At 43.2% G+C, this 72,089-nt stretch overlaps 4 protein-coding genes across 5 annotated transcripts; 1 reads left to right on the forward strand and 3 right to left on the reverse strand.

The window, feature by feature from the left end:
- Nucleotides 1-16,783: 16,783 nt before the first annotated feature.
- Nucleotides 16,784-17,294, reverse strand: LOC144714852 (uncharacterized). The gene has a single exon (XM_078589645.1). It carries the CDS (start codon nt 17,211-17,213, stop codon nt 16,854-16,856), a length of 360 nt encoding a protein of 119 aa, XP_078445771.1. The 5' UTR covers nt 17,214-17,294; the 3' UTR covers nt 16,784-16,853.
- A 6,436-nt stretch (nt 17,295-23,730) lies between these two features.
- On the reverse strand, nt 23,731-33,180 carry LOC144716531 (Transducin/WD40 repeat-like superfamily protein). 2 transcript variants are annotated; one of them, XM_078591666.1, is made up of 20 exons: nt 33,123-33,180; nt 32,786-33,007; nt 32,334-32,442; nt 31,881-32,240; nt 31,753-31,808; nt 31,149-31,395; nt 31,014-31,069; nt 29,826-30,102; nt 29,421-29,584; nt 28,398-28,516; nt 28,214-28,315; nt 28,004-28,142; nt 27,843-27,929; nt 27,615-27,776; nt 27,332-27,544; nt 25,849-25,934; nt 25,676-25,725; nt 25,209-25,465; nt 24,885-25,070; nt 23,731-24,429 (listed from the first exon to the last, which is right to left on the reverse strand). In XM_078591666.1, exons 1-20 carry the CDS (start codon nt 33,159-33,161, stop codon nt 24,022-24,024), a joined length of 3,339 nt encoding a protein of 1,112 aa, XP_078447792.1. In that variant the 5' UTR covers nt 33,162-33,180; the 3' UTR covers nt 23,731-24,021. The 2 variants fall into 2 exon arrangements, with proteins under 2 accessions (XP_078447792.1, XP_078447791.1); XM_078591665.1 differs by having other exon boundaries at nt 25,658-25,725.
- Nucleotides 33,181-40,765: 7,585 nt separating this feature from the next.
- On the reverse strand, nt 40,766-42,581 carry LOC144716532 (putative (S)-N-methylcoclaurine 3'-hydroxylase isozyme 2). The gene is made up of 2 exons (XM_078591667.1): nt 41,574-42,581; nt 40,766-41,506 (listed from the first exon to the last, which is right to left on the reverse strand). Exons 1-2 carry the CDS (start codon nt 42,441-42,443, stop codon nt 40,889-40,891), a joined length of 1,488 nt encoding a protein of 495 aa, XP_078447793.1. The 5' UTR covers nt 42,444-42,581; the 3' UTR covers nt 40,766-40,888.
- Nucleotides 42,582-58,726: 16,145 nt separating this feature from the next.
- Nucleotides 58,727-59,237, forward strand: LOC144714860 (uncharacterized). Its single transcript, XM_078589657.1, has one exon. The coding sequence runs from the start codon at nt 58,808-58,810 to the stop codon at nt 59,165-59,167; it is 360 nt and encodes a 119-aa protein (XP_078445783.1). The 5' UTR covers nt 58,727-58,807; the 3' UTR covers nt 59,168-59,237.
- Nucleotides 59,238-72,089: the final 12,852 nt, after the last annotated feature.

Consider the following 72,089-nt stretch of genomic DNA (forward strand, 5'->3'; position numbering starts at 1 on the left):
TAATGACCAATGCAAGTTGGCTTTTGAGTTGATTAAAGACGCATTAGTGACAGCTCCCATCTTACAAGCCCCAAATTAGGGGTTCCTTTTGAAATTTCTTGTGATGCTTCAGATTATGCAATGGGAGAAGTTTTGGGACAACACAAAGACAAGAAACCTACGGCTCTTTATTACACAAGTAAGACTCTCGACGCCGCGTAGGTAAACTACTCTACCACTGAAAAGGAGTTGCTTGCCATTGTCTTTGCTTTAGATAAATTTATATCTTACCTCATAGGCAGTAAGATTATAATATTTTCAGATCATGCTGCTCCTAAACCTTTTCTAAGCAAGAAAGAAAACAAACCTAGATTAATGAGATGGATTTTACTGATGCAAGAGTTTGACATTGAAATTTGAGATAGACGGGGAGTGGATAACGGAGCAGCCAATTACCTTTTCCCCTTATTGTTGCCCTCTCCAATTCCCATAGTATATTCCTTTCCTGATGAGCAGATCCTAGGAATTTTTACTAGGAAATTACCTTGGTATGCTCATACAATAAATTATATGGTCACTGGTCAATTACCGCACAGTTGGGATTATGACGATTGGAAAAAGTTTTTAAGGACATTAAGTATTATTATTGGATGAGCCGGAATTATTCAGATTGGGAGTTGATCGAATTGTTAGACGGTGTATACCAGAAGAGGAACAATGAAGAGTTTTGGAGTCGTGTCACTCATCTCTGTGTGGTGGACATTACTCCTCCAAGACCACCGCGCATAAGGTCTTACAATGTGGCTTTTATTGGCCTCATCTTCATCGAGACTCATACTAATTTTGTAAGAGATGCATTCGTTGCCAAGCAGTGGAGAATGTAGGTCGCAACGATAAAATGCCTCTACAACCTATTCTTGAAGTTGAATTGTTTGATCTTTGGGGGATTGATTTTATGGGACCTTTTCCCCCATCTGTTTTATATGAATATATTTTGATAGGTGTTGATTATGTCACTAAGTTGGGTATAAGCCATCCCAACACGAAACAATGATCACAAAGTAGTTGTAAAATTTGTCAAAGATCATATATTTTCCCGTTTTGGATGCCCATGAGCTATTATAGTGATGGTCGAACTCATTTGAATAACAAATTCTTTAAAGACTTGTTAAAACGATATCATCCTCAAGCCAATGGCCAAGTGGAAGTCTCAAATAGAGATATTAAAAAATATTGAAAATAATTATCACCCCTAATGGGAAGTATTGGTCGAGCAAGTTGCCGAATGCATTATGGGCATATCGGACTACATATAAAACCCCATTAGGAATGTCACCATACAGGTTAGTTTTTGGAAAATCTTGTCATCTTCCCTTTGAAGTCGAACATCGAGCTTTATGGGCTTTTAAGAAACTTAATATCTCTCTAGATGATGCAGGTGAACACCGTTTCTTGCAACTACATGAATTGGAGGAGTTGCGAAAGGAAGCATATGAGAACTCTCGCATATACAAAGCCAAAATGCAGGCATTCCATGATCAACACATCCACATGAAGGTTTTTGTCCCTGAACAAAAAGTATAATTATATAATTCTCGACTTAAACTTTTTCCAGGGAAGCTTAAATTAATATGGGATGGACTTATATCGTATGCAAACCTCTTGACAATGGGTGTGTCCTAATTCGAGACCAAAAATGTGGGGCAGAATTAAAAGTCAACGGGGAGCGCTTGAAGCCTTTCTTCGAACACGAGCCTCGCCCTCCCAATGAGCTTATTTCTCTACCAGCAGTGACATCATCACTCGATTAGAGTTCTCAATTAAACTGTTTATTCTTTTTATTTGTCTTAGGATTTGTTTTTGCACTGTTTTGGTGTCTTATTTTTGTTTGTGTCTTCAATGGTACATTTGATCAGATTGCGAGCTTATGATGTTCTACAAAGCAGTAGTGTCTCCAGGATCTTTCACTCATCGTGTTATTGAGCCCAATGTCACCCATCTCCACTGTTTGTCATTCTCACTTCAATTTTCCTTTTGGTTATTTTATTAGTTATGCATTGAGGACCATGCATGTTCTAATAGGGGGTAGCTAATTCATTTTATATGGCAAACGGTGGCTTATGCATTTAATTTTAAAGAATATTACATGAATTAAACCTGCTTATAACCATATTTAACATGCACATACATGACTCATATTTTTCATCCATTGGTTTGGGAACATGCGTAGAAAAGTTAAGCTCCTCGAGCGGATCAAGAACATGTTTGAGGAGCAACACATGTGATTTTGAGCAATGTGGGTTCAATTTAAAATTGGGGAGGGTGTCTAGTAGATGATTAGATGATGGGAAGTCTAAGGGTAGAAGCTCTATACTCCAAAGGTAGAGTGATGAGTGAATTGAGGTCCGCCATTCCGTCAGATTTGTGTGAGTCCACGGAAAATAGTTAGCGGCAGGTCCGTGAATGGGTGATGCTTAATGGTGGGATTGGCACCCCACGGAGGTAGTGACAATATCAGACGAGGATGTCGAAGGGGTGCAGGTGATGAGTATCAATACGTCATCAAATGTTTAGACTTTTTGAGCATAAAAGCATCAACTGTATCCATCTAATTCAGGTTGGTTGCCATCCATATGCATCATTTTATAAATTTACTAACCCATCTAATTCAGATTATATCTGACAATTTTGATTTATGAGTTCAGAAATTCTGTCCAAGGAGGCTAGGGCTTGGGGAAGAAGGAGTTCTGCACCCTCCAAGAGCTGATGAGCATTGGAGCTGGAGAGAAGGAGCAAGCTGAGGAGTAGTTTGGGCAAGACGATCTCCACCTCGCCGCAAGGGTCGTGACACCAGGTCGGAGTGATTCCCCATATTTCAGTTCTACGTAATTCTCCCATTCAGACAATCAAGATTGGGTTGGAAGATTCATACCATTGATCTTCCAACGTTTCCAATTGACATTGTTCTTGTTTTAGTTAATTGCACGTTCTTTGTTCATTCAAATCGTTTTTCCTTTTGTTTCCCCCACAAGTCCATTGTTTTCCTATCAATAGAGTTCAAGATTCTCCCCTGTAGCCGCAGCCAAGCCGCCAGCAACCAAGGACGTGCACAGCAGGGATGCGCATGCCCAAGGCTGCCTACAGCCAACGCTGCGCACAGCCAGCGCCGTAAACAGGTCTTGCCCGCGCGCAGCTAACGCTGCTGGCGCGCCACGCCTGTGCACAGCGGCGACGGCGCACAGGCAAGCCGTGTGCAGCCAGTCACCACGCACAGGCATGCCCGCGCACAGCATCTGCCGTGCGCAGGCAGAGCTCGTGCATTACGGCACGCACGCGCAAGCAAAGCCTGCGCGAAGTTTCACGCCACAAGACCGCAAGCGCCGTGCGCAGGCGCACCCACGTGCAGTAATCTGCACGCGTGCGCGCAACCCACAAACGCTCCTGCAAAACCTTCTGCAGACGGCTAAGGCTGTGAGCAAAAGGAGCCACAAGAGCGCCCGCTAGGTGTTTGTGTACTTGCCTAAAAGGGTAAAAGTGAATAGTTCAGTAAAGAAACTTTTTACTGAGGATTCTTCTTTGTTGGTTCGTCTAAAAAGAATACTCTGTGGGACTTTACTGAGGATAAATTTACTGATTATTACTATTGAATTTGAAAGACTGAGTATAAACATACATTGAATCGAAAAGGAAATTACTCCTGATTTACCTGCTCCCTGTGGATCGACACCCCACTTACCCTAAGGTTGTGAGGTTATAAATATTGTTGCATAAGCTCAATCCTCACACGATTTAACTGATAAATAACCAGTAAAAATACACCTAAATTTGAGCTTATCAACAGGATGAATGGTATCCCTAGCCCTCTATCATGTTCCCTTGTTGGGCATCGCAACCACATTCGGCTCACAGGAATTGTCTGACGTGGTTCACCTTTCCCATTTGAGGGCAAGGCAACAGTCATCCCGAACGGTGATGCAGGAAAATACTGGTGGCGTTTGACCCTCCGTGCTGACGTCGTCACAACAACATGCAACCCAGATGTTGCACGCAAGCGACTGTGGGTGCACTTCAAGCCTTCAGAGGAGTGATTCAACATGGCGACGGCAAGCCTAGGAATCACGATCGTGGAGGGACGGATGTGGATCCTCTCTTCTTCCCTTGCCCCTTCTCCCTTCTTCTCGTCTCACGGTGAAACCTGGAAACTTGAACGATAACTGCCAAGCGATTCCAGATCTAAACTGAACGTGGGGCTCATCATGACCTTATATAGGCCCATGATGGGCCCCTTACACAAATGTTCAACATGGGGCCCAATATGGACCCCCATTTACAACTTAATTAAAAAAACAAAATAAGAGAAAGAAAGTGACACAGAATTAAAAACTATACGGACATGGCACGACGAGTAAGGGTACTAGTCATGACAAACACAAAATAGGGAATATAAACAACGTAAAAAACAGATAACGACGGGTGGCAACATGTGCTTTACCTGGGGTACTTGAACCCGGCCGTCTTCACGGATGCTTTGACGTGCCGGTCGAGCTGGACATGGACCGACCGTGATGCTGATGATGGTAATGATGTCAGCAACGGCTCTGCTGGCAATTCGTCGGGGTCGTCGTGATGTGCTTCATCAGAAAGGACCTGGCAGCTGGGGCCCAGTCGCTCGAGGCGAGTGAGACACAAAGACAAGGATGTTAATGAGGAAATAATAATACTGAAATAAGGGGAGCAGTTCGATGTGAAAAACTCAAAGACCCTGGGGAGGGAGGTTGGGTAGTCACAGGTGACTAACACATGGATTTCTTCAATAGTAGAAAACTAGAGAGGAATAACGGTGGTGTGGTCGTGGCAGGTGGTAAATGGACATAATTGGAAAGGAAGGCAGAAATTGTCGACCGTCGGTAATTGTTTGTGGGGACTAGAGGACTCTGCGGGCCAAGAGAGATTAACCGGCTACAGCCCCTATAGGACCCGTCAACCAGGCTGATAATCAACCGAGTGATGGGCGGGTGAAATCGTAAGAGGAGAACCGCAGACCGAAGCTCGACTTCACGTGACAGAGGGCAGCATCGTGGCACAAGCACTTGCAGCCTTTTTGTCGTTTACGATGTCTAGGAGAAGACCAAATACCTGAGGTGGCCGTCTTTGCACTAAGAGGTTGTCCGTAAGTCAGGGTAATCGCTGATTGAGTGAGCCAAGCGGCGTGGACAACCATCATGGTGCCGAGAGGATTCTGGTACAAGAGCTAGACCCTTGGAGATTCTGGTGCCGCGAAGATTGTAGGGGATCGTCCGGGCATCCTGGGCGACCCTGACGATTGCCAAAGCTTTGGTGACTCCTCTTCTCAGTGGTGACCTAAGAAAGAAAAGCAAGAGATCAGCCCTTGTAGGTGAAGGTGGAGAGACCCTCAATTACACAAAAAATGCAACGTCTTTGAAAGGATCTCCCATATTTTTATGTGATAATCCCACCCCCTTTATGTAGTGGGGGGGCGTGCCCTAATTGGCCTTCTTCAGGGAGATTTCCAACAAGTACTGCCCCCTTAGAGTCTTAATGAAAAAAAATGATTCCCCTCGTGGGCCTTCTTAGGGGAGATGACTAATGAGGACTAGCCCTAAGAGTCTTAACAAAATAAAAAAAACACTCACAAAAACTACAACAAAAAGAACACAAGCAAGGGAGACCCATACATGGGGGGGCTCCATAAAGTCAAAGGAAATGCTATGTATCAGAAGGAAACAATGCTATAAAGCTGATGTCAAACTTGATATCAGAAATTCGGGTTCTTCACGTAGGTGCGTGCTCCGCGATGTGGTTGCTGACGAGTCTGGACTTGATATTGTGGAGGGTCCTCCACAAGCCTAGTTCTTGGGCGTGAATAAACATAAAGACGCCCTAGGAATGTCTGTTTCTTGACTTGGCAAATATTTCTTGGATTCACCCAGAACAATTGGAGTGTTGGAGAAAAAAGAGCTGATACTAGAATAGGCGGAAATTTAGGTTACGGAACACCTACCCAACCTTAGTACCTCTCCGGTCTATAAGAGCCCCCCCTAAAGGAAGGGCACATGTGTCCTTACTAAGGGCCATCGAGCCCCTAAAAAGGGGGTACGAGGGTGCCCTAGCCGAACTAGACCAGAATCATATTGAACTTGTGCTGTTCAGATCCTCCTTGTCTCACGAAAGAAGAAGAACAGAGGCGGTGGAGGAGAGGAAGAAGGAGAAGGGAAAGGAGGGCCGCCACTGCTAGTCTGACAACTCTGCCCTATGTCGGCTGAGGCAACATTAGGCATCTTCAAGCCATGCGTTCAAGTTGCAAAGTCAAACCTTGCGCCACCAGTCACAAATACTCCATCGCGTTATGTGTGTCATGCATTGACCGTATGCGTCCAATCGATCGTAATCCTGCTATGCCCACAATTCAGCTTCGACTCCTCTCACGGACGGCAACTGCCCATGGGCCTGTCTTCAACCGACCTGGGTGCTCCGTGATCATCTCGGCCATCTACAATTGCTGTGATTGTTGACAAATCGTCAAGTGCGACCCGCTGGAGTCTCGTCGTTCAGTGCATCTGCGACCTAAGAGCCTTGCCAAGAGTCAAGTACGATCAGCCAGCATGTGCATCATGCATCGATTGTGTGTATCAGCTTCATCTCGTCGCACGGACTGTAACCGCCCACTGACCAGTCTACAACCGACCTAGGTGCTCCGCAATCATCTGCTACTGTCTGCCGCTGTTGCAATTATAAGCAAGTTGTTGACTACGACCTGCCCGAGTCTTGATGGGTGGCGCACCAGCGACCAGTGAGCCTCGTCGCAAATCAAGTATGGCCAGAGAGCATCGCATCGCACGTTGATAGACTGTAGTCTTTGTCTGTGACGTTGGTAGCCGCCAACTGCTAAGACCGCCACCGCGCCATTGTCGCTCACACAGCACATGCGCCCTGCTAACTTTGCTCAACCACTGAGCTGCAAACTATAGCTCACAATCGATGCATGTCATCACGCGCACCAAACCCCATCTGCTCGCGCCTGTTGCACTCAATGATTTGTTTCAACCGCTGCTGCTCCTCTGCCTTTTCATCCTTCGCCTCCGCTCTCCAACTACCGCTCTTCAACAGCACGCCTCCTCCTACCTGCCCACACTGGCCCTTGCACAGATAAAGACACCAATGACGAACGCCGCCACTAACGAGGTACAGTGTTCCCCTTACTCGTCAGTTGTTTTGCATCTTCTAGTACATTGTTGGTTGCACTCCATCGTGTTCGGGTTAGTTAAGGTGATATAACCGATAGAGAAAACTACGAGTTAAGTGTCTTCCTAGTTATGGGCAGAGCCCGTATGTTAGGTGCGTGCGGCAACGAAATAAACCTGTTCGACGCCCTAGTCATTGTCATTGCTTTGACCCACCATCACCATCACCGGTTGCTTACTCCGAAGCTCGGAGCTTGATGAATCCCAACGAGTCGGGGCCTGCACGTATATCCGCCTAGGTCACGTCACCACGTAGTTACATATCTTGTTAGAGAATTATCCGTTAGGTGATGCCACTAACAACATCTGACATCATCTAGCTATCAGAGCATCATCTCAATACCCAACCGGAAGACGTCCTTGATGACGTCCAACATCAAATTGGTATCAGAGCATCGCACCTCGGTGCCCACCGGACGACGACTAGCTGACGCTCGCATCATTTTAATATCAGATCATTCATCTTGGTACCGCATAGACGACGTCCCCAATGACTTCCAACATCAAAATATCTGATTAACAGCTTGTATCTTCTATATAACACTATGTAGTGTGGCACCTCATGCACTGGATAGTTTGTTGGGTTAGCTAATAGAGAACTATTGGGGAATAAAAGCGCCCATTATTTGGTAGATGAATCCAAAGTAATGATGTCGATTTCACTATTTCATTGGGGGTGATGCTCAGTGACTAGAAGATGTGGAGGTCAAACATAGTATGTTGACTTTATTAAAATATTAATTTTATTAACTCTGTCTATTTCATTATGATAAATAATTTAACCTATTTTACTCGTAGGGACAAGAATGAGGTTTTTAATTGTTAACCACCAGTTGAACTTAATTATGACCATGGTTGCTCAATAATTAAAAATGTAGTGAGCATGTACTCTTGCGGTTTTATAAATTGTCTATTCATATGACGCAAAACTTGAGGGCGAAGGAGGGTGATGGGGCAGGCGAAGAGGATGAAGATCATGAAGGTGATGATGAAGACGATCCGGATGGCAACTGTGTCAAAGGCGATGGCAACAGAGAAGACGGTGACTGTGACTATGTTGACAGTGAGGGTGACAACTAGGGAAGGTGTGCCAAAATTCTCACCACCTGTGCAAATTTGCGCTATGATGCGGTGCGATTTCGTGCGGAAATTTGCATCGCACATTGCAATGATTCACACAAGAACCGAAGAAGAAGAAGAAGATGAAGAGAGAGGGAGAGGAAGAGGTGATGCAGGACGGCGTCGTTGACGTCCTGCGGCGGGAGCATGATCCGTCTGTCCTTCTCAGGGACGATCATCATGGACTGCACATCCCTCTCTAGGTGGGGTGTCCCGAAGAGATAAGTCCTGCAAGGGATCCTCAATTCGTTGGGGCGGAAGTGTCGTTATCTCCACAGGGCCTGCGCTCCACGAGATGGTCGTCGAGGCGCGTTAGGCCGATGACCAGTGGACGAGCAGATTTGCCCGCCGGATGACGAAGCAGCGGTGAACAATACGGCGTCGCATGGCGGCCGAGGCGGTGGGCGGCGACCGGAGGTGGCGGCGGCGGCGGCGGCAGTGGCGGCCGGAGGCGGCGACGGCGATGGTGGCGAGGCGCAGAGGTAGTGGCGAGCAGCGGAGGCAGTGGCGACTATAGGCGGCGGTGACGTCGGCGAGCAGCGGCGACAGCGGTGGCGAGGAGCGGCGGCGGTCGGCTTGAGCCACGGGCTGGACCGTGGCTGGGCTGTTGTCTCGGCCGGGGGGGAACGCGGCTTGGGCCGCGGCATTGGGCCGAGGCATTTTGCCGCAGGAAGGATGACGGGCCTCAAATTTGGGCCGGATTGGGCCAACGGGATTGGCGGCGGCCCAATAAATTAGACCTACTAATAGGCTTAGGGCTGACATGGCATCATCTTGGGATGTGTGCATGCATCGGCTAGGGCTGACGTGGTGCCTCGGGGCACGTGCCGGCAGCTTTACTTCGTGGCACTTCGGGAGGCCGTAGCGGCACCTCGAGGCGCGTGATGTGGTGACTCGGGTTGCGGGAGCTGGGCCGGCGGTTTGGGCCTCGTGGGCCTGGATAGTGGCATCGGCCCAATGGGCTCTGGCCCATTGGACTGGATGGGTGCGGCGCGGTCTTGGGCGCGGCGCGGCTGGGCGCAGTGCAGGGCTGAGCGCGGTGCGGCGCTGGGCGTGGCGCTGGTCGCGACGCGGCGCGGCTGTGCACAGCGCGGCGTCGAGGCGCTTGGTCGAGTGCGGCTCGGCGCGCGGGCGGCGCGGCTTGAGGCGCGCGGTAGGCACTAGTATGGGCGCGCGGCGGAGCGAGACGGGGGCGCGCGGCGGCGGGTCATGGCGCACGGCGGTGCGGCTTCTGGGCGCTTGCGGCAGCGCATTTCTTGGGGCGCGGCGGCGCAGGACAGGGTGCGCGATGGCGCGACTATAGGGTGCGCAGGCAGCGCGACTTCAGGGCACGTTGGAAGCGCGACTTTAGGGTGCGCATGCGGCGCGTTCCGGGGCGCGCGGTGGCACCGGACGGGCCGCGCGGCGGCACATTCCATGGAGCGCGCGACGCGTTTCATGGCATGCGGCGGCGTAGAACGATCGGGCGCGGTGGCGCATTTTTGGGCGCGTCCAGCGGCGCTTTGAGGTGTCCTGCAGCGGGTGCGCGCAAGGCAAGGTTGCAGCGGGCGCGGGCAGCGCGGCTGCAGGCGGGCGCGCACGCTGGGCCTGAAGGGGGCCGGCGGCAGCAGTGCCGCCTTCTTCAAGGTTTTTCTATAACCCTTCTTCTCCAAAAATGTATTTCTCAAAAGGAAGGGATCTAGTTCTTCTATTACATAGGGGTCCTTTATATATGACCCATAAGAAAAAAAAAAGGGGAAACCCTAAGCTAAAAGATAAAAATTTAACTAAACCTATGGGGAAAAAATGCAGATAAGTTGAGGGCTTCACCATCAAGAGGAAGAGAAGGAACAATAAGAAGAAGAACAATAAGAAAAAGAACAATATGAAGAATAAGAACAACAACAATAATAAGAAGAAGAATAATAATAATACTAATAAGAAGAAGAAGAATAAGAATAAGAAGAGGAAGAAAATAGAAAGTGAGGATATAGCTTTGGGAAAAGATGGATAGAGAGAGAAAGGGACAGAAAGAGAGAGAGAGAGATAGAGGGATAGAGAGAGATTGAAGGTATAGCTTTGGGAAGAAGAAGAAGAAGAGAGAAAGACAAGCTTTATTGATTATACACATACACACATTTGGGCTAAGTCATTTTATTTCATTATTGATTATACATTTTCGTGCTTATACACCATAATTACAAAAGCTACTTTTCTTCTTATTCACTGAAATGGAATGATTGAGCCCAACAGAACTAGTAAGGTGATATGTTCGATTGTATTTCCCTCCCTCTGTACTCTTCTTTCTTTGTATTTCTTTCTGTCTTCTTCTGCTTCTCTCTCTCTCTCTTTCTTTCTCTGTATCTCTTTCTTTTTCACTCTCTCTCTATATATATCACTCTATCTCTCTCTGTTAAAGTTCTTTTATTATATCTATTAATCTGGGGTTAAAATTCAATCTTATATGGATCCCAACAAAAGATTTGTAACTATCCTCCATAGTAATCATTCATATACACATATCTGGGCTAAGTCATTTTATGTCAGTTTTGATTATACATTTTCATGCTTATACACCCTAATTACAAAAGCTACTTGTCTTGTTATTCACTGAAATGGAATGATTGAACCCAACAGGACTAGTAAGATGATATGTACGTTTGGATACCCTTCCTTAAACGGACAGAATCCGTTAAGTTGCGCAGACATCCTCACAATCACAGGAAGTAAAACTTGGTGACCATAAATTTGACGGAGATTGATTTTTTAATCAAATTGTTCTAAGGTGACACATGCTTGGATCACAGGTGAATGCAATAGGCAAAAGCTAAATATTTTTTAGTATGAACTCAACATACACCCTTATTTTTTTCTTGACTTGAATGATTATTGTTGGCTGTTACATCACTCTACATCCAGACCAACTATATCGCGTCAGAGACGACCAAACGAGGAGTTAACACGTTTATTATCGCTAATTATCGAAGAAGGTCAACGGTAGAGTGTCGCGCTGTAGGACTAATTGACAGGGTGGTACAAAAACAACGGTAGAAGCCACTTAAACTTTTTTTTGGAAAAATAAACTGGAATTATCACCTCATCCGTTCACGGTAATCAAGTTTCCAATTGACGTCGATGTTTATTGTCGAGTTGAGTTTAAAAAAAAAAACTATCCTGGTTCCGCGCGACTTCTTCTCCGGTCAAAGAGAGCTCGTCCGCCGCTAATCTTAACGCCGCTAGTCTTTGTCGGGGCTTTCATTCCAGCCCGGCTTCGTTGATGCCCGTCCGTCAACGCTCACTGACGAAGGCGGCCCTATAAATAACAGAGAAAGAACAAAACCAGAAGCATAATAAATCCAGACGACACCTCTTTTTTAGAGAGCTTTGCCTATCGTAAAACTGAATGTACTATGAGAAACATGTTTTGTGCACGAAAGAGAAACATTTGAGATTAAGAAATGTTGCAGGAATTGCAATTGAACTATTTACTTATATGTATAACAGGAAGACAAAAGCTTTGAATAATAATTGTCAGAGTTCAAAGATGTGGCTGAAGAAGTATTCCTAGCCGTAGTTCCAAGTATTTCAAAAATATGTATTTCTTTGTTCTTCATCATGTTTCATCAAGAATTTCCATTCATCGTTGGGGACTTGAGGGGGGAGACCTATTCAGATCTAAATCTAAGACTCCGCCAGATGGCCGCGCTTCATCCTCCCCAGTGAAAGCCTGGTTCTTGACGACAACAACGGTTGAGATTGCCTGTTTGCGTTGCCTGTTTGCCACGCTTCATGAGTAAAAGTGTCTCGGCTGCCTCCAAGACATCTTTCGTGGCTTTCTCAGAGGAATGGACCCTGAGATGTCCATACATGGCTTTCTCAGAGGGGAAGCGCCTGGGGCAACGCCTGCACCTGACTGAGAGTTCGGGAGGGTACTCCATTGAAGATGAACCCACGTTGATGTCCTCCTCCTCCATTGTTTTCGGACGTCGGGCACAAACAGAGATAGAGAGAGAGAGATGAGAACGAGAGAGACGAGAGAGAGAGAGAGGCGAGCTTGCTCCGTGAGCTCAGCTTATAATAAACGAGGGTTTATAAGAAACACAAAGAACAGAGATTCTCGGGTAGGCGGGAAAGAGCTTCAAAAGGCCGAGACTTATTCCTCTGAACCTGCGCGTAAGTTGCGGGACAGAGTGAGAGGCAGAGCGTGGATTGCTCAACCGTGCTCTCGCCCATGGCGGCCATCGCTCTATCCTCGAGCGCCGGCTCCAGAGTCCAGAGAAAGAATATGCTCCGTTCTTGGAAGAAAAATGATTCGATCGGCGCGGGAAATTCGAGCGGAGAATGATTCGATCTCGACGGAGAATTGGGAGAAAAAATGGGTCCGAATCCGGACGAGGAACGAAGAACTGCGGGGAAATTCGCCGCCGCGAAAATTTCTTTTTCCTCGAACTAAAACTCTAGAAGAGGGGGAAAGGAAGACGACAGATGCGGATATCTCGCGTGAGAAAAAAAAATGTCGGCCTGGTTCACGGACTCGGCCTCGAGCTCGCCGGCCTCGTTGAAATTCAATGTATACATCATTGCAGACATTAGTCTATGAACTGATTAATGAATGTTTGTTATTTCAAGAACATGTAGAATACTTTTCAGTGAAAGTTTTTAATCGCAGGTAGTAATTTTAGATGAACCGATAGATAGAATATTCAAACATGTACCAGTGATTCTTTCATTCGCAGATATGTGGCTAATGGATACGATAGTGATTGGTTGTTCAATGACATTGCCACTATAACCATCATGGATCTTTAACTTTGCCATTATGTTCTCAAAATTCATACGATCAATTTTGACATTTATACTTAATATTAACTGAGAATACTTGTCTCCAGTCCCCTCAATAAAGTGAAAATCCCGGAGATTTCACATGCTGGCCGACTGACTGATTCCGATTATTCTAAATTACATGTATTCATCGGTGGTCATCGTACCTTTGATCATACCGTAAAATTGTGTGTGTGGTTCCATTATTCTCGCTTGATTTCTGCTCGCAAACGTGCTTTCTGGTTTCTCCCCTGCTTCTCTTTATGGTTTTGCTTTGCGGACAAGTGGATTAATTGATTAGGTGAGAATTGAACGGAGGAACCCAAGGATCTGTTGGTGATCTTTCCACCGGTTCTTGAATGCAACATTTAAGATCAATTACTGAATCACTGGAAGCAGTCGGCCAGCAAGTATGTGAAACTTCCATCATTTCAATTTTCTTGAGGGGACTCAGAACAAAGTGTGCTCAGTCTGTAATTGATAAATGCCAGGATATATCATACGTTTCTCTATGACTCGAAGATTGAAATTGGAACAAGTATCCCTTCTACAAACTTTGTTAGGTCATATACCCATTCAGTAGAGGCAGGACTGGATGAGTTTCTTATGGCTGCGGTGGACTTTAATCCTAGCCATTATCAAACGTAATGGCTCTGATACTATGTAAAGATCCAAACAAGATCAAGAAGAACAAGAAGGGAGAGAGAGGGAGAGGATGAGGAGAGAGAGAGAGAGAGGTTGCTGACGGCTTCAAGTTGCTAACTGCTCAATAAATATCTCTCTCTCTCTGTCTATGTTTTAGTCTGTCTCCCTCTCTCTCAGTCGCTATCATTCTCTCTCCCTATCTCGGCGTAACTCTATCACCTTTTATCTCTCTATCTCGGTTTCTCTATATTGTGTTTTATCTCTCTCTCCGCTTCTCTCTATCGCTGTTTCTCTCCCTGTCTCTGTCCCTCTGCCTCTCACACCTCTTCTCTTGCTCGCTCTCTCTCTTTCTATTTCGTTCTCTCCCTCACGCTCTCTCTCTATTTCTCTTTCGTTCTATATCTCTCTCTACTTCTTTTTCGTCCTCTCTCTCTTTCTCTTCTGTCCTCTATCTCTCGCTCTCTTTCTCTTTTGTCCTTCATCTCTCGCTCTCTCTCTCTCTTCCTGTCGCCCTGTTTTTTCTCTCTCCTCCTCTCATTATCTCTTTTTTCTGTCTCTCTTTTTCTCAATCTCTCTTTTTTCGGTCTCACTCACTGTCTCTCTCTTGATAACAGAGTGCGAAACTCGGCCTCCACCTCGGCATCGCGTGGACGAATAGGACTTAAGTTAAAAGATTAACCAGTAAAAATTAGCCAGGTATCCTATACTCATTATGAGGAATTAGTGGCTAGGATCAAATATAATTTCAAAGATAGATGGTCAGGATTAAACATAGATAGGAAATAATCTAGAGGCTAGAATCAAAGGCAGATAGCGGATAATCCAATGGTTACAATTTGTCTTGACATAGCTGTTATATTTTGTTATAATGGCTCTTATTAAGTTTTAGAAACTAACTACTTAGCGCCTCTGATTAAGCTAATAGGATAAATACGAACCAATGTTAATGGATTCATCGATGGATTAACGACGGTCATTGGCCAAGGCTCTCGACTACTCTCTCTCTCTCTACTCCTTTCTCTTCTTCTTGTTCTTGCGCAAAATCTTGAGTTCTTTCATCTCTCTCTCTCTCTCCTCCCTCTCTTCCTTCCCCTCTTTCTTCCTCTCTTTCTCTTCCTCTCTTTCTCTCTCTCTCTCTTCTCCTCTCTCTCCCTCTCCCTCTCTCTCTCCTTTCTCTCTCTCTCCTCTCCCTCTCCTCTCTCTCCCTCTCCCTCTCTCTCCCTTTCTCTCTCTATTCCTATCCCTCTCCCTCTCTCTCTCCCTCTCTCTCTCTCTCTCCTTTCTCCCTCTCTTTCTCTCTCCCTCTTTCTTTCACTTTCTCTCTTTCTCTCTGGTTTTCCCTCTTGCTCTTCTTTTCTATCTCTCTCTCCCTCACCTCTTCTCACTCTCTCACACTTTCTCTCTATCTCTGTCTTTCTCCTCTCTTTCTCTCGCTCTCTCTCTCTCTTTCTATCACTCTCTCTCGCTCTATCCCTCTCCTCTTCTGACTATCTTTCTCTCTCTCTCTCTCAAACTATGTCTCTTCTCTCTCGCTTTCTCACACTTTCTCTCTCTCTCTCTTTGTCTCCCTCTCTTTCTCTCTCCGTCTCTTTCTATCACTTTCTCGCTTTCTGTCTGGTGCCCCCGCTTGCTCGCACTCTCTATCGCTCTATCCCTCTCTCTATCTCTCTATTGTCCTCTCCATATCGTTCTCTCTCCCTCGCTCTATCCCTCTCTATCGGTTTCTCTCTCTCTCTCTCCCCTCTCCTCTCTATCGCTTTCTCACGTTCTCTGTATTGCTCCCTCTTGCTCGCACTCTTTAGCTCTCTATCCCTATCGCTATCGTTCTCTCTTACTCCCGCTCGCTCGCTCTATCCTTGTCCCTCCCTCTCTCCGTCGCTCTCGCTATCTCTTCCTCTATCTCTCGCTTTCTCTTTCCCTATCGTTCTCTCTTACTCTCGCTCGCTCATCTATCTGTCAATCCATCTTCATTCATCGCTATATAGGTGGTCCACTCTAACGCAATCATCTCTCTCTCTCTACTATCGACGGGCTGACGATACATTTTTTGGGATCAGATTATCCACACCAGCCGCTGAATTGGATTACAATCAGAGGACACCCGATTGATAAAAAATCTAGACCAGATCTTAATCCAGCGGTCACGATCCCATCACAGTTCTTTATCAATCGACGGTTCGCCGAACACAATTGATAAGTTGGAACGATAATGTTGTCGTCGAAAGAAATAATCAATGCAAAAATTCAAGACATGCCTTCTCTCTCTCTCTCTCTCTCTCTCTCTCTCTCTCTCTCTCTCTCTCTCTCTCTCTCTCTCTCTCTCTCTCTCTCTCTCTCTCTCTCTCTCTCTCCCTCGATGTCTCTCTGACTTGGTGTGGACGTACCTCCAAAATCGACGAATATTCGAGAAGATTCCGACGCGTATTCAAGAAGATACTCGTCGGAAGGAAGATTCCGAGGAGTATTCAAGAAGATACTAGTCGGTAGAAAAGATTCCGACGAGTAAATCATGCTTTATTGGCGGTCAACTGGGCAAATTCGATCCGAACACTCTCTCTTTCTCTATTGAATAAAATATAAGGTTATTCGACGATATTTTGGCGGTGTCTCCAAAATCGACGAACATTGGCAGAATAGGAATATAAAAAGAATATGTTCCGTTCTTGGAAGCGGTGGACTCCCGACAGCGGTCAGAACTACGAATCTGCGATTGCGATTACGATTGCGATTGCCGGGGAAGATTCATTCGTGGTTTCGGCCGTTTGAATCGAGAATCGATCGGCGGGGGAAATTGTAGCAGAGAATGATTCGATCTCGGCGACCGTAAATTGGGGCAAAAAGTCGGTCCGATTGACCGAGAGCGGTCGAATCCGGACAAGGAACGAAGAACTAGGAGGAGATTCGCCGCCGCGTCAACTTCCTCCTTTTCGCGAAGTAGAAGAGGGGGAAAGGAAGACGACAGAAGCGGATACCTCGCATGAGAAAAAAAAAATGTCGATTCTATGTGCAAACTCGAGCGTACGTACATGATCCCGAAGCGGCCCTACGCTACGATCTGGCGGTGGGAGAGGCAGCCAGCGGCTGCCGCGATCGGGAGAGCTGGTCCATGAGAGAGTGGATCTGGAGGAGGTAAGCCCTCGCCTGGTTCACGGACTCGGCCTCGAGCTCGCCGAGCTCGAAGCAGAGCCGCTCCTCCGCCTCCTCCGCCACGCGAAGGCGCTCCCTGGTGCGCTCCAGCTCCCGTCGCGCGGCCTCTTCTCTCTCCCTGCTGCGCCGCAGCTCTTCCTCCAGCTCCAGATTCCTCCTCCGAAGCTTCTCCGCGTTGTCCGACTCCTCGCGCTTCGCCGTCGCCGTCGACTGCATCGCCGATCGGAGATCGCGCGCGGCCACCGCCATTGTCGCGATCATCTTCCCTTCGATCGGAGATTGGGAGAACCGACGACGAACGACCAACCACGGCCAAATTCCCCAAACTTCGCTGGTTCAGGATTTTCAAACTTAGTGAGAGAGGAAGATGACCCTCCTGTATATATAGTCTCCCGAGCAGTGTCCCGATTCAATGAATCTGCCCTCCGGACTACCGGTAAAAGACGTAAGTGGTGAGCAAGCGCGTGGGGCCCACCGAATCCTAAACTGACATGCTATTGGTTTATTTTCTCCACGCGGCACCATCTCCGCCGTTAGATCAGCCGATTTGGTTAATCGGACGGCTGAGTTTGGCTAACGCTATTGATCTTCGTTCAATGTTTTTAAGAGAGTACAAGCTGAGACGTTTCTTCGCCATGTAGCACTCTTCTTCTCTGCCACAGCCTTACTCGATTCGATGCCGTTAGATCAGATGGTGAGGATAATTGGACGGCTGAGATCTGCTCAATTGTCGGATCTGAACGGTATCCGATAATCTTAATTATTGCCCTTTTTAATAGATATTAATCAACTATCACCCTATCCTAACTGGCCACTTTGGGACTCGGTACTCTAAACCGTAAGATCATCATCTCTGTCATAATCCGGGCATACGAAAGCCATCGAGATTGATGGATTTATGGCTGGATTAGTTTAATTATGCTACTAAAGCCACGACGACATTTCTTTTCTTGGTGTCAACTTTTTGTTTAAATTAATCCCCCTTAATCTGCCTACTTATATGTATCTCTCAATATTTTCAAAGATTCATTTGTTTGCCCATAACTTTTACATCTTACGAGGTATTTATACATTGGAATGGAATTTATCCTGCAGAGATATTAATCACCCATCCCAAATTTCTCTCACCTCAATATGCTCATCTTTAGAGTTCTTAACTTGTTGTATCCACTTTAAGCCAAGAGAATATTATGTCCTCTTACTATCATACATTTACATCTTTTTCACACACTCTAACCTCTTTTTGATGTAACATGGCCTGCCGGGATCGAACGGCTCGTGTTACACCACAGGGAGAAAGGCATGATGAGTTGCAGCGAGTGAATGATGCAGACGTTTAAATCAACAAAGAGTGCACTTGGTTGCCACCGACTAGGACAGTAGGATCTGAAAGATGACATGCGGGGTCTAGGGGCCGGACAGGCTCCCAATGACCCGATGGATCCGCTCGAATATCGTCGAAGTGGGGAGGCAATCACTGCTCGTACATGTCCCCAACCATCATCTATAGCGAACCCAATCCAGCACCTAAGAACAAAAATCCCTACTCTCTTGATGGTAGGTAACTCTACGATGCTTAGCTCCAGAGGGGAGCGACGAGGAGGACACTGAAGCAAGTAATAATACTGAAAAGTAAGTGGGAGCGATAGGGTGTGACCTGCATGCAACAGGCCTGGACGTATGCCGATCGGTCAAGGGTCAAAAGGGTCTGCAACAACTGAGCGGTGCAGGTGGCAGGTACCGGACACGAGGCTGGTCATCAGTGCTTCGGCTTGCCAGACCTGGAAGGATGCAGCGGTGGATTCGGGGTGACGGGTTTAGCGGTAGAAGCTGAACGGCAGCGGGTCCCATGACCCTAGGGATGTCTCATCAGCGTACCACCAGCAAGGATGGACAGTAAAGGCGTGGAAACCGTTGTATCTAGTTTGGTTGAACTCCGCATGCGAGCGTGACCAGGAGAAATGAGAAAGATTGGGAAGAAGATGTAGATAAGAAGAATAATGAAAACGCAAGAAGAAAAGAAGGAAAGTGGTTACGATCGTTGTATTTCCTGCACTTGTTATTCGGTTTAAACAATCCTGACTGTTATAACAAGTTATAATGGCTATACTGGATTGAATCCTAACCGTCTATATGTTTCCTATCTATGTTGAATCCTAGCTGTCTATATTTATCCTATCTACGTTAATTCCTAGCCGTCTATCTTTTCTTATATTCAATCCAAGCCACTAAATCTCTTAACTAGTATGGGGTACTCTAATGTTATAACAAGTAATAACGGCTATACTGGATTGAATCCTAACCATCCATATATTTCCTACCTATGTTGAATCCTAGCCGTCTATCTGTATCCTATCTATGTTGAATCCTAACCGTCTATCTTTTATATAATTTAATCCTAGCCACTGTATCTATCAACAAGTATGGGGTACGCTTATGTTATAACAAGTTATAATTGCTATACTGGATTGAATCCCAACCGTCTATATGTTTCCTATCTATGTTGAATCCTAGCCGTCTATATGTATCCTATCTATGTTGAATCCTACCCGTCTTTATGTTTCCTATCTATGTTGAATCCTAGCCGTCTATCTGTATGCTATCTATGTTGAATCCTAACCGTCTATCTTTTCTTATATTTAATTCTGGCCACTAAATCTCTTAGATTAAACATAAGATTATTACTAGTATAATCTTATGTTTAATCTAATTTTCCGTCGATTTGCTAATGTGTCAGGTGAATGGCGAGTAAAACTACCTAATATGTTGAAGGGGACTGTGGGCTGGTAGCCAATCTGGGGCAGTCATTGACCTTTAACTGATGCAATCACCCTGGTCTGTGGTACGGTAGCACCTCAGTCACGGGGTTGCAGTGGAAGAGCCGGCCGCGGAGGGGAGCTGAACGCCCACGGAGGCTGACGGGATTTCTGGTGGCGTGGACGCCAACACATCGACACCGAACGCGCCGCCACCGTCAACCGAAGTCAACGACTCCGCTACAGACACACCGCCACAGTCAACCGCAGTCAACACCTCTGCCATCGACACGCCGCAACCGTCATCAGACAACTTCAACATACTGGCGTTACGCACGTCTCCACGCATGCACGCTCCTTGGCACATCATGACACGTCGCCAACGGTAGATCAACAACTGCCCCTTGGCATGACACGAAGCACGTCTCTCGCCTTTAATTTATCGTCTTTAATTGCTCGTCGTTAAGTTGTGTTTTCTCTTTCCTCCAAGGCCTATATGTATAGGCCATTGTTTTAAGAAACAGCTAGGCAGTCATTATTCAAGAATCGAGTTTTTGTTTAACTCTTATTGGAGGACTGCCTGGCCTCCCTATCCCTCCTTCAACCCTAGCTCCGCCACTGCCGTCGCCGCCGCCACCGCATTGCGTCGCCGGCCTGCCCCCGTTCTTCTCTCTCCCTCTATCTCTCTCTCTTTCCCTCGCCCTTCTAGGGCTGCCACCCCGGGCGACCCAAGGCCGCCACCCAGACCGCCCAGGGCAGCCCACCCTAGGCCACCCAAGGCCGCCGCCCAGGCAGCCTACCCTAGGCCGCCCAAGGCAGCCACCCCAGGCCGCCCAGGGCAGCCCGCCCTAGGCCGCCCAAGGCGCCACCCCAGGCCGCCCATGGCAGCCCGCCCTAGGCCGCCCAAGGCCGCCCAAAGCAGCCACCCCAGGCCGCCTAGGGCAGCCCGCCCTAGGCCGCCCAAGGCGCCACCCCAGGCCGCCCATGGCAGCCCGCCCTAGGCCGCCCAAGGCCACCGCCAAGCTGCCCAGGGCTGCCGCCCAAGGCAGCCACCCCAAGCCGCTAAGGGCAGCACGCCCTAGGCCGTCCAAGGCACCGTCCCAGGCCGCCCAGGGCCGCCGCCCAAGGGTGCCCACGACAACCATCTCAGACCGCCTAGGACGGGGCCTGCGCCCGCTTACTCCGTCCGTGCCTGTTCGACCGTCTCGCTCTCCGCCAGGGCCCAGTCTTCTCGTCCAGTGGGCCGCTGAACGCCTGGATTCGCCCAGACTCGTCACGATCAGAATTCCCCGCAACCTCTTCATGCACTACGGTGCCGAGGTACGCCTGAACTCTTTGGTGTCGAAGTGTTCTCCCTCCAGTATTCCCCGAGAAGTCTCCACCGCCATCAGATTTGTTTTGATTTGGAATTTTCCTAAAATTCTCTTCGAGAGTTTCTATCGTGACGTGAATTCAGGTATTGATTTTGGTGCTTCGGCATCGTCGCGGTGGGTGAAGGCAGTACTCCCGCCCTCGACGAGGATCGGAGCAGCACCACCAGTATTTCATCGGTTTTTAACTCTGAATTCGAACGTGTGGATTTATGTGGTTTGTTTTATCCCTCCCTTACCCAATCCATCCTTTGCCTTCCCTCCGTCCTTATCATTTCTCCGTCTCTCCAGTCGTCCTTTCCCTAGTCGTCCTACATCACTTTCGGTGACTTGTCAACAACGATGCCGGCTTGGCGAGGACCAGGGGGGCAAATGACCATGGGTCCCAGTCGTCGCAATCGGATCTGAGGTCGCAGCTAGGTCCGCAAGCAAGAGACCATCACCGAAATGGTGACGTGTAGTGGTGTTGCACCAGGTGGCCAGCGGCCATCGATGACCGGCCATGCTGTGGTGGGGCACGAGATCCTGGGCTCGGGTACTGGTAACGGATGGATAGGTCATCAACAGCGGTGGCAGCTGTTCTTCTGACGCTGGTATCATCTTCGTGGTGGTGAACTAGCAGCAGCTGCAATCAGTCGACCAATGATTGTAGTCTTCTGGATTAATCTAGAAAAGAGTGAAATAATCACCACAAGGGAGAGGTGGAACTCCAAATGGAAAGAGAATCAAACTTTTATCAAAGAAGTCCAAAATGTCTTTCGTGCACACCATCCCCTTATATAGGTAAGGGTGGTTGCTCTAATAGGTCAACTTAGGGGAAATGTCCAAAGAAAGACATTCCCCTAGTGGTTCGTAAAACTCAAAAAAACATAGAAAACACGATGGAGCCCAAAACATGGACCCCATAAAAATCCACAGAGACGTAATGCAAAAGTAAAGAACTGTCAGGGCCGATCAAACTCGAGTTCTTCTCGTCGATTTGGGCGCCACGACGTGGGTGGCGAGTTTGGGCTTGGTCTTCCCAATGGTCCTCCATTACTTTTTGCCCAACTTTTCTCCATTTTTCCTCTGTCCTTAATATCATCTTCTTTGCTTCATCAATCTTCTAATAACCTTAATCTTAAATTATTAATTTATTCATTGCCTCTGGTAACTCTCGTATAACCAGCTTCTCATTAGCTTCTTGCTATTTTCTTACCATCATAATTCCTATTTTAATATTTATTGTATTTTTCAACATTCTCACAGATATATTTATTCATTGTTTCTGTTTGAATATTTCTTATGTAGATTATCTCAATATTATTTAATTTCTTCTAAATAGGTCTTTACTATCTTCATCTTCAACTCTCACCATCTTCAACCTATATTCATCCAATTGAATCAGTGTCTTCTCTTCCTCCTGCCATCATTATCTAACTTTAACGTATTTGATCGTAATCTATATATATTGTTCTATTCAGATCATATTATTATTAATTTCATATGTTATGCTTATAATCCCCTTCTTATACTAAATCTCATTTCCTTGTCCCTCTTTGGTTCATTATTTAATTTAATTATAACACAGAGTGGGAGACAAGTTATAACTGATGCCTATGATTGAGTAGCACTTTAAATGATGCTGAAAATACATATATCAGCTCATTCATCTGCCTCTCTCCATAATTCAACTCAAGGAGCATGGACCTGTTACATGACAAAGTCGTGAAACTCATCTAGATTTCTCATAATATTTCACAAGAATAAAATTGTACAATTTATATCCTGTTTGTATCTGATATCTTACTTTATCTCTTAACAACATTGAAATTGCAGCGCTTCGCTTAAGAATGTACTTTCATGGTTAGATAAAGATACATTCATTCATCATTGAAACAACTGATATGCTCTGTATTTCTAAAATCACTATGACATATGCTATATGTATTTCTTTACTAATTCTAATTTTAGTGCAAATTAGAAGATGATCCAGATAGTCTCAAGTCAGTCATGATTCTCTAGATCACACTTGTATGTGTTCAAGTCGGAATACCACTAAAATAATCTTAACTTTCAATGTAGTTCTTAACTTTTTACGTATAATTTTTAATTAAGTTGAACTCAAAAAAATCAAATAAAAGTTAACATCCCCTGGCCACATTACGTTTGTTAACCTGTATTATAAAGTAGGTACCTATAACACAGAAGTATTTCAGAATGAATGATAGAAACCTGAAAATTGAAAATAGGACCAAAATAGAATATAGCACGAGTCGACAACTAAATCAATATCTATATAACTTGAAGTCCTCAAGAATGGAAAGTTATGCCCGATCACTTTTAGTAAACTTGGAATATATAAAGACCACATGACCAAAAAAGTATCATGTGATTTAAATCAAAACCAGAATGTGCCCCATTTGCTAAAATATGTTAGCAACAAGGACAGAAACATAAACATGATTAATAGGTAATGAATAAAATACAGCAAAAGTCAAAGACCATGTCAATACTTACATTTCAAAGCCCTCAAAGTATGGGAAACTAGTTCTGATTGCTCAATAAACTGGGAATCAATCACAAACACTTTGCTTGGAGTCATGTATACGCCAAAGTCAGGATGATGATGCAGCATATAAATAATGTTAAAAGAAAACAGAAAAAAACATCAAAGAAATATTTGACCACAGGGATATTTCATAAGACAAGGCAATTCTTTGCCACCCAATAATCATGAGATTTGGAGCACAAATGTAGTATAATTTAATTGCAAAATAGGGAGCACAAATATATAATCTAGAAAAGCCGAAAATATTCTGCCAGCAGTGTCTGCATCAAGATAAATGCGCCCCAATTGTGACAAACTTAGATTAGATACCGTAATGCTTGCTAGATGAGAGTTCATCCTGCAGGTATCGCACTAAATTCCAACTAACCATGATCAACCATTACCGGAGAGAATCAGATCTTATCCTTCAACATTTCCAACACGCGGTCCGAAAGAGCCCCGGCAAATCTCTCCACAATGGGTTCAACTTCCAAAACCTTGTTACCATGTGAATTAAAAGAAAACTTTTCTCCTTTTAAAAACCCCGCCAGGGTTTCGAGTTTTTCTGAGATTGATGGTAGGGAGACCTTCAATTGCATGAGCATCTCATCTCTGAGACTTTCAGCTGCATTGGTTTCAAATCTTGTGCATATGCCAATTGCTTGTTTTGCAGTTTTGTCAATGACTTCAAGGGCTGTTCTAAATTCATTCATTTCCTTTCCATCACCTTTGATGGGATTGGAGTCATCATTATGAGGGATGTCACGCGCTTTCATGGAAAAAGCTGAGCTTGGATTTGACACATCGTCAGTTTCCTCTCCCTGTCAATGATCAAGGGATATTTTAATTTCTAGGGAAAATAACTAAAAAGAAGAGAGCCATGGAGACCTAAACAGAAGGACATTCGTAGGGAACGAAAAAACTACTGTGGGTTTCAGTTTGGTCATTGTCATCATTTCATGGGTTATTGGTGGGACTGATGAAAAAACTGAACTTAGATTTTTTTGACACATTGCCAATTTCTTTTCCCTGACGGTTATCAAAATACCGATATATTTTGTTTTGAAAACATATGAGGCAGTCACCCGAACAAATCGGTAACCACCTGACAAGTACATGGTTCGAGCCCTAGGACTCAATTACATGTATATATTTCCCTCTTCCCTCTTCATCCCCGTCACGAGGAAAACCAATATCAAAATACCGATATTGGCTGGAGAAAATGACTAAAGGTGATGAACATTCTGAAGGAATGAAAACTACATTGGATACTTACTTGGTCATTGTCATCAGGCCGAGGAGCCACTTTAGCCCTTTTTACTGCTTGATCTGGTGAGTCTTCAAGGCTTTGAAGGCCACAATTGAATAGAGTTTCAACGCTCCTCTTGCAGCTAGATAATTGATATCGGCGAGAATGAAAATGCCCAGACAAGCTTTTTCTGCCCGTAAATTCTACTTCCGGCTATGTAGAAACAAGATGAAAGAAGAAATAGACGTTACTTGGGCTCTTGTAACCGTGAAAAATCTTTCACCTAGAGAATTCTCAACAAATACATTTTAACCTAAAATAAACCATGATAATTACTCCCAAAATACATACCTGTGTTGGTGACAGATTACAGCGCTTTTGACCAAAAGAATCGTCGGATGTTATTTTGGTGGCATGGTTATGAACGTCAACTGCAACAAGGACTTTAAGACTACTTTCTCCTACTGCATTGATTTCCAGATTTGTTGATGAGAGCCTCGATTCATTTGATGACTTATCACCATGCAGTGGCCCAATCACCAATAAGGATTCTTCAAGCTTATTGAACGATGATGATCTACTTACTTCATTCCCCTCCATGACTCGTCCTTCAAAGATAAATCATGCAATTATAACACAAAATATGAGCTGTACATTGAACCCAATTTCTTGCGGATGAAAAATAGCCCAAAAATGAATTAGAACTGAAATGATGTTCAATCGAAAAGCTTAACTTTAAGATCTTGATTAATATTTTAATATGTTTGCTGAGCAGATTTGATGTGAGAGATTTTAAGAACCTGAGGAATGACTAGGACCTGCTCCGTCTGGCTCACTTGCCATTTGACAACTCCTTTCATGCACATTTCTGGTTCAATAGTACGAACAGGCTTGAGTTGTGAGGAAAAAAACAGATTCATTCATTTTTGAATGAAGAAAAGCGCCTTGTTTATCTAGATTCGGTGACCATATAAGGAGAAGGTGGACGTACTTGAAGTTTTGATTCATCTGTTCCACAATTCCTAAATCAGAGCATACCGATTGCTGAATCTCAGGAGAAATGTTGGTGTCGGATCCCTGAAAAGAAATTGTGCTAAGTATATAAACCAAATTTCAATGTCCAATTGAAATTTTCATCTGCAAATTAAATGGAGAAACTGTCTCTAAATTATGTATGTAAAACGAAAGAGTAAATACATGAACAAAAAAGACGACACTGGTCGACTAATAGATCAAAGTAGGGTTCGCCCAACTGATACCCGTCCGTCATCCGGTATCGGACAACCGATATCCGATATCCGGGAAAAAATGGGACAGTGCCGGATCGGATATCGGATGATATCCGTCTCTGAGGGGTAGACGGATATCGGTACCGGATACTGTAGGTAAGGGACGCGACGGATACCAGATGCCGGATATCGGTTTTCGATATCCAGATATCGGAACCAGCATCCGGATATCGGAACCTGTATCGACAGTAAAAATGCGATTCTCATATGAATGTCTGACTTACGTACGCTAGCAGTAAATGATTTTAATCTATTTTAAATCTCAGTTAATATATAGAGTGTAAATTTTTTATTTTCTTCCATATGGGATAACAGGATTCGAAGTGTACTGTAAACTCAGAATCCCGTTATCCCACATGGAAGAAATTAGAAACCTTTCTCTGTATGTATTAAATGAGTCCGACTATACACCAAATGATAAAATGCTATTTTAATCTATACTCACCATATTTAATGGGCATTATATTTGTTTATTATTTAATACGTCGTCCTCATTAAATATAAGTAAAAAGTTCTATTTTCTTCCATATGGGATAAAGGGATTCAGAGTTTAACACCAAACTAGAATCCTGTTATCCCATATGGAAGAAATTAAAAATATTTGGCTGTATATATCAAACGAGATGTGTAAACAATAAAAAACCTTACTTATTACTCTCTTACCCATGTTAATCGCTGAACACATAAAAATTAATAATATTTTATAGTATACTTTCGCTGTGGATATCGAAAACCAATGTCCACACCCGATATCCGATGTCGTCATCCTCCCCCCTGAGACGGAGACGGATGCCGACATCGAGACGGATATTGGTATCGGATATCAGCACTGTAGCAACCGATATCCGATACCGATATCCGATATCTGGATATCGAAAAGAACGGATACCGGAAATTGCCTTTCCGGTATCCCATACAGCATTCGTCCTGATACCGGCATCCGGTACCAGTATCAGGATGGGCGAACACTAGATCAAAGCTTTGCAGGCAAAAGAGGGAATCATAAGAAACAGGCACTTGTAAACGTCAACATTTATTAGCTCTCTTATGAAATCTAATGAAACGAAGTGAAAAAAATTAAAATAGTTATACTTTGAAATCTGAATAAATCTAAAAATAATATAAGATAATCAGAATGAAATAAATAAATAAGTAGAACATAGGTCACAACTACAGAAACAACACCTGTACGAGGACATCTTCTCTCTCTACTTTGGTCTGTGCCCACTTTGGCAGCCTTGAGACGCTGAACTCAAAACTTACATCTTCCTCCAAAGGATAAACAATTTTATTACTTTTCTCAACATCCCAGGAAAACCGATCCTTCACCTTCTGCGACATTTTCCTTGACAAGATAGGAGGAAGTTTCCATATAAAAATGCAGCTATCAATGCTCACCTAAAAATCAACCAGTCCACAAAAAAATTAGAAATTTTGAATGATGATAAAAATAAGGAGAGGAGTTCACCGTTATCAAGTGTCTGCAATCAGGCAAAAATATGCAGCCAGTTATCACTTCGGCGTGGCCCATTACTTGGGCGATCGCCTCTCCCGTCACAAAATCATATAATCTTAATGATTTGTTTGAGTAAGAACAAACGATATAACTTCCAGTGGAGTCAATAAGGACCTGGTAAAAAAATATCACGTTGAAATAGTACATAATAGGCTAGAGAGAGAAAGAACTTTCTCTGACCTTTACAGGTTGTCCAAGATCCGCTTCTTCTTTTATTGAACCAACTAACTTCCCCGAAGATACGTTATATTTATTTATTTTCCTATCCTTGAGAAAAGAAAACGGGTTAGATTTCACTAAACATGAATTAATAGTATTTCATCAGTAGCCCAAACAAGCACCTGATTGACAGTCACTGCTATCTTTTGTGCAGGTTCAACTGCCACATCAAAGATGCCACTGTGATGACCTGATTGATTGGAACGTCGTGAAACCCTGCATCCAGTCTCTGACACGTGGACATCTCGAAAGTATAGGTATCTGTAATTAAAATTAGCAAGTCAATAAAAAATGGCTTATAATTATAATGGTTCAAATTCAAATTTGTTCACCTGTCGGCACCACAACTTATAAGCTTTGTGTCATCAGATGTAAGAATTATCGAGGTGACAGCTGAAGGATGGTCCTCCAGGCTTTCAACTAGGTCAAAGTTTCTGAAAATAGCAAATAATCAACATTACACATATACCCACATTTGTTAATAATAAAAGGCGAATTTATTGCTCTAAATCAGACCTAGAGGAATCATAGATATGGATGGTTCGATCTTTGCTTCCGGTCACAAGATAATGGCTCTTATCACAAGAACCTTTAATACCAAAATATACTGTAAGGATATCCGCACGATGAGCTTCCTGAAAAACATGAAAAGTGTAAAAAACAAACTATTTCTTCTATTGAAGGTGTCATTTAATATTTTCACAGCAAAAAATTGATGCATAAAAAATGTATTTCTGAGATGGAAAAATCAAAACTGAGAATCCATTATCCATTTAAGGAAAAATCCACAGCAGGAATTTGATAAGTCCCATGCAGAATGTACCATTACAATGTAATCCCGAGGCGTAAAACCTCAGTTGTACAGAAATAGATGAGTCAGAGGGAAGCAAGCGAGAGTGTTCCCAGACGGAGAGGAGAACAGGAACTGTTAGGGAAGAGGTCAAATAGAGGCGGTAGGGACTGATCAGAGACGAGCCGCCTGGAGAACCAGTGAAGAAGATGATGATCACAAGGACGAGGCTCGTAGGAGGGACGGAACTTGGACGTAGAGGGGAGGGACACAAATAGCCAATAACATAACTTTCAATCTTTTCAAAAAAAAATTACTTACTAAGGGAAGGGCTATGCTATTTAGAGGAAACAGGGGATCGGAGAGACATAGGTGGCCCTATTGGCCAAAAGACAAGGCTGTCCTCCAGGAGGGTCGGGTATAATATCAGAATTCACTTAATAGTTAAAATAAAAATAGAATGTGATTAAAAGTGTCAAAATGAAAGAATTAAAGAAAACTTTAGCAGAAATTCATTATAGAAGAAAACGAAAGAAAATTGCAACACTGAAAAGTGTCCAAAATAAAGACTAACGGTTTCAATAACTCATTTTTTTACTTATTTAAAAATAAATAAATTCAATTCAGTAATTCACCACTGATTATCAAGTCATATAATGGGAATTCATTAGTGTTCAAATTAATAAGAAAGAAAAAATGAAGCTTAGAAGTATCAAATTAAAGACTAACGATTTCAATGACAAGTATACCTTGATACAAGTATATGTAGATGTTTGTAAATTAAATATGTGCAGGTTTCCCCTTAAGTCTCCTGCAGCCAGGTATTGACCATCTGAACTGACGGCCATTGTCCGAAACGCATTGTCATCAAGATTTGCGTCTACATTTTCATGGTCAAGTATGCCGCAACTTACTAGCAAAAAAATAAAAAATTAAACAATAAAATATCTGGTTAAAATTTACGAAACTACTAAAATTAACAATCAGGCACAATGTCAGGATGAGAACTGTTCAATCAAATATGAATCAGATGGATCTATGAACCGTAGGAGAATATTGAGAGCATGATGTAGTAAAAAGTTCCATCAGTTACAAATTTTCTGTCACTAGAAGTTCCATAAATTTTACCTAATTAGTTCAAAAAAAAAATTTACCTAATTGAACAGAAGAACATGAACTTTCATCTACAAAGCTGGTTATTTGTTCATTCTGTGTCAAGTCTTTCTGATCTTGACTACTCTCCAAGTGAGTCAATAGTGCGATGTCCCACTGCCTTACTGTGCCATCTGCAGAACACGTCACAAACGATACTTCGCGGCAGCTGACTTTATCACTCTCTGCGGAACCAATGGGATCCAAGTCTCTTGCTGGCAGGTTCTTAATGTCCCATATGCAACCACTGTGTGAGACAAGTACGCAGCATTTGCTCGTCTGGCAATACGAGAAAATATTTTAAAAACTAGCTTTCATCAATAAATCCATTTTTAATCACCATTGTCCTATCAAGGATCACTTCTAACTCAGCACATCACACGGCAGACTTCCATTTCAAGGAATGAGACGAGAAGATATAACAAAATAATAGTTTCTCTGTTATAATATCTATTCACCCTCTTCTGATCCCTCATAGGTTTTGGAAATTTAAAAGTTCCAATATGGATGTTCATACACACAGCGTTAGGAATCCTAACCCCTATCCGGTAATTCAGTCATTTGGATTTTTTATGGTTTCACTCTAAATACATGTTGCCCACTCCTAACTAGATAAGACAAGAAATTGTTGAATTGGCTGAGAGATCCACCAAAGGGTGGTTCAGGAATGTAACCATTGCTATCAAAGCATCATTTCTTCTATCTTTCTCTCTCTTTCCTTATCAATGGTGACCAATTCATGGTCTCTAGTATGGTTGGTATGTCCTGACGATGATGGCATGGGACAGGCAGCAACGTTGAGGGATGGTTGACGATTTGTCAATGACATTATCAATATCAATATCTGTCAACATCGATGTCAACTTTACAGCAGTGCCTATCATTGTCACCCTCCAAAAAAATTGTCACCGTCACTGCGAGACACCTACATATGTAATTTGTGTCATCCCCTGACACTGACTTGACGTTAATACTCTTTGTCAATCATTAACATCAAACATTCAGGGTACCCTCTCAACATCATCATCAACCACCTTAGAAACCATCAATGTCATTGTCAAGGTCAGCATTGATAAGGACTGAATATGTTGATGATGACAGGTGCCAAACCCTCTATCACATTCACAACAAGATAGGCGAAAATGAGAAAAAACTAATGGGCCATGAAATTAGATAACAGAAGGTTTCACCTTCTGAATTTGATCTATGTCCCATATGTAGAAGCTGTGATCTGCATAGATGACACCTGGAGGATATTGGGCGTCAGAAATAGCAATGAGATAAGCTTTCTGGAGTTCACCTAAGTTATAGTCTGAGTTGGTCACCGAGTCTTGATGGGGATAAAAATTGACAAGCAGTTGCATCAGGCTTAGGAATATCATGATCAGCGAGCATTTCGGATGATTCTGCTTTGCAAGGCAAATTTTTATGACCAAAAGACACAGCTGGATCAGCATACGTCACACATCCCACGTAGAGGAGCCCGCGAACTTGAAAAAGTTGTACAACGCCATTGCTGCATGCACATGCAACCAGATCCTCTGACAAGGATATGGAGAATGCTTTTTCTACCTGGAAAAGTAAAAGAAAAGACTGAATCAGGAGAAAGAAGGAGAAAGAATACCGCTTAAGCCCTATGCACTTTACTTGAAGCCCTAAATTATAACTTCAAAAAACTGTACAACCCGTAGAGAATGTTTTCTACCTGTAATGAATGAAAGACAAAACTGAATATGAGAAAAGAGAGAGTTTACAGATGACCCTAAACCCTATATTAAACTTGAAAGGTTGTACAACGCCATTATAGCATCGACATGCGATCAGATTGTTTGAGGACGCTAACAAGAATGTCTCTTCTACTTGAAAATGAATTAAAGAAAAAGACCGAATCGTGGGAAATGATGGAGAGAGAATGATGAGAACCCATACCTCCATGTCAACGTATTTCTTGATCGTAAACCCTTCATCTATTTCACATAAGAGACCTGAGATGCAAAAAATTAGCCGCATAAGAGGTTACATAAATAAACAAGGGAATCTCTAGTTACAACACTTGCCTGTCTCAGTCAAAGCATAAATAGAAATTGATTCTCTGGAGGTGTCTTTGGAAATCGGTTTGGCAGCAAAAATTGATGCAACTGAGACAAAGGATCTGCTTTTGTGACTTGAAAGATTTGCAGATTTCGAGTCCAGGGGGTGAAAGTCTTTTCCCATGGATTTCAATGACTTAATGCTCCAAAGCTTTAGATGCTTTCGCCCGATAGTGACAAATGAGTTGTCTTCTAATACAAATTTAATAGAAAGAAGAGGATACGGAGTGGAGCTGGGTTTCACTTTAGCAGATAACTTTCCACTCTTCCAATCCCAAACGCAGATATGACCATCATTGTGATGTCCAAGGGAGACCAAGGTTTTTCCTGTAAAAAAGAAGTCAACATATAGAAAAATATAGAAAAGTGGGCAGGCAGTCTACTGCTGAAATTTGGAACAGTTTGACTTCATTAACTTACCATCTGGCGAAAAGTCAATCGATTGCACTCGAATTTGGTGGCCTTTCAACTCACATATCAAGCTGCCAGTAGAAAAATCCCAAAGTAAGATCGCAGGTGCCTGCGCAGACTGCGAAAGAACAGCATTTCAAACTTCCAAACATCAACCCTATATTTCTAAGAATGAAGAGTACTGTCCAAAATATAACTTTCTTCTACGATAACGTCAAAAAATCCAGCCTTTTACATCATAACCGCGTGATTCTGACGTCTTGATGATGAGGAATAACAGACCAACGATTAAAACTTTGTTTTTTTCGACTATTAAAAATAGCATAAAGAAGATGGACCCGCCTTAATTTTAGGCACTAAAAGATGAAACACATCGGCATAGACAAGAAAATTTCGCGAATTAGATACGGCAGCATTAGTTCACCAATATTTTCCCTCCATTCTCGTTTTCTTGAACATACCTCACCGGCTGCCACGATTCTCCTACCCTGCCGTGCCAGCGCCACACAGCTCAACGGTTTGGGCACTCTGGACGACACCATGAGTGGCGCGCGCCTATCAACCTCTACATCGTACAACACGACCGCACAACCGGCCAGGTAAGCACAAACACCAGCCGATGCATCCGAAGCGAAACCGTTTGCGTTCTTCGTCGTCAAACCGATAATGTCTTCGATTATCAGCTACCGAATAGGCGATTCGAAGCCAAAATAAGGAAAAATGTCAGAAAAAATACAGAGAAACTCGATCTATAACGCTAAATTTGGAATCAATAAAGAAATTTGAGCGAGATCGTACCTTTGGCACTGAATCTGTCTTCTTCGGCTTCCTCCACATCTTGAATCTTCGTCTTTCCTCCGGAAGAATGAACGGAAGAAAAGGGGGAGAAATTTAAACAAGAAATAGCCGCGAAGAAACTGAACGGTATCCTGTCTCGAGGAGTAACATAACGTAACCTGCTCCACTTGTAATGTTCTCTACCTTACTGTCGTCCTTTCCATCCTTTGCCGTCATCAGTCATCTGTTCTGATTAGGGTTTGACATTTTGGGCTTAAGTTAGATTAGACCGGACAGAACCGAGACCGTCAGTTTGCCAATTTAGGGTAGACCGGCTAGTTGGTCTAGATTTGTGACAGGCTTCAAACTAGACAAAGGACAGGGAAAAATAAAATATAATTTATTGTCGCTCCCACTCCCACTCCCTTCCCCCCTGATTTCACCGCTACATCTAGGGATGGGAGGTTAGTTGTTCATGTTTTTGTTCGTGTATTATAGAAAAAAAATTCCTGCCAACTGTTCGCTGATTGTTCATTAGGGTTTTTCTATGTCATTGTCCGTGATTATTCCTGTCCATTTGCAAATGAACAAAATATTTTTTCCCGATCCCTAGCTCCACCTTCCACCCGGCTCCCATCTCCCCAGATAACATCTAATTAATTCTGTAAAAATATGCTGTATACTTGATTTTTTCTGCTTATTTTATTTAAAATTTTCACATGCATCATACACTTTTTAGGGTTATTAGAATATACAATCTAGGATTCAAGTAGGTTTGTGGTATCTCTGTTTTTTTTTCTCACCTGTTTCTATAGAAAAACATCAACATAATACATTAAAAGTATATCATAGTTTATTTTTTTCATTTAAATTACTTTTAACTAGTTGTGTTTCATAAGTAAAATTGCTTCCTTATATATATAGACTGAAATATATAATGACTGAACTTAATCCTGTTTTATCAACATAATACATTAATACATATATATAAACTGAAATCTATAATGACTGAACTTAATCCTGTTTTATCTGTTCCACGTGGATTAGACCCGTACTCTATATTAAGAAAATTTTAATAAATATTTTTCCCTAAATCAAAGTCTTAAAGCAGAATTTTTTTTTTTTTGCATTTTTAAAAACTGAGTGTTCTGAAATACCTAATAAAAAATGTGGTGAGTAAACCTACGTCAAATATTTATGCAAAAAACTAGATGGTTTTAACAATGAACATTAATAAAAGTAATAAATTTGAGAAAAATTTGTATCAGGGAAACCAGAATTAGACAATTGATATCAGGAGAAAGGAAAAAATATCTAAATAGTAATTTTATAAGTGAGTTTTAGCTGACATTAAATTAAGAGTAATGCAAAGTCATAAATTTAAGACAAAATTGTGTTGGGATAACCAACATCAGACAATTAAACATTATGACAAATAAATTAAAGCTTTATATTGTCTATTAGAATACAGTTTGCACAATTTTTTTAATTTCTTTTAATCTTGAATGTTATTTTCTGGATTTCACAATTATCAAATGTCTTATGAAAGCAAGGAAAAACTAACTTTAAATTCGAATATGATCTAATTGTTCATCCAGGTCTACCCTAATTGAAAATATATTATTCATAGTTTAACAAAGTTTATTATGTGAGCTTGATTTCCTCAAATTATAAATTGTTCATGCAGGTCTACCCTAAAGCATCTCACTTTTTATCATAAAAGAAGATAAGATTAATAAAAAAATTACTTTTTTGGGTCTGACCGTGGTTCCTACATTTCACCACAAGTATAAGGAATGTTTTTCATTAAACTACGCAAGTATAATAAAAATAAGGTCCAATATCATTTATAATAAGGCATCTTTAACAATCATAAATTTTCAAAATTGTGGTGTATATTTGTACACTAAAAATTGCAAAGTCTTATTGTGGAATGACATTTAAAGATTAAAATTAGTAAAAATATGAACAAAGATGAAGGCAATAAAAAACAAAGTTATACCATCTGAAGATAAGAGCGAGAGAGAGATGAGAGAGAGAGACTATAAGAAATAAAAGAAAGAGAGATAGATAATAGATGAAATAAGGGAGAGGGCACAGGATTGTATGAAACTAAGAAATAACAATAGTCATTGTTTGCATATGTGGTGGAGTAGTTTTCTGATGTTAATGTCACTCCCCCTCCTTATTCCTTACTAATTTTATCTTGAGATGGGGCCATTGCATATCCTACTTAGAGTGGTTCCCCAAGACAACTACAGCCACTAGGAGGGTTCATTCCTTTGTGAAGAAGCATTTTTTGTTGGTCCCCTCATTTTTTTTTCATCTTCCTTGTATCTACTCTCTCTCTCCCATATTCATTTCGTGGGGATTGCTCCCCTGTCTTGGGAGATTTGAAGAACCTTCTGTATGAAGAATAATAGAGTTCTTCGAATTTTTTTATCGTGACATCTTGGAAATTGTTTTATCAAGAGTATAATTCCTTTGAGTTACTATTTTTTATTCATGTGTTTATATAGGTAGTCCCCAAATAGTAAAAACTTAAATTCATTATGTTTGTATGTGATATTGTAGTTGGCCATTAACGTTTCGGAGTTTAGTAAGTGATAACATGCATTTCTAGTGCCTTGTATTATTATATTTACATGTTTTTATGCATTAAATTACTGATATTTGCATGTTATTAAGCTTAAAATGATTAAATATATTTTTAGAACAAATTTCTGAATTTTCTGAATTTTTATGATTTTTCTAACAATATATTCTAAAAGAATATAACTTTTGAGACAGAATATGATTTTTCTGGAATTTTTTGATATTAAATTTGGAAAGATATGATTTTTCTGAGTCAAAATATATATGTATACGTTTTTTTGGGCTTTTATTTTATTTAATATGAAATTTTAAGTATTTTTATTTTTTTATGGCATAGGGTGACGTGGTGTGCCGATGCGCCACCACGTCAGCGTCGAGAAAATGATTTTTTCTTAGTTTTGTCCTTTTGAAATGTACATGTGGCACGGAATGCGAAAAGACGCGGAATCCAAAAAGCCACGGAATACGAAAAGCCATGGAATATGAAAAGCCACAGAATACAAAAAGCCACAGAATACCGAGTGCTTTGACTTCTTAACAGGCACGAAGTCGATGACATTGATGAGGAGAGAGAAGAAATTAAAGGCTAGGATTGCTTCAACTTCCAACGACCATAACTTTTGATCTTCTGATCTATAAATAGAGGCATGGATCATTGTAAAAATCATCTTGATCTTGCTTCCTACTTTTGTGGGCTGATTGAAAGATAGTGAGTTTTGAGATCCATCAAGAGTGTTCTTGGTGTCTTGGGTGTGTGGGAAGAGACATAAGAGAAGAGGGGGAGCTTACCGGCATTCGCAAATCGCCGTGATCTTGGCGGAATGTAAGGATCTAAGGTAAGTGTCTTCGCATTACATTGTTTCTCTCCCAGCATCATCGTTATCATAGTTATAGTTTTTTATCAACGTTTCATTTATCATTTCACTTACTTACGTCCCCATTCTCTCATCTCTCGATCCTTGCCATCGTACCACTCCATATCCAACCACTATCCTCATTCATACCGTCGTTCATCGTCATATCCATCACAATCACTTACTCTTTTCTTTAAGTTAAATTAGCTTATAATTACTTATCTTTTATCGATATCACTAGCTCACATCCTCAAATCTTGCTTCCATCGATCCGCTCGTCCATCATCACTAGTATAAGAAAGTAATTCCTTAATCATTGTTCCCTATGTAGACGATTCGTACTCATCACTAACTGAGTATTTTTAAGTACGGTTAAATATATTTTTATTGAATAATCTCAATCACCAACGGCAAATTTTAACCCTAAAATTGAGATTATTAGTAAGTATGATATTGTTGGGAATAAAAATTTGTAAAAGCATATTTGGACATGAACGAATCTAGAATATAGTGTGGATGATCATCGGACGAATGCATTACAGGAAGAATGCAAGACGTCATTGTTAACCTCGTCAAGTCCCCATGTCCTTGTCATCAACTGAGCACCCTTAGCACCAATGGAGATCAGAAGGGAGAGAGGGAGAGGGAGATAGAGAGACTCCTTATTTTAAAGCAAATTTCAAAGAACTCCAATTACTGGGATGACAAAACAAGAGAAAGAATGAACTTTTATAGGCACTACTAATGGCCTTAGTGGTTGCCTAAAAAATATCCACAATCCTATAAAATAGGCATATCCGATTTTCTAAGATCTGCAGTGTAGAAATTACAAGGGCTGGTTCAACCCCTCAATCCTGTAATATGAGCTGGGGTTTGACACATTCCAAAAATCTCCACCTTGACATACACCCTAGCCCAAGTAGACGTCGTTCCATCGTCTTTTAAGCACTCCACATTCATCAAGGTACTGACAATTTGAAGCATGTCCAAGCACCGAAGAAACTTCTCCCACATGATAACCTTCAACAATATGTATGTGAAATTCTACTCTGCTTGCACCTTTTGAAGAACAATCTCAACAAAATTCAGCAACTCCCAGATCGTGTGATATCACACATTAACACATTTTGAAATTGCATGGTACACCTGATTCTTTGACAAGCATGTATCAGTATAATTGTTTCTCAGTAAAGAAACCTCTCTTTTTCGGATCTCTAGATGATTTATCAATACATTTAACCATAAGGCCTCTTTTTCTGCCTTTCTATCAGCCATGTACTGCTCAGTTCCAAACAGAGCAACATTAGATTGCAATATTGAGTTCCAGCTCACAAGTCTACCAGCCACAGTAAACACATTATATCGTATATGTTTGATGATCTAAATCACCTACAAATTTGGAACCAACAAGGCCCATTGATGATAGAAAACTTTTCCTCTCAACAGAATCCCCATACTTATTGAGCCTTTTAGATATGGAAGAGTCCACTTCACCACAATCCAATGTTCCTTTCTAGGTTGCTCAGAAACTTGTTCACAAGAAAAAAATACATAATATATGGCCTTATGTAGAACATAGCATAAGTAGAAGAACTAATGGCCCTAGGAAACATAATTTTCATCATTCAGCCATGTCATCCTCCATCTTCACAAATTGCACTTTAGATAGATTGAAATGATGCATAAAAGTACTGGCCACTTTGGCACTAGACATGCAGAAGAGATCAATAGTCTTCTCAAGATAACTCCTCTAGGTAAGCCACATGGATCTCTCCACCAAGAGTCTTCCTTCCAACTCCAAGAATCTGATGGCCTCTCTCCATGTCCCTCTAGATCTCTACAGCAAGAATCTTCCTTCCAAGTCCAACCTTGCAATCTCATCAAAGTTCTTCAAAGCAATGAGCATATCATCTCCATAGAGCATCAAGATAATGAACGACTCAACATCACATCGATTCAAGTAAACACAACAACCAAACTCCCACCTGGTGTAACCAATCTACACCATATCCAAGTCAAATTTCTCGTACCGCTACCTCAGAGATTTCATGAATCCATAAAGTGATTTTCCCATTTTGTAGACTAAGATATTTGGTCCCCAATGCAATGAAACTCATCATATAATGCATTTAATGGTCTCCTCCAAAACTCTATGGAGTAATGGTGTCTTCACATCCTATGGCTCGAGTTCCATATTTTTGGAGACAACAACTCGACAAGGGGTTCATTCAAGATACAGTTTTTATCAAATACCACATCTTGACTGACCACGATCTTTTTCACATCAGGATCACGAAGCCTACAGCCCTTCACTTCACCTCAGTAACCTAAATAAATGCACATCTTGGACACTGATTTAAGCTTTTATCTCTCATCAGCATGAATGAGATCATAACCTAGACATCGAAAAATATATGTGGTGGAAAACTCAATATGATCTCTAGTTTATAATTCTTTGGCCACCTTCCCATCAAGAGCTGAATTAGGAAATATAATTTATCAAATAAAATGGCACCTTTACTACCCCAGAAATCCTTAGGCGACCCCACATTCATCCTCAAGCAACATGTCCTCTCTGTCATAGTGTGGTTCATGCATTATGAAACACCATTCTATTGGGAAGTCATCGTCATTGAAAAGTGAATTTGGATCTTCTGCTCATCACAGAACTAGCCAAATTCTGAGTTCTTGATCGCTGCCCAATTATTTGTCAACAAGACCTTGATCTTCCTCCTTGTCTAGTTCTCAACCTTAACACGCCATATCTTGCACCAAGAAAATACCTCAGACTTGTGCACCAAGACATGAACCAAACCTTCATAGAAAAATCATCAATAAATCTAAAGAAATAATGAGCTCCTCCACTTTATGTTGTATCAACAATATCCTACAGATCAACATGAATGTAATTGAGAATGTTTTTCGTAGCATGCTTTGCCACCTTGAAGCTGACCCTGCACTACTTCCCTATGACTTAATAATTTAGATTTCTAATTTTAAATATTTAACTCCATGCAAAAATATACATTCATGAAGCATTTACATACGTTTCTTAACCTTAGGTGTCATTAGTTAGAGGCTCATGTTGTGTTGTTGTAGCAGGTCTACCTATAATAGTGCTCCCCTCATGTCTATAAATGTTGGATCGATATTATCTCCCCTTCATAGTGACTAGTGAACCTTTAAAAATGTTGATCACCATATTCTCAACCTAATAAGAACATCCATTTTCCTCTAGCACATCGAGGGAAATCAAGTTTTCATGCAAAGCTGGTACATCCCACATTTACCAACACTTTCAACTAGCCATCAAACCTATGAATCTTCACATTTCCCATGGCAACAACCTCACATGAAACCTTTTTTCAATTAAAAACCATCCCCGTTGGACTCCTATAAGAATCAAACAGGTCAGCAAGGTTACACACGATAAGAGAAACCAGAATCAAGTACCCATGTGTATGCCAACTCTAGATTTTTGCAACTGGGGTATAAAAAAATCACCATCATCACTCTACTCCTTTGTGATGTTAGCTGAACTTGACTCTCCTACTGCTGCTTACATAAATTGAGCTTAGGACAATCTTGCCTCATGTGCCCCTTAGCATGACACTAGTGGAATTCCTGGTTTTTCAACCAATCGGACCTAGACTTGAACCAACCACTTTTTTTCTCTGAAATTTCTCCACTCTTTCATTCGATCTTTTTTGTCCACCTTGCACTAACAAACCTTTATTTTTATCACCATCAGATTCAGATCGCCCCTGGTCAAACTCCATCAAAGTAAAAATTGTCTCATAAAGACTTAGCATGTTCATCCAGTAAGCATAGTAATTACAAGGTTCTCATACTTATTGGGAAAGGAATGAAAATAATAGGTCCTCCTCAAACTTCTGTAATTTCACACAAAGACTTAAAAAATGATCAATATGAGCAAGCCAAGTTTGGTACCTTCGGCCAGCCGAAGCAAAAATAGCTGCACCTTCTACAAAGCCTTGCTCATGTACCTAAATAAAAGGAAAGCCAACGAGGATGGCGGCTGTAAAACGGATTAGGGTTAATGGGGGTAAACACCCTTTAAATAAGAGGGAAATGGGCCCCAAATGGGCCCTTCCCTCAGAAAACGACAAGGAGGGGGGAGCCTCATTTGATCTGTGAACAATTAATACTCAAATATTCAATTCCCTGGCCCATCATCTCTGGAAGAAACAACTCTACCTAATAATAGATCTCAATAAACAATATAATATTCAATTTCCTGACTTAACCATTTCCCAATGTCATTCTCGGGGTGGGGGAAATGTGGGTCTTAGATTATTTTAGTCTCCAAATCTCATCCTACCGAAGAGGCCTAGGAATGAGAACCAATGGCTCTCTTCTCTCCAGCACAATGCCCAGCTTCTCCTCCATGTTAATCTGGCACGGTGGCTTCTCCCCGGGCAGGACCCAATCGAAGTTGTACACCATAGTCGCCACAACAAGCTGAACCATACCCATTCCCAAGGCCATGCCAGGGCACATCCTCAAGCCTGCGCCAAACGGAATGAACTCAAATTTCCCCCCTTTATAATCCACGTCCCCAGAAATGAACCTCTCCGGCGAGAACTTAAGAGGGTTTTCCCAGATTGCCGGGTCTCGCCCAATCGCCCAGACGTTCACCATGACGGTGTAATCCTTCGGAACGGTGAACCCCATCACTTCACAGTTTGTAATGGACCGGTGAGGAAGAAGAAGAGGTACTGGCGGGTGAAGGCGAAGCGATTCTCTGACGCAGGCGTGTAGAAAAGTTAAGCGACTGAGCTGAGTTTCATCAGGAACGACGAGGCCTTGGTTTTCTCCCATCACTTCTCGTAACTCGCTCTTCACTCTGTTCATGATCTCCGAGTTCCTCAGAAGCTCAGACATCACCCATTCCACCAGCGCCGTGGAGGTGTCCGTTCCCGCAGTCAACAGCTCCTGAAAACCACCGATGAAAATCCTGGCCTAATACTTCGCTAAAAAATTCTTGAAAGTGAAAACCCACCAGGATGACGACCTTCAGCTGGGTGTAAGAAACGCCGCTCCGCTGAAGAACCTCGGCCAAGTCCTCCTCTCCCTCGTTCTTCCCCCTCTTGAGAAGAATCTCGTCCCAAATATCGTAAACTTTGTTCAGATAAATCTTCACTTCTCTCTTCCGCGGGTCGGCATCAACGCTTTTGGCGAGACTGGGGAAGAAGTCCTCCAGAGAAGGCCGCGCCCCGAACTCTAGAATTCTCGCCATGTGTTTCTTCAGCTCGGGGAAGGAGCCCTGCCCGTCTTCAAGAGAGAGCACGTCTCTGGAGAAGATCATCTCCGTGATGGAGTTAAACAGCGTGGCGAACACCATCTTGCCTATTAGTACTTGCTCTCCGGCGCGGCGGTGGAGAAACTCCGCCATGTGAAGCGCTTTCTTCTTCCTGCCGGGGCCGTGGCGAGAGAGAGAAGGGAGAGAAAGGAGATGGGTCTTGACGAGAGTGCGAAGGAATCGCCATTCCTCGTCGGCGTCGGTGTTCCAGATGAAGGACAAGAGAGAAAACTCCGGAATTCGGTACGGGGAAGGGACGTATCGGCCGCAGAGAGCGCGGTCGCTTGATTTGAGAACTTGCGAGGCGGAGGCCGGCGAGGAGGCGACGAGGAGATTCCAAGCGCCGAGGCGGAGGTGGAAGAAGGGGCCGTGGTCGTCGGCTATGGCCGCCAGAGCCGCGTGGAGACGCTGCTTGGAAGCGACCTGGCGAAGAAGAAGGTGGGGGAGGTTGCCGATAATCGGCCATGGCCGCGGTCCCGGAGGAAGGTTGGGTTGCTTTGAAGTCGCCCGGTTGATGAGGAAGACGAGGAGAGGTAACAGAGCAAGGAAGAAGAATTGCCAGTTCTCCATCTCTGTTCACGGGCGTTGGTCGGCCACAGGTTTGAGAGGATAGCGTGTTGGTTGTGGTAAAGGGGAGAGAAATTATCGGAGGGAGTTGAGAACGTTTGGACGAATGATAATGAAGTCAAACATGATATTGAATGGCCACATGGGGAGGATAGAGAATTTTTATTGTAGTACTAGGCCGAGAAATTATCGGAACAGGGAGTTGAGAACGTTTGGAAGAGAAGCATGGGGAAGAAGCGGTGGCTTGTTGGGACAGTGCGGAATGGGTTCAAGTAAAAACTTTATATCTCAGGCCAGTTTCTTGGTTCAGATTGTATCGTTTCTCATTTTTCTTTTGTTTACTCTTCTCTTGTTCGGTATTCGCTTTAAAGTATCTTTCTGAAGTAGGAATCAACTTTGTACGATTTGGGACATATTGTGATGTTAACTTTTTGAGTTTTTCGTAGTGTCTTAGTTATGCCAATATGTCCCTGTCATCATAAGAAACCTTTACGTCGTAAACTTTGGGATATGTTACAGAAAAACATCAAAAGGACAGAGATGTGGAAGGAAATAAAAACGAGTTTGAAGCAGTGAAAAACAATGAAAAGCGAAATTTCCTTAAACTAGAAACAAATAACTTAAAAGTGAATAATGATGGGTCAGAAGATACCCAAATTTTAAACTGAAAATGAAAGAGACACCAACGAATTACAACGGACAAATGTATAATGATGACAAATAGGCTTTGCCCAACCGATATCCGTCTGATATCCGGTATCGGACAGCCGATATCCGATATCCGGGAAAAAATGGGACGGGCCTGGATATCGGACATCGGATATCGACCGATATCCATCTATAAGGGGTTAGACGGATATCAGTATCGGATATGGCGGGGGTGAGGACGAATAGGGTATCGGACACCGGATATCGGTTTTCCGATATCCGGATGTCGGAGACGGATACCGGATGCCGGATATCGATTTTCGATATCCGGATATCGGAACCGGTATCGAATTGTTTTATTCTATTTGAATCTCAGTTAATATATAGAGTTTAAAATTTTTATTTTCTTCCGTATGGGATAAGAGGATCCAAAGTTTAATGTAAACTCAGAATCCCATTATCCCACATGGAAGAATTTAGAAATCTTTCTTTGTATATATTGATTGAATCCGATATTATATCAAATGGTAAAAATTATAGTATAATATATATTCGATATATTTATTGGCCTTTATATTTGGTCATTATTTAATACGTTATCACAATGTCCAATAAATATAAGCAAAAATTTCTATATTCTTCCATATGGGATAAAGGGATTCGGAGTTTAACACCCTGAATCCGGTTATCCCATATGGAAAAAATAAAAATGTGTGCCGTATATATTAAATGTGATGACTTAACTCTTAATAGGTTCTCTCCTATCTCTCTGGCCCACGATAAATCGACCTTTCGCTGAATAACTCTCAATTAATAATATTTTTAACTATACTTTCGATGTGGATATCGAAAACCGATATCCACAACCGATATTCGATGTCGTCATCCATCCCCCTGAGATGGAGACGGATGCCAACATCGAGACGGATATCGGAACTGTAGCAACCGATATCTGATATCTGGATATCGGAATGAATGGATGCCAGAAAATTGACTTTCCGGTATCCGATACGGTATCCGTCTCGATACCAGCATCCGATACCAGTATTGGGACGGGAAAACCCTAATGACAAATGAAACAAAATCAGAAGGCCTACCTCGAGAAAGGAAGTGAGAATAAGACAAATAGTTAAGATAAAATTCAATGGATCGAGAAATATGACACGGAACAGGTGAATAGTAAAAACAAATGGGAATCTCAAAAATATATGGCAAAAAAGGTGCCAAAGCATAAGATCAATGGTAAATTGTACGAGGAAAAAAATAATTCTATCAAAAATAATAAAAAAATTTAATCAAACGGTGAAAATGAAGCCAGTGGAAGAAGATAGACGAAACTACATAAATCCAATCATGGAGAAATAATGAAAGTCAGAATAGGAGAAACAAGGTAAATTAATAAAAAAAGGTTCATTTGTGGTGCACACGACCACGCATCATCACCAGACGTGACACCACTACTGCACGAGACTCTCTGTGTCATGACAAGTCGCCAACGTCAACTTTGGACCTGGGATCCGAGCGACATTTAAAACTAGATTTGAATTTTACAGTTATTTAAAGTTTTCTCTTCTCTCCAAGGCCTATAACTAGGCCAATGTTGTATTGAACTTCTTGGTGATTATCCTTGGAATTGAAGTTTTCTTCTAAAGAAATTGCCCTAGTTTTCTCTGCACAGATGCCGCTGCCGTTGTTTTCGCTCCCATCGCTGCTGAGAGGAGGCTGTCCTCCCCTACGCCCTGCTCTGATCTCAAGCCTCCCCATGCCCAAGTGTCTTCAGCACACCGCTGCTGTTGCCCCATGTCATGACACACGCAAGCGCTTGTGCTGCCGCTGGCCGCGCGTAGTTGCACGCGCTGTCGCCTGCCACACTCAGTGACCCGGCCAGCAGCCACTGCACACAATCGCTGCCTCACGCGACCCCCCCATGCGACCGTCGCACACTGCCGCCACCCTACAGCCGCCGTGCACAACCGCCCATCCACGCGGGCGCTGCACGCAGTCGCCCGACACCGCGGGCGCCTGCACAGCCATCCTGCCATGTGGCCGCCTCTGCAGCCAACACTCGCCACCTAATGTTTAGGTTTCAGGGCACTGCCTCGAACCTCGCAAGGGGGCAATTCCCCACTTAACCCGAGCAGTTGGATGCGCTTCCACCTTGTCGAAGTGCACGTCACCTGCTCCCGCCCTCGACGCGTTGACAACTTTCCGCATCACCCCATTGCACTATGCTGGTGCTAAATGTCCACTCTTTGGTGTTCTGCATTATTTCCTCCAGTATTTTCTCATGTGTTTTTCCACCGCCATCGAACTTTGTAGAATAGGTGTCTTTTTGTAATCGACCATTCGAGATATTAGATTTGGAGCTTTGTTTTCACTACGGTGGTTGTAAGACAGTCCTCCTGCCCTCAACTGAGGAAAGGGTCTGCACCGTCAACATTTTCTCTAACGTTAAATGTTTGAAGTCGATCGTGTTGATTTGTGGTCTGTTTTATCCATCCTTTGTTGAGTTAGCCGATCCTACCCGTATCAGTCCTGGTCATCCTGCATCATTCATACAAGGCTGACTACAGAGAAAAATGAAATAAAAATATGTTAAAAGCAAGCTAGAAGTAAAAAGGGAAGCCCAACTTAGAAAAAAGGGAAAAGCAAGAGTAACATAACCTAAAGCAAAAAGACAAGAAAATAATAAAAATCATAAAAATTCAACACACTAAACTCTGCCTCATTAGTGGCATCACCACTATCAAAAAATCCAATGATGGTTGTTTTTGTTTTTAGCTTCAAGACGAGTTTTTTCAAGTTAATTCCTGGTCATTATGTCGGATGAATCTATTAATTTGGTATGCGGGTGATAAAATAATAACTGTGTTGTTAGCTCCATCTTTTTGATACACCTTTGTATATTCATAATAAACTAATATCATGTTATTAACAGCAAAAAGTAGATTTTTAAATAATTCATGAAATGTTATATTTAATGTAATATTCATATGAGATGAATAAAAATTTATGCCATTGTTTGTTAACTAAGTCCGAGAAAATTATTACATTCCTTACCAGCTGATCCTTTTTAGGAGACTTATGACTAACCATCCTTGAATAAGGAGAAGTCAGGAAAATTAATTATTAACGGTCATTCTTATTGTACTATATTTTTAAAAAATGAATGACCTTAATTTGAAAATCAATCATAGAGTGGTATGAAATGTGGATCTCGGATATGGGCAACTAAAGCACTCTAGGCCAACAAGCAACAAGCCTGCTCCTTGGGAACCCACCGGCAACCCAAATAGTTAAATGACCTACCTATTCAGATTTTTGTCCCTTCATCTTCTATGATAGAAGACAGAAGTTTTAAATCCAAACCATGATTTGTCAACCAATGAGAAGCAAGGGCGAAATTTCATGAAGATGAATCAAGGGATAACAAAGGTAATTTTTGATAATGCTAACCCTATATATAAATACTATCATATCTTTCCTCTCTATCTCTATTTTAATTCCAGATGTTATCCAACGGAGGAAGATCAGCAGGAAAACTCTCTAGGATCACGGGTTCTCAACCTGTTGAATGTGAATTTCTTGAGTGATTTTTTCTTTGGCATACCCTATTGTGCATTTTTGAATGCCAGTGCTAGGGAGAATATTCAGACCCACGTGAGGAGAGACATGGAGAACCAAGAAGGAAACCATTCTTATCTAAATTTATATACATTTTGCTCTAATGCCCTTTTTTATCTTCATCTTGTCAACTTCTTCCTTCTTTATCATCTTCTTTATCCTTGTATGTCACTATCTCACCCCTTTCACCATTCTAAATCTAGTGATTTTGCCCACATTATCCCATTTCATTTATCTTTGTTACCCTAGAAATTGATGGAACTTTCTATGCATTACACTACGAGCCAATCAGACATACGAATAGTAAGGACCTTTGTTTAGGTATTTATTGTAGAGTGTACTGTAATTCTGAGAAAAAAAATGCAAAGACTGCAAGATAGATTGAGGGATGAAAGAGTACACTCAGGGGCAGTGGTGATAGAGGTACACCTTTTATAAACATATCTGGACTGATCCATGATTGGTTCCTCCAAATATTTATTGGCTCCCTCCACTTATTCCACTTGCAGAATTGGCGATGTGCAATTACATATTATTTCTTGCTCCCATAAGGAGAGGGGCTAATTTTTTTATAGGAGATGAAGGTTCTATTGAAATATATATAAATTTCTTTATAGTGATGATGTAGGTTTATCTAGGTCTCCTTGTCCCTCTTCACAGAGGTCTGAATATTTTCCCAAACCAGATATTTTCATAGGTTAGAAAAAAAAGAGGAAACAAGAAGAAATAGTAGAAATCAAATTACAGCAAGAATCTTGAGCAACCTACATCTTAAGATAATATCTCATTTTGCCACCCAATTAAGAAGCAAGTTTTCAGAACTATGAGGGAACTAGAGAAAATCCATTTTTTTTACACAAAATAGAAATGTATAGAAATTATATTGTTTATTTTTAAAATGGATATCAATGGTTTCATGTTGTAGATAATATAAAAAATTACTCATCACTAACAAATGCATCAAATGCATCAAATGTCTATATAGTAACCCATTCACATTTAATTTATGAGAACCATTACTTAACATATATTAGTGTTTAAAAATAAATGACTAAGTTTTTCGCCTAATTATTTATCACAATTAATGCTATCAATTATAGTACTCTCAAACAAATAGGCCACATCAAGTTCAATCACTAAATCAGATCTTTTCTTCAAATTTAATGATGAAATTTATGTTTCAATAAAATTAGAAAGTGGTTAATTAATACTCCACTCTATCATTTTAATTTAAGAAGAATACCATACTTATGGCCAATGCACCAATAGATTATGTGGTATCCTAATAAAGAATTTATGACTTCTATTATATTATTAAATAATTAGACCTAAAAACTCAAACCAATGAAAATGAATCTATTATTTCAAATAGTTGATATCATTTGTAATGTCCTTATGCTAAAAAGTTTAAGTGCAGGTCGAGCACTAGTGAGTTATTAATGTATTCCCTGGAAAATTAATATGTGAAATATTTTCATATATTTTATTTAAAATTATTTATTACATTTTTTTTGACATATTTATTTTGAATTATATTTAGTAACCATTAAAAACATATAATGTTTTGGGTGATGATGAGATAATGGCTTATCATCACTGTAAAATTTCTTATAAATTTATGAATTTTTTTGTGGACTGGTATTTAGATTTTATTGGTCTTTTGTATTTTTAAAATAGCTGTAATTTTATAATGGTCAAATGTATCCCCTTGACCACCCTATTTGAGTTCTGATTAGCAATGGGAGATGATGGATGTCCAGAAGTTGACAAAAGGGTATCAACCTGGGCTACATAGGATAAGTCAATGGGATAAATATTGATCGAAATATTTTATTAAAATAAATCTGAAAAATAATAATTTTATTCTTATTTGTGCTGTATAATATTTTTAAAATGGTCATCCTCGTGGCTACAATTTTATTTTCTTTTTCTAAAGGAAAAAGGCTTAATACATATATACTCTTAATATACAGGTTCACCAAGTTTAAAAAAACATGTAAAATGTAAATAATACTGAAAATTTTTCATATGTTTCCTTTCATTATAATAATTAGTTAGTAAATATCTTATTAAGCTCATATGTTTAAAATATTTTAATGAAAAGCGGAGCAGAAATGTTAGTTGGTGAAGAAAATGCTAGAAATCTATTTTTCTAAAAGTCAGCACACCATAACTACGATTGTAGATACAAACATTGTAGAATCACTTCATGTTATAAACCATAACTGATACTTTCAGCATATACTAATATGTATGACACTTAATCCACCACCTCTTTGTCCTACCACCACACTGTTAGTGACCTGCCGAGGTAGAAGAAGAATCCCAAAAGAAAGAAACAACAATCCCACAAACAAAAACAAACACCGAGTTCACATGAGACAGATTGCAACGACTCGTGACTCTAGGGGGATGCAGGATGAATATGATGCAGGATGACTAGGGAAGACGAAAGCAGGATGACGAGGGGAAACTGGGTACTAGGACGATCTAATGTTGGGGTAGGATAAAACAGACCACGAATCACACGATCGAATCCAAGGATTTACATCCGGTGAAAATAATGATGGTGCAGCCCCTTTCCTCGTCGAGGGTGGGAGTACTGTCATACAGTCACCGCAGTAAAACAAAGCATCAAGGTCAATAAATTCGAACGGACTATTGCTAGAAGATTCAAATACCTATTCAGTCTTTTTGCTTGAAATTTCAAAATCCAAAACTAATCCTACGGCGGTGGATGAACACTCGAAGAATACTGGATGAAGAACATGATCACCAAAGAGTGCAGAAAGTACCTCGACACTAGAGTAGTGCGTCGTGGCAATGCGGGAAATTCACAATGCATCGTTGGTGGGGTGATTGGCGTGCGCTTCGACAGGGTGTCACAGATCCAACTGTGCGGTCAGTTGGCGTGGGGTCACGGGGGGAGTTGCCCCCTTGCGGGGTTCGGGGCAGTGCCCCAAAACCTGAAAGGAGAACGAGGCACGTTGTTGCTGGATGTAGGATCAGAAGCCCTGGATTCTGATTTCAAGGATTGCATTGGCATGCGGCTACGCACTTCGGTCGCGTGGGCTGGTGGTTGTGTGGGGTGGCCTGGGCATGGGTGGCCACCAAAGCGTAGGGCGTGCGCGATCGTGCGCACTTGAGCGCAAGCGGCGGCCGAGAGCACCGGGCGCAAGCGGCGGCAGTGGGCGCTTGGGCGAGGGCGGCAGCCGGGAGGAGGCCTGAGCACGGGCGAGGACCAAGCGTGGGGTGTGCGCGGCCGTGAGCGCTAAAGCACGAGTGGTGCCCGAGAGCGCACGGGCGCGGGAGGCGACCATGTGCGCTTGGGCGAGGGTGGCAGCCAGGAGGGGACATGGGCAATTCTTGTGATTGGCACAAGAAGGGTCGTCGATAGGAGCGCAAGCAGGAGGTTGAAGGTCTTTCCTCGATGGTGGCGACAGCGGCAGGAGGCAGCGGCGGTGACTCGGGACAAACGATGGCTAGGGCAAACCTTTCTTTCTGAAGAAGGAAGTTCAATTCAAGGAAAAATTTACCAAGTGTTTTCTTACAACTTTGGCCTATATAGGCCTTTGAGGAAAGAGAAAATGAGAGAAAATAGACGGCGTGTTGACGTGTCACGTCAAAGGGATGTTCGGGATCTGGCGTTGATGACGTGTCAAGACACGGGATATCTCGGGTGGAGGTGGAGGCACGTCCGATACCAATGCGGAGTTGTGGTTGCCACCATGGGGACTTCCCTCTCCAAAGGGACCTTCTTCAAAATACTCTCTCCATGACCTAACTCAGTGTTTCCCCTCCTTTATATTAGGTGCACCCCCTTGTCGCTTCAGCTTTCTACGCGAGTGGTGAAGCGACACGGTGGTGTTTTCTAACACACACACACACACATAAATTGACTAATTAGTTCGAAGTAACTGACTTTCGAGTCCCATTAATGCATTAGTAATTAACATTTTCATTAAAATGTTAATTTTTATTCCTTGATGGTCTATCGATAAATTAAGATTGGAAAAATGCAGGCGTCTACAATTATCCCCTACATAATTCTAGAGTTAACTTCGTTCGCGTAGCCAATCCATAGAGTTTAGTTACAACTATCAAAATTTGATTATCCTCACGAGTAATTTATTTAATGCCTTGGAATTTTTCTGAGAACCCTACATACATAATTTTCACACCTAGCATGGCATTATCCTTAGAAAACCTCTCTCGACAATCCCCAATAAAACACTGTCACAACGAGTAGATATCACCACCTACTTCAGATCAATATCATACTTCACATTTAGATAAACATCCCTCATCATCTTTCAACAGAAACTCGATTAATTAACACCAATCTCAGGAACCGTCTTCCATTTCATCATGATGTACCATTCGTCCTTAGTGCCTATAACTGGATGCAACACTTTTGTCTCTACCATGTTCATTTGCTTCAGAATATATTTCCAACTCCATAACTCGTCCTTACCTATACCTATACCTATACCTATACCTAGTTCTGTCAAAGCCATTTTTGTTGGCTATTCACATAATATTAAGTGCTATACCTATACCTAGTTCTGTCAAATTATCATTGGTCCATTGCCCCCACTGATTTCACCTTCCATGGGGGTGCCCCATACCACTCAACCTCATCTGCTCAATCACAAGGATCCACTTCTCCACCACCTGGTTTTTTTGCCTATCCACCATCCCTTTTTACTGATGATTGTCATGTAAGAGGATCACTCTGATAGAAATTTGATGCCTTTTTTTTGTCACTGATTTTCCTTTTCATGCTCCTATGCCACCTACCTCCTAAACAATAACCCTAAATTTACCTCTTGAAAAACTTCACATTCACATTGCCTTGTGAAAGGTACGTACTCTTGTACTGAACATCTTATCTCCAAATTTATTTCTTATGACCACCTTCATTCCACCTTTCGTGACTTTGCTCACTCTGTTTCATTTTAGTTGCCATTCAATATGCATCTTGAATCACTTCATTTAGCCACTTTGAACCCAGCCATGGAAATTGAATATTGTGCCTTGGTGAGTCACATAGTTACCTACAAATGTATGATATTTCTCAATTTGTAGTCCTGCAGGCATGGTGGCTTGTCACATAGTTACCTACAAATGTATGATATTTCTCAATTTGTAGTCCTGCTGGCATCGTGACTTGTTTGGTGTCCTATGGCCTCACATAAGCCTCTGACATTCATTATACTGAAAAATTTTCTTCTATGGTTTTCTTGAATTTCATACAAGTGCTTGTTTTTCTCACAGTTAACCATGGATGGTCTTTGCACCAACTAGATATCTTAAACACAAATTTGAATTGAGACATGAAGGATCAGGTGTTTATGGAGAAAACTCTAAGATAGCTTTCTGAAGGGGAAACTTTTCAGGTTTACTTGCTTTATCTAGTAATTTATTGGCTTAAACAAAGTCCCCGTGATGGCACTTTCCCTAAGTCCCCATACCAGGTGGCTATAGACCAAATCCAAGGTATTTGTAAAGTTCCATATCGCACTCACAACCAATGGCTTATTTCATGCACTAGGAATCCCATTATATTACTTCTAAGGGATTATAATACTTGAATTTTTTATTGATGATATAATGTTGACTGGAAAAAATGAGGTGGGAATCTCTGCTATAAAGGCTTCTCTTTGTCAACACTAAGTGACACCAGACTTTTAAAGACTACATTGCTCCCTTGGGATTAATTTTTTTATCATCCTAGTAAGCTTCTTCTCCCCCAAAATAAAGTATGCCCTACATATGCTTCAACAAATAGGGTTGATTTTAAAACAGAATCTTTATTGGTGGAGGCTCAACCCAAGTTTTGGGACACTAACTCAACTATAGTAGGGTCTAACCAATATTGACGTCTGATGGAGAAGCTGATATATTTATCAGCCATTAACTGATGTACTATTTCTACTTGTGAAGAATGCAGAGAATTCTGCCTTTGGGAACAGATAGGACAAATGAGGCCTTTTTGAGACAAATGAGAAAGATGCAGAAGAAGTTTATTGAGATTTTTGATACAGAGAAAAGGGGAAAAACTCACATATAAACAGGTTGGGAAAGACTTTCCTTTATAGGCTAAGTCCTTTCTCAAGATAGCCGTTGGGGGCAACGGTCATATAGCCGTTGCCCCAACGGCTATTTTAAGGGGCAAAAAGGTCATTCTTTGGGGAGCGATAGAAAAAGAAAGAAAAAGAAGGAAAAGAGAAAGGAAAAAGGAAGAGAAAGTAGGAGAGAGATAGGTGGGCCATTTATAACTCATGGCCCACCTTTTTACATGTGTGTCAAAATAGAAAAGGATGAAATTAGATGTTTAACACTCCCCCTCAAGTTGGGCATAGATGTTAATCATGCCCAACTTGGACGCCAAATCTTGAAACTGTCTTCCTGGTAGTCCTTTGGTCAGAATGTCAGCCACCTGTTGCGGTGATGGTATGTATTCTGGACTGATGAGTCCAGAATTAATCTTCTCTTTGATGTAGTGTCTGTCAATTCTTGCATGCTTCGTACGATCATGATGCACGGGGTTCTTGGCCATAGCAATAGCTGATTGACTGTCAGAATATAAGATGATTGGCTTTGGAGGAATGAGTTTTAAATCAGTTAGAATATCGTTAAGCCACATTCCTTCGCAAACACCTTTCTTTAAAGCCCTGAGTTATGCTTCAGCACTCGATATTGAGACTTCCCGCTGCTTCTTGCTGCGCCAGGTGATTAAATTTCTTCCCAAAAAACTGCAGTATCCAGATGTAGATCGACTATCATCCAGAGAGCTTGCATAATCTGAATCGGTGAAGATTTTAACCGTAGGGTCTCCCCCTGCCTGAAATAGAAGACCCTTCCCAATTGTCCCTTTCAAATAGGAGAGAATACGGTCAGCTGCTGTCTAATGAGACTGTCGTGGATCTGACATATACTGACTTAAAGAGTTCACAGCAAAGGATATATCTGGTCTTGTGTGGTTTAGATAGAGTAATCTGCCAATCAATCTCTGAAATGATGTCTTATCGATGGGGTCGTCCTTGTCGCTCTGCTTGGCTTGAAGTTTGACATTTGTATCCACTGGAGTGCTTACTGGCTTACAATCCAATTTACCTGTATCCTTGAGTAGATCCAGGACGTACTTGTGTTGAGATAGGACAATGCCGATCCTGGAATAAGCTACTTCAATACCAAGAAAATAAGTGAGTTGACCTAAAGATTTAATATCAAAGTTGCTGGTCAGATGACGCTTTAGATTTCCAATTTCCTTGATATCATTGCCAAGAAACGATAATATCATCAACATAGACGATTAAAATAGCCAGTTTGGAGTCTTGGCCATGTTTGAAGAATAGGGTATGATCACCCTCACTTTGTGAGTATCCAACTGATATGAGAGTAGATGAAAATTTCTCAAACCATGCTCTTGGGGATTGCTTTAATCCATACAGAGATTTCTTTAAGCGACACACATATGATGAGTTTTCATGCAATAGATAACCGGGGGGAGGAGCCATATATACCTCTTCTTGTAGTTCTCCATGTAGGAATGCATTTTTAACATCAAATTGCGAAAGATCCCACTGATGCATGGCTGCAAGTGCAATTACTAATCTTACTGTATTCAGCTTGGCGACTAGAGCGAATGTCTCATGATAGTCTATTCCATAAGACTGGGTATATCCTCTGGCCACCAGTCGAGCTTTATACCTTGCAATAGAGCCATCTGAATTATATTTAATCGTATATACCCATCTGCTACCAACCAATTTCTTTCCTTCTGGGAGTGGGCCCATATCCCATGTACCATTCTTCCTTAATGCCAACATTTCGTCATCCATAGCAGTTTTCCATTCGGCTTGAGACATAGCTTCTTGAACATTTCTTGGAATGACAGTGGTCAGTAGTACCTGAACAATCTTTCTGTAACCTGAGGACAGACGATCATAAGACACATAATTGCATATGGGATATAATTTCTTACTGCGGCATTCCCGAGTACCCTTGCTGATGGCAATAGACCAACCTTGATTAGCTGGTGCCGAAAGGTCTTCATGAGTATCTTCCTCGCTTCTCCATCTGAGTAAACTCTTGTTCTCCATCTAACTCTGGATTGTCCTCAGCCGTTTCCGCCGATCCATAGCTGGAGAGGAATTTTCAGATGGATTAAATCCCAGATTTTCCGTATCTAAATCTGTTCCTGTTTCATTTACTTCCAAATAACAGTCAGATCGATGTCCTCATTGTAGAACATGCTGTATTCATCAAACTTCACGCTCATGGTAACAAATGTTTTCTTAGTAAGAGGATGGTAACACACATAACCTTTCTGAGTAGATGAATACCCCACAAAAATGCACTTGAAAGCTCTGGAGTCCAATTTTCCTGCAAAGTGGGAATAAACATATGCTACACACCCAAATACTTTAGCTACCAAATTTGTATGAAGAGATAATTCTGGGTGACTTGAGGCTAATAGATCAATCGGTGACAGTAATGACAGGGTTCTAGATGGCGTCGTTGATAAGATGTACAGCAGTAGCCACAGCATCACTCCAATAAGTCTTGGGGCAGTTTCCTTGAAATAATAGAGATCTGGCTGAAGACATAATGTGCCCAATCTTTCTTTCAGCAAGTCCATTTTGCTGAGGAGTGTTCACACATGAGGATTCATGGATAATTCCATGATCATTCATGTATTGATTAACTTCAGAACTGAAATACTCCTTGCATTATCAGATCGAAGTATTCTAACCCTTTTCCCAAACTGGTTATTGATCAACTCGATGAATCTGATGATCACGGCTGGGACTTCTGATTTGTGTTTAAGCAGGTAGATCCAGGCATATCTTGAGTCATCATCCACCAAGATTATAAACCATCGGTGCTGCGATCTTCCTGTAGTAGAACAAGGACCCCAAACACTATGAACCATATCGAATGGAAATTTCTTCCTATGATCAGTTCTTGAAAATGAGATCTTCTATGCTTGGCAAATTGACAAGACTCACAAACCAATCTTTGGATATCAATGTTTTTAAACAAATCAGGGTACACTTGTTTCAGAAGATGAAAGGAAGGGTGTCCAAGTCTCCTGTGCAGTAAGAAAATACTGTTTCTTGACTGAGTGTTGAGAACCATCTTCAGAGTCCTCTGTCCTTCTAGTCCGTCCACTAGCAGGAGTCCCCCTTGCCTTCTAGCAGATAAAGTCTTCTGGCCGGTTTCCTTTTCACACAAAAAACAGTTAGATGAGTCAAATATAAATCTCCAACCTGTGTCGTCCACTAGTCGTTGTAGTGACAACAAGTTGGCTTTAAGTCCTGGTACATGAAGAGCACTTTGTAGTAATACATCTTTAATCTTTATTTTCCCAATTCCTGCCACTTTTAGAATCCCACCATTGGCAGTAAAGACAACATGATTATCATCTATTACTTTATATTCCTCAAAGCATGATTTATCAGGTGACATGTGATCTGTGGCTCTAGAATCTACTATCCATCCATGTGATTCTGGTTGAAGATTTTCATATGTAGTAAATGCAATACTCTTATATTCACCTGATTGGGCAAGAGACGTGGAGCTGAATTTCTTGAATACTTTCTCGACTTCTTCAGCTATGAGCTTTTGAATATCTCCTTCTTCTTTCTTTGGTGCTTCTCCCACTTGACTGCTGGAGGATGCAACGTAGGCTTTATTCTTTGCTCCTGGGTTCCATAACCCTTTCTTTTTGAGGTCTTCCTTCCATGCCAGCTTCCGGCACTCCTTAATATGATGTCCTGGCTTGGTGCAGTAGGCGCAGACTACGGGTTCTGTGCCGGTTGCTTCCTTAGACACGTGCTTAGACGATTTTTCTCTTGACTCTTCTTTTTTAGCGGCATGTGCTACTGAGACAGAGGGCTCAGTCGATAATTGTTGCTTTTGGCCTTCTGGCGGCTTGATCTTCTTTCTACAATCGGCACTTGTTGCCTCCGAGATCGCTTCTTCCAATGTAGGAATTTCTCTCGATGGATTAGCTGGGATCGGAGACTTTCATATTCAGAATTTAAGCCCATGAGGAAGGTAAGTGTTCTTACTTTAATCTCCCTTTGCCAGTACTCGAGATTCTGAATTGAGACTGGCCATAGCTGATCAATTTCCTCCATATTGCCTTGAGTTGGGACGCATATGAAGCTACTGATAATTCCTTCTGCCGGATGAACTTTACTTGAAGAAGGAGGTCATACACCTCCAATCGCTTTGCATTTCTGCACAGGATTTACGGATTTCCCATATATCTGCAACAACATCCATTAGATAATACTGATTTCTTTGTTCTACCTCCATATTTCTCACCATCCAGTTGGTGATGTATGCTTCTTCTGCGCGCCAAAGCTTCAATCTGAGCCTATCGGTAGGTGGTGAATCATCGCAAGATGGTCACCCATGAAGGCGGCGACCAGTGACCTTTCGGTCAATTTCATCCAACTATATCCGTTTGTACCATCATACTTAAGATCTAGATCTGGTATGACCAGTCTGTTCTTAGTAAAATCATATATATGAAGCACTTCTTTTGCAGAGGATTCTTCTTCCGAGCTGTATGCAGAAGCTTTGGTCTGCTTGGGATCTTTCCTGAAGCAGCCTTTTTCCCATATGATGATAGAACTTGCTTGCAGACTTGCAGACTATGGAGCTCCTTTCAGGGTGAAGGTTGAATGAATCAACCTTGCTCGATACCATGTGAAGAATGCAGAGAATTCTGCCTTTGGGAACAGATAGGACAAATGAGGGCTTTTTGAGACAAATGAGAAAGATGTAGAAGAAGTTTATTGAGATTTTTGATACAGAGAAAAGGGGAAAAACTCACATATAAACAGGTTGGGAAAGACTTTCCTTTATAGGCTAAGTCCTTTCTCAAGATAGCCGTTGGGGGCAACGGTCATATAGCCGTTGCCCCAACGGCTATTTTAAGGGGCAAAAAGGTCATTCTTTGGGGAGCGATAGAAAAAAGAAAGAAAAAGAAGGAAAAGAGAAAGGAAAAAGGAAGAGAAAGTAGGAGAGAGATAGGTGGGCCATTTATAACTCATGGCCCACCTTTTTACATGTGTGTCAAAATAGAAAAGGATGAAATTAGATGTTTAACACTACTGTTCATGTTCTTTGCTAGATTATGCAAGAGCCTTATAAGATGATTTAGTTTGTTTCGACTAAAAAAAGCCAAGCATCATATTATGACCAACACAACCTATGAGATGGTATGGCTTTGATCTCTTCTCTAAGACTTGGTTGTCATGTCTCCAATGCCCATGCTTGGGCACTAAGTGTAATGAGATTGATCGCAACTTCATTCCTAAAAACATATTGCATGGGGCTGATGATGGAATGGTGGTGGCCAAATGTGGACGGAAGACTCCCTCTCTCTTCCTCTCGTCCATCATCCATTCGTCATTTTTCCTCACCAGTCATTCGTCTACCAATTTGATGGATGACAGATGACTGGTTGGTGACAGTAGATATGACAATTGACAAGTCCTCTCAACCGTCCGGCCCGCCGATAACCATCATTCATCATCCATCCTCCATTCCTACAGCCACTGGCTCCAAAACTAATATCCATTTTAATACAATTATTCAATAATGTAGGGATCTGGCCGGCCAGACTTAACAAATCTCAGCCATCCGATTATCCTCACCATCTGATCTAACGGCTTAGAATCGAGTAAGGCTGTGGCAGAGAAGAGTGCTTCGTGGCAAAGAAACGTCTAGGCTTGTAGTCTAATTCATAGGATCCGCAGAACTCAGCCGTCCGATTAACCAAATCGGCTGATCTAACGGCGGAGATGGTGCCGCGTGGAGAAAATAAACCAATAGCATGTCAGTTTAGGATTCGGTGGGCCCCACGCGCTTGCTCACCACTTACGTCTTTTACCGGTAGTCCGGAGGGCAGATTCATTGAATCGGGACACTGCTCGGGAGACTATATATACAGGGAGGGGGTCATCTTCCTCTCTCACTAAGTTTGAAAATCCTGAACCAGCGAAGTTTGGGGAATTTGGCCGTGGTTGGTCGTTCGTCGTCGGTTCTCCCAATCTCCGATCGAAGGGAAGATGATCGCGACAATGGCGGTGGCCGCGCGCGATCTCCGATCGGCGATGCAGTCGACGGCGACGGCGAAGCGCGAGGAGTCGGACAACGCGGAGAAGCTTCGGAGGAGGAATCTGGAGCTGGAGGAAGAGCTGCGGCGCAGCAGGGAGAGAGAAGAGGCCGCGCGACGGGAGCTGGAGCGCACCAGGGAGCGCCTTCGCGTGGCGGAGGAGGCGGAGGAGCGGCTCTGCTTCGAGCTCGGCGAGCTCGAGGCCGAGTCCGTGAACCAGGCGAGGGCTTACCTCCTCCAGATCCACTCTCTCATGGACCAGCTCTCCCGATCGCGGCAGCCGCTGGCTGCCTCTCCCACCGCCAGATCGTAGCGTAGGGCCGCTTCGGGATCATGTACGTACGCTCGAGTTTGCACATAGAATCGACATTTTTTTTTTCTCATGCGAGGTATCCGCTTCTGTCGTCTTCCTTTCCCCCTCTTCTACTTCGCGAAAAGGAGGAAGTTGACGCGGCGGCGAATCTCCTCCTAGTTCTTCGTTCCTTGTCCGGATTCGACCGCTCTCGGTCAATCGGACCGACTTTTTGCCCCAATTTACGGTCGCCGAGATCGAATCATTCTCTGCTACAATTTCCCCCGCCGATCGATTCTCGATTCAAACGGCCGAAACCACGAATGAATCTTCCCCGGCAATCGCAATCGTAATCGCAATCGCAGATTCGTAGTTCTGACCGCTGTCGGGAGTCAACCGCTTCCAAGAACGGAACATATTCTTTTTATATTCCTATTCTGCCAATGTTCGTCGATTTTGGAGACACCGCCAAAATATCGTCGAATAACCTTATATTTTATTCAATAGAGAAAGAGAGAGTGTTCGGATCGAATTTGCCCAGTTGACCGCCAATAAAGCATGATTTACTCGTCGGAATCTTTTCTACCGACTAGTATCTTCTTGAATACTCCTCGGAATCTTCCTTCCGACGAGTATCTTCTTGAATACGCGTCGGAATCTTCTCGAATATTCGTCGATTTTGGAGGTACGTCCACACCAAGTCAGAGAGACATCGAGGGAGAGAGAGAGAGAGAGAGAGAGAGAGAGAGAGAGAGAGAGAGAGAGAGAGAGAGAGAGAGAGAGAGAGAGAGAGAGAGAGAGAGAGAGAGAGAGAGAGAGAGAGAGAGAGAGAGAGAGAGAAGGCATGTCTTGAATTTTTGCATTGATTATTTCTTTCGACGACAACATTATCGTTCCAACTTATCAATTGTGTTCGGCGAACCGTCGATTGATAAAGAACTGTGATGGGATCGTGACCGCTGGATTAAGATCTGGTCTAGATTTTTTATCAATCGGGTGTCCTCTGATTGTAATCCAATTCAGCGGCTGGTGTGGATAATCTGATCCCAAAAAATGTATCGTCAGCCCGTCGATAGTAGAGAGAGAGAGATGATTGCGTTAGAGTGGACCACCTATATAGCGATGAATGAAGATGGATTGACAGATAGATGAGCGAGCGAGAGTAAGAGAGAACGATAGGGAAAGAGAAAGCGAGAGATAGAGGAAGAGATAGCGAGAGCGACGGAGAGAGGGAGGGACAAGGATAGAGCGAGCGAGCGGGAGTAAGAGAGAACGATAGCGATAGGGATAGAGAGCTAAAGAGTGCGAGCAAGAGGGAGCAATACAGAGAACGTGAGAAAGCGATAGAGAGGAGAGGGGAGAGAGAGAGAGAGAAACCGATAGAGAGGGATAGAGCGAGGGAGAGAGAACGATATGGAGAGGACAATAGAGAGATAGAGAGAGGGATAGAGCGATAGAGAGTGCGAGCAAGCGGGGGCACCAGACAGAAAGCGAGAAAGTGATAGAAAGAGACGGAGAGAGAAAGAGAGGGAGACACAGAGAGAGAGAGAGAAAGTGTGAGAAAGAGAGAGAGAAAGAGACATAGTTTGAGAGAGAGAGAGAGAAAGATAGTCAGAAGAGGAGAGGGATAGAGCGAGAGAGAGTGATAGAAAGAGAGAGAGAGAGAGCGAGAGAAAGAGAGGGAGAAAGACAGAGAGATAGAGAGAAAGTGTGAGAGAGTGAGAAGAGGTGAGGGATAGAGCGATAGAAAATACGAGCAAGAGGGAATACCAGAGAGAAAGCGAGAACGTGATAGAAAGAGGGAGAGAGAAAGAGAGGGAGAAAGGAGAGAGAGAGATAGAGGGAGAGAGAGAGGGAGAGGGATAGGGATAGAGAGAGAAAGGGAGAGAGAGAGGGAGAGGGAGAGAGAGGGAGAGGGAGGGAGAGAGAGAGAAAGGGAGAGAGAGAGGGAGAGGGAGAGAGAGGGAGAAGAGAGAGAGAGAGAAAGAGAGGAAGAGAAAGAGAGGAAGAAAGAGGGGAAGGAAGAGAGGGAGGAGAGAGAGAGAGAGATGAAAGAACTCAAGATTTTGCGCAAGAACAAGAAGAAGAGAAAGGAGTAGAGAGAGAGAGAGTAGTCGAGAGCCTTGGCCAATGACCGTTGTTAATCCATCGATGAATCCATTAACATTGGTTCGTATTTATCCTATTAGCTTAATCAGAGGCGCTAAGTAGTTAGTTTCTAAAACTTAATAAGAGCCATTATAACAAAATATAACAGCTATGTCAAGACAAATTGTAACCATTGGATTATCCGCTATCTGCCTTTGATTCTAGCCTCTAGATTATTTCCTATCTATGTTTAATCCTGACCATCTATCTTTGAAATTATATTTGATCCTAGCCACTAATTCCTCATAATGAGTATAGGATACCTGGCTAATTTTTACTGGTTAATCTTTTAACTTAAGTCCTATTCGTCCACGCGATGCCGAGGTGGAGGCCGAGTTTCGCACTCTGTTATCAAGAGAGAGACAGTGAGTGAGACCGAAAAAAGAGAGATTGAGAAAAAAAGAGACAGAAAAAAGAGATAATGAGAGGAGGAGAGAGAAAAAACAGGGCGACAGGAAGAGAGAGAGAGAGCGAGAGATGAAGGACAAAAGAGAAAGAGAGCGAGAGATAGAGGACAGAAGAGAAAGAGAGAGAGGACGAAAAAGAAGTAGAGAGAGATATAGAACGAAAGAGAAATAGAGAGAGAGCGTGAGGGAGAGAACGAAATAGAAAGAGAGAGAGCGAGCAAGAGAAGAGGTGTGAGAGGCAGAGGGACAGAGACAGGGAGAGAAACAGCGATAGAGAGAAGCGGAGAGAGAGATAAAACACAATATAGAGAAACCGAGATAGAGAGATAAAAGGTGATAGAGTTACGCCGAGATAGGGAGAGAGAATGATAGCGACTGAGAGAGAGGGAGACAGACTAAAACATAGACAGAGAGAGAGAGATATTTATTGAGCAGTTAGCAACTTGAAGCCGTCAGCAACCTCTCTCTCTCTCTCTCCTCATCCTCTCCCTCTCCCTTCTTGTTCTTCTTGATCTTGTTTGGATCTTTACATAGTATCAGAGCCATTACGTTTGATAATGGCTAGGATTAAAGTCCACCGCAGCCATAAGAAACTCATCCAGTCCTGCCTCTACTGAATGGGTATATGACCTAACAAAGTTTGTAGAAGGGATACTTGTTCCAATTTCAATCTTCGAGTCATAGAGAAACGTATCATATATCCTGGCATTTATCAATTACAGACTGAGCACACTTTGTTCTGAGTCCCCTCAAGAAAATTGAAATGATGGAAGTTTCACATACTTGCTGGCCGACTGCTTCCAGTGATTCAGTAATTGATCTTAAATGTTGCATTCAAGAACCGGTGGAAAGATCACCAACAGATCCTTGGGTTCCTCCGTTCAATTCTCACCTAATCAATTAATCCACTTGTCCGCAAAGCAAAACCATAAAGAGAAGCAGGGGAGAAACCAGAAAGCACGTTTGCGAGCAGAAATCAAGCGAGAATAATGGAACCACACACACAATTTTACGGTATGATCAAAGGTACGATGACCACCGATGAATACATGTAATTTAGAATAATCGGAATCAGTCAGTCGGCCAGCATGTGAAATCTCCGGGATTTTCACTTTATTGAGGGGACTGGAGACAAGTATTCTCAGTTAATATTAAGTATAAATGTCAAAATTGATCGTATGAATTTTGAGAACATAATGGCAAAGTTAAAGATCCATGATGGTTATAGTGGCAATGTCATTGAACAACCAATCACTATCGTATCCATTAGCCACATATCTGCGAATGAAAGAATCACTGGTACATGTTTGAATATTCTATCTATCGGTTCATCTAAAATTACTACCTGCGATTAAAAACTTTCACTGAAAAGTATTCTACATGTTCTTGAAATAACAAACATTCATTAATCAGTTCATAGACTAATGTCTGCAATGATGTATACATTGAATTTCAACGAGGCCGGCGAGCTCGAGGCCGAGTCCGTGAACCAGGCCGACATTTTTTTTTCTCACGCGAGATATCCGCATCTGTCGTCTTCCTTTCCCCCTCTTCTAGAGTTTTAGTTCGGGGAAAAAGAAATTTTCGCGGCGGCGAATTTCCCCGCAGTTCTTCGTTCCTCGTCCGGATTCGGACCCATTTTTTCTCCCAATTCTCCGTCGAGATCGAATCATTCTCCGCTCGAATTTCCCGCGCCGATGGAATCATTTTTCTTCCAAGAACGGAGCATATTCTTTCTCTGGACTCTGGAGCCGGCGCTCGAGGATAGAGCGATGGCCGCCATGGGCGAGAGCACGGTTGAGCAATCCACGCTCTGCCTCTCACTCTGTCCCGCAACTTACGCGCAGGTTCAGAGGAATAAGTCTCGGCCTTTTGAAGCTCTTTCCCGCCTACCCGAGAATCTCTGTTCTTTGTGTTTCTTATAAACCCTCGTTTATTATAAGCTGAGCTCACGGAGCAAGCTCGCCTCTCTCTCTCTCTCGTCTCTCTCGTTCTCATCTCTCTCTCTCTATCTCTGTTTGTGCCCGACGTCCGAAAACAATGGAGGAGGAGGACATCAACGTGGGTTCATCTTCAATGGAGTACCCTCCCGAACTCTCAGTCAGGTGCAGGCGTTGCCCCAGGCGCTTCCCCTCTGAGAAAGCCATGTATGGACATCTCAGGGTCCATTCCTCTGAGAAAGCCACGAAAGATGTCTTGGAGGCAGCCGAGACACTTTTACTCATGAAGCGTGGCAAACAGGCAACGCAAACAGGCAATCTCAACCGTTGTTGTCGTCAAGAACCAGGCTTTCACTGGGAGGATGAAGCGCGCCATCTGGCGGAGTCTTAGATTTAGATCTGAATAGGTCTCCCTCAAGTCCCCAACGATGAATGGAAATTCTTGATGAAACATGATGAAGAACAAAGAAATACATATTTTTGAAATACTTGGAACTACGGCTAGGAATACTTCTTCAGCCACATCTTTGAACTCTGACAATTATTATTCAAAGCTTTTGTCTTCCTGTTATACATATAAGTAAATAGTTCAATTGCAATTCCTGCAACATTTCTTAATCTCAAATGTTTCTCTTTCGTGCACAAAACATGTTTCTCATAGTACATTCAGTTTTACGATAGGCAAAGCTCTCTAAAAAGAGGTGTCGTCTGGATTTATTATGCTTCTGGTTTTGTTCTTTCTCTGTTATTTATAGGGCCGCCTTCGTCAGTGAGCGTTGACGGACGGGCATCAACGAAGCTGGCTGGAATGAAAGCCCTGACAAAGACTAGCGGCGTTAAGATTAGCGGCGGACGAGCTCTCTTTGACCGGAGAAGAAGTCGCGCGGAACCAGGATAGTTTTTTTTAAACTCAACTCGACAATAAACATCGACGTCAATTGAAACTTGATTACCGTGAACGGATGAGGTGATAATTCCAGTTTATTTTTCCAAAAAAAAGTTTAAGTGGCTTCTACCGTTGTTTTTGTACCACCCTGTCAATTAGTCCTACAGCGCGACACTCTACCGTTGACCTTCTTCGATAATTAGCGATAATAAACGTGTTAACTCCTCGTTTGGTCGTCTCTGACGCGATATAGTTGGTCTGGATGTAGAGTGATGTAACAGCCAACAATAATCATTCAAGTCAAGAAAAAAATAAGGGTGTATGTTGAGTTCATACTAAAAAATATTTAGCTTTTGCCTATTGCATTCACCTGTGATCCAAGCATGTGTCACCTTAGAACAATTTGATTAAAAAATCAATCTCCGTCAAATTTATGGTCACCAAGTTTTACTTCCTGTGATTGTGAGGATGTCTGCGCAACTTAACGGATTCTGTCCGTTTAAGGAAGGGTATCCAAACGTACATATCATCTTACTAGTCCTGTTGGGTTCAATCATTCCATTTCAGTGAATAACAAGACAAGTAGCTTTTGTAATTAGGGTGTATAAGCATGAAAATGTATAATCAAAACTGACATAAAATGACTTAGCCCAGATATGTGTATATGAATGATTACTATGGAGGATAGTTACAAATCTTTTGTTGGGATCCATATAAGATTGAATTTTAACCCCAGATTAATAGATATAATAAAAGAACTTTAACAGAGAGAGATAGAGTGATATATATAGAGAGAGAGTGAAAAAGAAAGAGATACAGAGAAAGAGAGAGAGAGAGAGAGGGAGAGATGAAGAGAGAAAGAGAGACCAAGAATGAAAGAGAGAGAGGGCGAGAGAAATACAAACGAACTTATTACCTTACTAGTTCTGTTGGGCTCAATCATTCCATTTCAGTGAATAAGAAGAAAAGTAGCTTTTGTAATTATGGTGTATAAGCACGAAAATGTATAATCAATAATGAAATAAAATGACTTAGCCCAAATGTGTGTATGTGTATAATCAATAAAGCTTGTCTTTCTCTCTTCTTCTTCTTCTTCCCAAAGCTATACCTTCAATCTCTCTCTATCCCTCTATCTCTCTCTCTCTCTTTCTGTCCCTTTCTCTCTCTATCCATCTTTTCCCAAAGCTATATCCTCACTTTCTATTTTCTTCCTCTTCTTATTCTTATTCTTCTTCTTCTTATTAGTATTATTATTATTCTTCTTCTTATTATTGTTGTTGTTCTTATTCTTCATATTGTTCTTTTTCTTATTGTTCTTCTTCTTATTGTTCCTTCTCTTCCTCTTGATGGTGAAGCCCTCAACTTATCTGCATTTTTTCCCCATAGGTTTAGTTAAATTTTTATCTTTTAGCTTAGGGTTTCCCTTTTTTTTCTTATGGGTCATATATAAAGGACCCTATGTAATAGAAGAACTAGATCCTTCCTTTTGAGAAATACATTTTTGGAGAAGAAGGGTTATAGAAAACCTTGAAGAAGGCGGCACTGCTGCCGCCGCCCTTCAGGCCCAGCGTGCGCGCCGCCTGCAGCCGCTGCCCGCGCCGCTGCAACCTTGCCTTGCGCGCACCCGCTGCAGGACACCTCAAAGCGCCGCTGGACGCGCCAAAAATGCGCCACCGCGCCCGATCGTTTACGCCGCCGCATGCCATGAAACGCGCCGCGCTTCCATGGAATGTGCCGCCGCTGCCGCCCGTGCCACCGCGCGCCGAACGCGCCGCATGCGCACTCCTAAAGTCGCGCCTAACGTGTTCTGAAGTCGCGCTGCCTGCGCACTTATAGTCGCGCCATCGCGCACCCTGTCCTGCGCCGCCGCGCTCAAGAAATGCGCTGCCGCAGCGCCAGAAGCCGCACCGCCGCGGCGCCATGACCCGCCGCCGCGCTTCGCCTCGCCCGCCCATACTAGTGCCTACCGCGCGCTCAAGCCGCCGCGCGCCGAGCCGCACTCGACTGCGCGCGACGCCGCTGTGCACAGCCGCCGCTGCCGCGACCAGCGCCACGCCCAGCGCCGCACCGCGCCAGCCCTGCACTGCGCCCAGCCGCGCGCGCCAAGACCGCGCCGCACCCATCCAGTCCAATGGGCCAGAGCCCATTGGGCCGATGCCACTATCCAGGCCCACGAGGCCCAAACCGCCGCCCAGCTCCCGCAACCCGAGTCACCACATCACGCGCCCGAGGTGCCGCCACGGCCTCCCGGCGCCACGGCAAAGCTGCCGCACGCGCCCCGAGGCACCACGCCAGCCAGCCCTAGCCGATGCATGCACACATCCCAAGATGATGCCATGTCAGCCCTAAGCCTATTAGTAGGTCTAATTTATTGGGCCGCCAATCCCGCTGGCCCAATCCGCCCAAATTTGAGGCCCGTCATCCTTCCTGCGGCAAAATGCTCGCCCAATGCCGCGCCTGCCGCTGCTCCCCGGCCGAGACAACAGCCCAGCCACGGTCCAGCCCGTGGCTCGCCGACCGCCGCCTCCTCGCCACCGCTGTCGCCGCTGCTCGCCGACGCCACCGCCGCCTATAGTCGCCACTGCCTCCGCTGCTCGCCACTACCTTCGCGCCGCCACCATCGCTGCCGCCGCCCGCCACTGCCGCCGCCGCCGCCACCTCCGGTCGCCGCCACCGCTCGCCGCCATGCGACGCCGTATTGTTCACCGCTGCTTCGTCATCCGGCGGGCAAATCTGCTCGTCCACTGGTCATCGGCCTAACGCGCCTCGACGACCATCTCGTGGAGCGCAGGCCCTGTGGAGATAACGACACTTCCGCCCCAACGAATTGAGGATCCCTTGCAGGACTTATCTCTTCGGGACACCCCACCTAGAGAGGGATGTGCAGTCCATGATGATCGTCCCTGAGAAGGACAGACGGATCATGCTCGCCGCAGGACGCCAACGACGCCGCCTGCATCACCTCTTCCTCTCTCTCTTCATCTTCTTCTTCTTCGGTTCTTGTGTGAATCATTGCAATGTGCGATGCAAATTTCCGCACGAAATCGCACCGCGCATCGCAAGCGCAAATTTGCACAGGTGGTGAGAATTTTGGCACACCTTCCCTAGTTGTCACCCTCACTGTCAACATAGTCACAGTCACCGTCTTCTCTGTTGCCATCGCCTTTGACACAGTTGCCATCCGGATCGTCTTCATCATCACCTTCATGATCTTCATCCTCTTCGCCTGCCCCATCACCCTCCTTCGCCCTCAAGTTTTGCGTCATATGAATAGACAATTTATAAAACCGCAAGAGTACATGCTCACTACATTTTTAATTATTGAGCAACCATGGTCATAATTAAGTTCAACTGGTGGTTAACAATTAAAAACCTCATTCTTGTCCCTACGAGTAAAATAGGTTAAATTATTTATCATAATGAAATAGGCAGAGTTAATAAAATTAATATTTTAATAAAGTCAACATACTATGTTTGACCTCCACATCTTCTAGTCACTGAGCATCACCCCCAATGAAATAGTGAAATCGACATCATTACTTTGGATTCATCTACCAAATAATGGGCGCTTTATTCCCAATAGTTCTCTATTAGCTAACCCAACAAACTATCCAGTGCATGAGGTGCCACACTACATAGTGTTATATAGAAGATACAAGCTGTTAATCAGATATTTTGATGTTGGAAGTCATTGGGGACGCTGCCTGTACGGTACCAAGATGAATGATCTGATATTAAAATGATGCCGAACGCCAGCTAGTACGTCGTCCGTGGGCACCGAGGTGCGATGCTCTGATACCACTTTGATGTTGGACGTCATCAAGGACGTCTTCCGGTTGGGTATTGAGATGATGCTCTGATAGCTAGATGATGTCAGATGTTGTTAGTGGCATCACCTAACGGATAATTCTCTAACAAGATATGTAACTACGTGGTGACGTGACCTAGGCGGATATACGTGCAGGCCCCGACTCATTGGGATTCATCAAGCTCCGAGCTTCGAGTAAGCAACCGTGATGGTGATGGTGGGTCAAAGCAATGACAATGACTAGGGCCGAACAGGTTTATTTCGTTGTCGCGACGCACCTAACATACGGGCTCTGCCCATAACTAGGAAGACACTTAACTCGTAGTTTTCTCTATCGGTTATATCACCTTAACTAACCCGAACACGATGGAGTGCAACCAATAATGTACTAGAAGATGCAAAACAACTGACGAGTAAGGGGAACACTGTACCTCGTTAGTGGCGGCGTTCGTCATTGGTGTCTTTGTCTGTGTAAGGGCCAGTGTGGGCAGGTAGGAGGAGGCGTGCTGTTGAAGAGCGGTAGTTGGAGAGCGGAGGCGAAGGATGAAAAGGCAGAGGAGCAGCAGCGGTTGAAACAAACCATTGAGTGCAACAGGCGCGAGCAGATGGGGTTTGGTGCGCGTGATGACATGCATCGATTGTGAGCTATAGCTTGCAGCTCAGTGGTTGAGCAAAGTTAGCAGGGCGCATGTGCTGTGTGAGCGACAATGGCGCGGTGGCGGTCTTAGCAGTTGGCGGCTACCAACATCACAGACAAAGACTACAGTCTATCAACGTGCGATGCGATGCTCTCTGGCCATACTTGATTTGTGACGAGGCTCACTGGTCGCTGGTGCGCCACCCATCAAGACTTGGGCAGGTCGTAGTCAACAACTTGCTTACAATTGCAACAGCGGCAGACAGTAGCAGATGATTGCGGAGCACCTAGGTCGGTTGCAGACTGGTCAGTGGGCGGTTACAGTCCGTGCGACGAGACGAAGCTGACACACACAGTCGATGCATGATGCACATGCTGGCTGATCGTACTTGACTCTTGGCAAGGCTCTTAGGTCGCAGATGCACTGATCGACGAGACTCCAGCGGTCGACTGACGATTTGTCAACAATCACAGCAATTGTAGATGGCCGAGATGATCACGGAGCACCCAGGTCGGTTGAAGACAGGCCCATGGGCAGTTGCCGTCCGTGAGAGGAGTCGAAGCTGAATTGTGGGCATAGCAGGATTACGATCGATTGGACGCATACGGTCAATGCATGACACACATAACGCGATGGAGTATTTGTGACTGGTGGCGCAAGGTTTGACTTTGCAACTTGAACGCATGGCTTGAAGATGCCTAATGTTGCCTCAGCCGACATAGGGCAGAGTTGTCAGACTAGCAGTGGCGGCCCTCCTTTCCCTTCTCCTTCTTCCTCTCCTCCACCGCCTCTGTTCTTCTTCTTTCGTGAGACAAGGAGGATCTGAACAGCACAAGTTCAATATGATTCTGGTCTAGTTCGGCTAGGGCACCCTCGTACCCCCTTTTTAGGGGCTCGATGGCCCTTAGTAAGGACACATGTGCCCTTCCTTTAGGGGGGGCTCTTATAGACCGGAGAGGTACTAAGGTTGGGTAGGTGTTCCGTAACCTAAATTTCCGCCTATTCTAGTATCAGCTCTTTTTTCTCCAACACTCCAATTGTTCTGGGTGAATCCAAGAAATATTTGCCAAGTCAAGAAACAGACATTCCTAGGGCGTCTTTATGTTTATTCACGCCCAAGAACTAGGCTTGTGGAGGACCCTCCACAATATCAAGTCCAGACTCGTCAGCAACCACATCGCGGAGCACGCACCTACGTGAAGAACCCGAATTTCTGATATCAAGTTTGACATCAGCTTTATAGCATTGTTTCCTTCTGATACATAGCATTTCCTTTGACTTTATGGAGCCCCCCCATGTATGGGTCTCCCTTGCTTGTGTTCTTTTTGTTGTAGTTTTTGTGAGTGTTTTTTTTATTTTGTTAAGACTCTTAGGGCTAGTCCTCATTAGTCATCTCCCCTAAGAAGGCCCACGAGGGGAATCATTTTTTTTCATTAAGACTCTAAGGGGGCAGTACTTTTTGGAAATCTCCCTGAAGAAGGCCAATTAGGGCACGCCCCCCCACTACATAAAGGGGGTGGGATTATCACATAAAAATATGGGAGATCCTTTCAAAGACGTTGCATTTTTTGTGTAATTGAGGGTCTCTCCACCTTCACCTACAAGGGCTGATCTCTTGCTTTTCTTTCTTAGGTCACCACTGAGAAGAGGAGTCACCAAAGCTTTGGCAATCGTCAGGGTCACCCAGGATGCCCGGACGATCCCCTACAATCTTCGCGGCACCAGAATCTCCAAGGGTCTAGCTCTTGTACCAGAATCCTCTCGGCACCATGATGGTTGTCCACGCCGCTTGGCTCACTCAATCAGCGATTACCCTGACTTACGGACAACCTCTTAGTGCAAAGACGGCCACCTCAGGTATTTGGTCTTCTCCTGGACATCGTAAACGACAAAAAGGCTGCAAGTGCTTGTGCCACGATGCTGCCCTCTGTCACGTGAAGTCGAGCTCCGGTCTGCGGTTCCCCTCTTACGATTTCACCCGCCCATCACTCGGTTGATTATCAGCCTGGTTGACGGGTCCTATAGGGGCTGTAGCCGGTTAATCTCTCTTGGCCCGCAGAGTCCTCTAGTCCCCACAAACAATTACCGACGGTCGACAATTTCTGCCTTCCTTTCCAATTATGTCCATTTACCACCTGCCACGACCACACCACCGTTATTCCTCTCTAGTTTTCTACTATTGAAGAAATCCATGTGTTAGTCACCTGTGACTACCCAACCTCCCTCCCCAGGGTCTTTGAGTTTTTCACATCGAACTGCTCCCCTTATTTCAGTATTATTATTTCCTCATTAACATCCTTGTCTTTGTGTCTCACTCGCCTCGAGCGACTGGGCCCCAGCTGCCAGGTCCTTTCTGATGAAGCACATCACGACGACCCCGACGAATTGCCAGCAGAGCCGTTGCTGACATCATTACCATCATCAGCATCACGGTCGGTCCATGTCCAGCTCGACCGGCACGTCAAAGCATCCGTGAAGACGGCCGGGTTCAAGTACCCCAGGTAAAGCACATGTTGCCACCCGTCGTTATCTGTTTTTTACGTTGTTTATATTCCCTATTTTGTGTTTGTCATGACTAGTACCCTTACTCGTCGTGCCATGTCCGTATAGTTTTTAATTCTGTGTCACTTTCTTTCTCTTCTTTTGTTTTTAATTAGGTTGTAAATGGGGGTCCATATTGGTCCCCATGTTGACCATTTGTGTAAGGGGCCCATCATGGGCCTATATAAGGTCATGATGAGCCCCACGTTCAGTTTAGATCTGGAATCGCTTGGCAGTTATCGTTCAAGTTTCCAGGTTTCACCGTGAGACGAGAAGAAGGGAGAAGGGGCAAGGGAAGAAGAGAGGATCCACATCCGTCCCTCCACGATCGTGATTCCTAGGCTTGCCGTCGCCATGTTGAATCACTCCTCTGAAGGCTTGAAGTGCACCCACAGTCGCTTGCGTGCAACATCTGGGTTGCATGTTGTTGTGACGACGTCAGCACGGAGGGTCAAACGCCACTAGTATTTTCCTGCATCACCGTTCGGGATGACTGTTGCCTTGCCCTCAAACGGGAAAGGTGAACCACGTCAGACAATTCCTGTGAGCCGAATGTGGTTGCGATGCCCAACAAG

The sequence above is a fragment of the Wolffia australiana genome, chromosome 2 (assembly GCF_029677425.1).
Source record: "Wolffia australiana isolate 7733 chromosome 2, ASM2967742v1".
Taxonomy (NCBI): Eukaryota; Viridiplantae; Streptophyta; class Magnoliopsida; order Alismatales; family Araceae; genus Wolffia; species Wolffia australiana.

What these genes read in the sequence shown, in the direction of transcription:
- LOC144716532 (XM_078591667.1), bottom strand. Translation starts at nt 42,443, where the DNA reads ATGGAGAACTGGCAATTCTTCTTCCTTGCTCTGTTACCTCTCCTCGTC. An exon ending in AGCTGAAGGTCGTCATCCTG is followed by an intron (nt 41,507 to 41,573) that starts GTGGGTTTTCAC and finishes GGTGGTTTTCAG; the next exon opens with GAGCTGTTGACTGCGGGAAC.
- LOC144716531 (XM_078591665.1), bottom strand. Translation starts at nt 33,161, where the DNA reads ATGTGGAGGAAGCCGAAGAAGACAGATTCAGTGCCAAAG. An exon ending in CATATCTATGATTCCTCTAG is followed by an intron (nt 28,316 to 28,397) that starts GTCTGATTTAGA and finishes TGCTATTTTCAG; the next exon opens with AAACTTTGACCTAGTTGAAA. An exon ending in ATCTTGGACAACCTGTAAAG is followed by an intron (nt 27,777 to 27,842) that starts GTCAGAGAAAGT and finishes TTTTTTTACCAG; the next exon opens with GTCCTTATTGACTCCACTGG.
- LOC144714852 (XM_078589645.1), bottom strand. Translation starts at nt 17,213, where the DNA reads ATGATCGCGACAATGGCGGTGGCCGCGCGCGATCTCCGATCGGCGATG.
- LOC144714860 (XM_078589657.1), top strand. Translation starts at nt 58,808, where the DNA reads ATGATCGCGACAATGGCGGTGGCCGCGCGCGATCTCCGATCGGCGATG.